General features: G+C 34.6%; 3 protein-coding genes, 1 long non-coding RNA gene and 1 other non-coding gene across 15 annotated transcripts in view; 3 read left to right on the top strand and 2 right to left on the bottom strand.

Moving 5' to 3' along the window:
* The first annotated feature begins 18,058 nt into the window (after positions 1-18,058).
* Positions 18,059-18,140, top strand: Trnas-cga. Its single transcript has one exon. It is a non-coding gene; the product is annotated as a tRNA-Ser (tRNA).
* Positions 18,141-20,602: 2,462 nt separating this feature from the next.
* On the bottom strand, positions 20,603-26,876 carry LOC122520636 (splicing factor 1-like). Of its 2 annotated transcripts, XM_043640807.1 has the most exons (12): positions 26,793-26,835; positions 26,681-26,715; positions 26,451-26,595; positions 25,964-26,116; positions 25,228-25,303; positions 23,258-23,410; positions 23,043-23,149; positions 22,795-22,961; positions 22,557-22,715; positions 22,198-22,475; positions 21,735-22,111; positions 20,603-21,570 (listed from the first exon to the last, which is right to left on the bottom strand). In XM_043640807.1, the coding sequence occupies exons 1-12, from the start codon at positions 26,818-26,820 to the stop codon at positions 21,389-21,391; spliced, it is 1,860 nt and encodes a 619-aa protein (XP_043496742.1). In that variant the 5' UTR covers positions 26,821-26,835; the 3' UTR covers positions 20,603-21,388. The 2 variants fall into 2 exon arrangements, with proteins under 2 accessions (XP_043496742.1, XP_043496741.1); XM_043640806.1 differs by having other exon boundaries at positions 26,681-26,876.
* A 186-nt stretch (positions 26,877-27,062) lies between these two features.
* On the top strand, positions 27,063-34,946 carry LOC122520635. 5 transcript variants are annotated; one of them, XM_043640804.1, is made up of 13 exons: positions 27,063-27,122; positions 28,652-28,767; positions 28,857-29,038; positions 29,304-29,566; positions 29,732-29,927; positions 30,036-30,328; positions 30,583-30,983; positions 31,080-31,225; positions 31,312-31,637; positions 31,888-32,022; positions 32,105-32,286; positions 32,429-32,583; positions 33,448-34,946. In XM_043640804.1, exons 2-13 carry the CDS (start codon positions 28,689-28,691, stop codon positions 34,378-34,380), a joined length of 3,291 nt encoding a protein of 1,096 aa, XP_043496739.1. In that variant the 5' UTR covers positions 27,063-27,122; positions 28,652-28,688; the 3' UTR covers positions 34,381-34,946. The 5 variants fall into 5 exon arrangements, with proteins under 5 accessions (XP_043496739.1, XP_043496740.1, XP_043496736.1 ...); XM_043640805.1 differs by lacking the exon at positions 27,063-27,122 and adding an exon at positions 27,161-27,303 and having other exon boundaries at positions 32,105-32,238; XM_043640801.1 differs by lacking the exon at positions 27,063-27,122 and adding an exon at positions 27,161-27,303.
* Positions 34,947-41,652: 6,706 nt separating this feature from the next.
* On the bottom strand, positions 41,653-42,886 carry LOC122521012. Its single transcript, XR_006304637.1, has 2 exons — positions 42,689-42,886; positions 41,653-42,179 (listed from the first exon to the last, which is right to left on the bottom strand). It is a non-coding gene; the product is annotated as an uncharacterized LOC122521012 (long non-coding RNA).
* A 25,522-nt stretch (positions 42,887-68,408) lies between these two features.
* The window catches only part of LOC122521251 (mucin-5AC), a 280,846-nt gene continuing 277,165 nt past the window's right edge, over positions 68,409-72,089 (top strand). For 5 of the 6 annotated variants that reach the window (XM_043641813.1, XM_043641812.1, XM_043641808.1 and 2 more), the window contains exons 1-2: positions 68,409-68,754; positions 69,980-71,165. The gene's annotated coding sequence lies outside the window, so the exon portion shown is untranslated. Of the gene's footprint in view, positions 68,755-69,358; positions 69,737-69,979; positions 71,166-72,089 lie in introns of those variants that run through there. The other variant, XM_043641809.1, reaches the window with a different exon arrangement.

Genomic DNA, 72,089 nt, shown 5'->3' with positions numbered 1-72,089 from the left:
GATCGTTGTTCAAACATGTTATAAACACGTAAAAACGATCGATTGCAGATTGTATCACCGATTTACATACGATCTCGATATAAATTTGCTTAGTTGGCATTTAATTAACCGAAGACGCGCATCGTAATAACCGGATATCAAATGTCCTTGTACTACTTTGTTCATAAAATGCAGAGTTTGAGTTTCTCAAAAAATAATAAGCCGCGGATTGTTGTTGTCAGACTTCAATGCCGCACGGTTGAGTTTTATCGCAATAATACACGACTGCTGTAATTATTTTAGAATAAAACATTGCGAAAGAGTCCCTCCCTCCCTTTCCCCCTTCTTCTCGTATATTACGTTTCTATCTTATCGAAAATACGATCGATCGTTTTAAATCAAATTATTATGCTTAGTGTGTTTTTACATGTGTATTTCGAATTTATATCCTTATCCTGCTCGCGATGTTCGTAATATAAACGAGAAGTAACAAATATTATTTTTACAAACGAAAGATATTTCAAACATTCGAAATAGGATGCAACCATAGGTATAGCTGTTTACTATGACGCAACTATTAGATCTAATTGCTTGAAATCATTGCTTATTTCATTACGAATCTTTCTCTGTATGGTGTAAGTATATAAGAACCGTTAGAAATAAGGCGTAAAGATATTTTACGATATGCTAAGCGACACGTCGAAGATCAAGGAAGGTGTAGAGTTGTAAATAAGTAATCGGGATTTGCGCTTCTAGCACCGGATTGACTCGGCAAGAATTTCAACTTCAAAACGTTAACGCGTTGATACACACCTCTTTTCTGCATTCTAACATTCTACGAGCACGTCACCGTACATCTGCATAATATTCGTCTGTAAGGAAAACTATTACATGGCTATATAAATATATATCTATATATATATATATTGCATATACTTACATACGTATTTATGTTGCACGATTACGAGGAGCGCCGATCGAAACGTCGATAGGACAAAGCATTGTTTATTCTCGAGATATTCCTGCTCCTCCTCCTCTTCCTCCTCCTCCTCTTTCCTCCCCTTACACACGCATACATACACACACTTTTTATAATCTTTTTTTTTTCACCATGATTTTTCACTCGCGCGACCTTGTCTCACGTTCCAGTGAGATTCCCTCATTATTTCGCTGAATCTCTTCTTCCAGTTCTATATTTTATATTCTGTGTTATAAAGATGTTAATAAACATGTGAGTTTCATCGTTGAACTAAAACAGTAACGTATATACGCTCGTATACATGTATATTAATCAATTAACATTCATTATCTCTTATATATATAGTTATATATGTGCATATAGACGAAATGAAATCTTTCCGACTCTACTCGCGCAAACGTCATTATAATATAATCGCGTGATCATGGAAGAACTTCACAATATAGAAAAGTATCACGTCCGAGGAATAGAAAGTCTCGCATATAGGTAAGGCACGATCAAAGATTGCTACCGCTGCGTTCCACATGGACATACTAAAAAGTTCTGAATAATTCGTTTGCATTTGTAAAGTCAAGTAGTATGAAACATAGTAATAGAGTTGATAGTATGGTTCTATATATCACACGAATCCTATCTTCCATTTCCAAATTTACATCAAATTTACATATATTATTCCCTCTTAACACATGCGCAACGTTTGAAAAGTCATACAAACCAAATTTAATAAGAGTAATTTCATAGACAATAACCGTGCCAGTTTTAAGGTGAATTTCGAGGAGGACGGTGCATCGGACATATATTTCGAGTTTTTAGACAACAATACACGCTTCTATCGATTAATTAACAGTTATTTTAATGCACTAATGCATTTTACTTATATTACAGAAGAATGTTACCCTCGAAGTCATCATTGCGCAGGAGCAGTTAAATTATTACATAATAATGATAAAAATGCTATAATCAGAGCGTTTTATAATCTTAATTTCTCTTTATTACAAATAAAATTCTCGTTACACACATGCGCAACCTTAGGAAGAGAATATAAACAACATTTAATAAAAGTAATTTTATAGAGGACAATGACTCAGTTCAACGGCGAATTTCGAAGAGGACAGTACACAGATCATATATTCCGAGCTTTTAGACAACAATACACGCTTCTATCGATTAATTAACAATCATTTTAATGCACTAATGCATTTTACTTATATTACAGAAAAATTTTACCCTCGAAGTCATCACTGCGCAGGAGCATTTAAATAATTACATAAAAATTAAAAGAATACTAAGATGAGAACGATATAATCTTAAATTTATCGATTAGATGTATTATTCACTTTATACACATGCGCAACGTTCGCAAAGTCATATAAACAACATCTAATAAAAGTACTTTCATAGAGGACAACGTCTCATTTCAACGGTGGATTTCGAAGGAGACGGTACATAAATCATATATTCCGATCTTTTAGACAACAATAGACATTCCTATCGATTAATTAATAATTATTTTAATACTTTAATGCACTCTCTTTATATTTCAGATTGTTTAAACATATATGTACTGGTTTAAAGATTACATATGTATTAACGTACTTTAAATAGAAAATAATTTTAATATATTTTTATTTTATGTTTTCAGAGATGACTTTTTAAAACTTGATTTCGTTACTAAGCTAATATATGAACATAAAATTTTCCGATAACTTACATTGTTTTTTAATCAATTCTCTGCTAGACTTTGACATGTAAACGTCGATGCGTGTTAGTAACGAATAGGTGAAATTCTTAAAGTGGGAACTAAGAGTAATGTTCTTTAAAAACTGTTCTTTGTTCTGCAGTTAAATTTTACGATTTCAATCCGTGGAATATGAAGAAAAGAAAGAAACGAATATATATTAACATAAAGTGAAAAATGTTTCGTGTGTTTGCATTAATACAAAATTCAATTTTGACAGCACGCTTATTACATATGCGATTAAAATCGAATGAATAAAACTTGTCGACTCCTCGGACAGGAATGGAAAGATTTGATATGGGTGAGTTTTAAACATATGCCAATATTTATGATACCATTAATGTCATCAGAGTCTTATTCTGACACATTCCGAGGCTACCGTGCTAATTATCGAACAGGATCCAGATCCTGTTTTTCACTTTCACGTCCGTCCATGATTCTTTTTTCTTCTTTTCGTGTTTTTATTCCATTTTTTTTCTTCATTTTTATCGTTTAATTTTTATTTTTGTTTTTTCTTATTATTCGACATCAATCCATTCTCCGACGATCATCGTTCCTTATTTTTTGTTTCTCTTTCTCTTCCTCTTGTTCTCTCTCTCTCTCTCTCTCTCTCTCCTAGAAACGAAGAAATTGGCTTGGTAGTCAGTCGATCAGAGCGTGGCATCGGAAAGTGTACGACCGTAAGCGCAAGCGCACGTGCGCGTGCACGTGTGCAGGTGTGCGCTTGCGCACTCGATCGCTTTCCTTTTGAATCGGTCAAGATCTTAGCCGAGAAACGGGATCGACGTTCATACCAAGCCTCGATTATGCCGTTCTGACTGACTTTCTTTTATCATTCCAAGCTCGTTTCTTCTTCCTTCTACAATTTCCTGCCACATGATTTTTAATCTCCTTAGTTGTCTCATTAACGCATTATATACTCTTTTATATAGTCATTGTACTTTTTACGTGCAGCAGAGAAACTTCGATTTTATAAAACGCAAGTAAAGAGTCATTTTCGTAATTTTACACATTATTCATTTTTTCAAAACGATTATCCTATTTCCTTTCCAATTTATTCGATCTACCAGAAAGTTCTGTCCGTTTTTAGAATAAAATAGAAAAAAAAGTATAATAAATTTTTCATACCTTGAATATATAAACTTTATTGAGAATAAGTATTATATTAAATTTACAAATATTTTTATTTAAATATCGAAAGTATTTTATAAAATTGATATTTTATTCTAAATACTCGTGAAACAATGTTTAAAGATAATAGCTTGATATAAATAATTGCTTTTTTTATTTTGCTGTTAAGTTCGTTCATCTATTTACAATCATCCTTTCTTTCTCCTATATATTTGAAAATAAGAGAAAAATGTAAATCAATGCATTCGGAGAAGAGGCCTATGCAAAAATTTGAAACGATGATCGAGAAAATATACCTACCGATAGTTAAGGAATTACAGGGCAGTCATTTGTTTCGGACCGGTCTGAACGTACGGTTATGCGGAAGGTAAATGACCGCAGTAAGAGGTTCTCTTCAATTCGATTCGTGAGGGTCGACCCTTTCTTAAAGTATGCCGTACTACCTGTGAAAATTGTTACCAACTTTTACGAAAGTCGTTAACAGATCTTAAACGTTCCATTAAATAATTACATTTTTTTTCATTTGTTTTAACGTTAATCAAATTATTGGGATAAAACTTGTTTAAATGAAGAAATAACTTAACTAGCGGTAAGTTATCCGGATATCCTCTTCCTGGAGACGTTCGTTCCTTACCAATTAATACGTGGCTTTGAGATAAGTCCTAACATTAATTAAACGTTATACCTTAATATTTACGATGCATCGAAATTGTTCTTCAAGTGGAAGTCATTAAGAAATAAAATAACAAGTTATTTGTGTAGTTAAATGATCCTCGTGAATTCACATATCGATTTTATTTTACCTTGGTATTAATATTGTGTGCATTATTCACTTGAATTATTACTTATTATTACAATTATTTTCGACAAATTCAAGGACCTTGTCTATGAGTGTTTTCTCTAAGCCGAAATTCGTATGCACGTGTGGAACATCCATACGAAAGCAAAGAAGAGAAATTTATTGTTGTCTACTTTGACATGGAAAACAAATGAGTTTTTTCAGAATTTATGTTAATCATTGTGTTAATTTCGATATTTGGAATTTATTTAGGTCAATAGTAAATCAAAATATGTAAATCAGTCTCTTTCTTTTATTTCGCCATATTTCAAATTATAATATTTCCTTCTAACATTTGTATTTGTAAACCTGTTCTTTATGTTTTCATAAATATGCGGAAATCAGCATTTTCACCAGTACCGAAATTTGGTATTTTTATGAAAAATAAGTTTCGTACAGTGAGGCCCCTTGATATCTGCAGTTGAAAATAATTTGAATCTGCAGTGAGAATAAGTAAACCGATGCACCGATTTTCTGATTTATTTCAAATGCCAAAGAAAATCGTTTCGAATCATCACACGGAGAAGTAATTACACTTTCTTGCAAATTATAAAGGAACCTTTAACAAATGATTCTATATCAAAAAATATTGAGAATTGGACAATATTGATATTGCTCGAAATGTGTCTTAAAATAGAAAGCAAATATTAACACGGCTAATGACTGTATACTTCGATGAATTTTCATTTCCACTTTAAATTATATTTGAACAAATTATAAAATTACACATTGTTAATTATATTTAAAAAGATAGCAAAAGATTAGATAGCGTGATAAAATAATTATCTCAAGAAATGCATCGAAGAATTCTAAAATCAAAATTCCAATTAAATTGTTCCCACCCCCACTCCCCGCAATATCTTTTACATTTTTAATCAGCAAAATTGAAACTTTGCCATTCGCAAATACGTATAGAAACGATACGATAAAGTTTATTATGATAATTAATGAAAATCTATAAATGAAATAAGAATTATGGAACGGGTAGCATCATAAAATCTTGGATAATAATAATTGGTTGTTTCACGACATGTAGCAATACACATACATATACACACATAAACGCACACGTACGTAGATACGTATACGCACAAAGATATGGTAAAAAAGAGATTGTCCGTAAATTGGCTTCGTTTTGACGTCAGTAAGTAGTTACCTGCGGTGAAATAACAAATGCGGGAAAGTGCGAGGGAGCTTACGCATGCTGGTGTATGAAGTGTAGTATGGCAGAGAAGGGGACAGGACATGCTTGACACGAAACACACGCGTGTGTGAAACTGGGCCATGGACCCGGATGTCTTACCTTCGAGGACGTCCACATGTCCGATCCCTAACATCCACAGTTTCCTTCGACGATTCGAATTACAAGAAAAGAGACCGCCATTGCGATCCATTCGCACTGGCGAATGCTACGAAACCTCGATCGGTGCACTGTTACATTCATTGAAATCAACTATTCCATTATATTCTTGAACTCTATCGATGATTCATTTCCATTTCAATATGAATAATGTTCATCGTGAAAGTAACAAATTGAAATGATTATCGTTTAACGATCATTCGCTTTCGACCCAATTTCAATTGATCCTATATTATATTTATTAGATAATAAATAGTTGTCAATTATTTCATAATAGTTTTATGGAAGATAATATTTAAAAATTGTATGATAGTTATATACCATAAGAATACAAGATTATAGCAATAGATATCTATGGAAGGCTTCCTGATAATAATCCGGATCTACTGATAATGTCATTCACTGGCACGATCCCGTATCTAATAGCGCCCACGCCACTTGTTAGCTGTCGTAAATACCGCAGCTATTATGCTTGGTTCATACCCAAGTCTCTTTCGCATGAGCAAAACTTTTAAACGTTTCTAGGTACTTGGAAACGCCTTACGATTTTAATCTTCGCTATTAATCGTGATCGAACACAATGATCGATAATTATTTAAACATTTCGATAGATGGTTTTTTTTTACCTTTCTCGCTTATTAGATGGCTTATTTTTTTCTTTTTTTTTTCTCAGAGTTGTTTCAACTACTTATTAATTCGTCACTTTGGAAATGTACAATTGAACAAATACATTGAAAATTCAACAAATCATTTCAATTTTATTAGAAATTTTTTATTTAAACGGGGGCCATATTCGACCCACGTGGCTTAAACGAAACTCACGAAAAATCATATTAGTAATACGGAACGCGTATTAAATCAGTATACCTTATAAAAATAGATCTTAAACTACACTTACCACCCTAGTATAGCTGCAAGTTTATCTTTAGATGAATTCACGTTCGAGTATTATGCATTGTACACTATGAACGCGGCATTATGTGAAAGGACAACAAAAAGCAACGACGCCACGCCGATCCATGCCGACCAATCGAGTTTCACGCAAACGAAATCACAGATCAAAACTTTGCAAATCAAAGGAACCAAGAAACTTTGCGATTAATTTTCGACAATTATCTTGTAACCACTCAACAGTTCACGTTCGCGACATCTCATTTTCCTTGTTTAATTTTCATATTTCTGACCCTGTCGTGTATTAATAATTTTTCATATTTTTACAAAATCTCTTATATTTTCACGCTAATATGATTTCATTTAATATTCGACATTTTCTACAAATTCGTTAGCAATGTAAATTTTAACCCTTTGCACTCGAGCGGCGCCGATTTCAAGTGTCAACTCAACCAAAACTAATTACAGAGTGTAATATTTATCAAAGTTTGTTTTTTTCGACATATAAATGTAATAAACTGATGGATATTTATTATTTAGTGACCGCAATCCTGATACATTTGTTCGTTCGAAGAACTCTCCCAATAAAAATTCGAGCTTCAATTATTTAAAAAATCGAGAGGACTCGGGATTCGAACCCAGGATCTTTCGCATACCGAAAGAACGCTCTACCACTTGAGCCACGAAGACCTGTTGATTTTTTTGTTTATAAATGTTTTTAAAGTACCTGTAAAATGTTAATACCGAACTTATATATACCATTGTTTATATACATTTGAATAATAATGAAAATAATGTTTATAATTATAATTATTATAAAATCAAAAAATGACAATATAAACAGCAACATTGAATGATGAATTTTAATGGAAAATCTCTAAAGGAATCATGTTACAGGTAACAGTGTTTAATGTTAAAACATGGTAGAGATATTTTTGAAGAGATTTATTCGATAATGAAAAATGTCATTTATCGTAGGCGTTGTAAATACCTCCGTGTCAAAAGATGTCTTAAGTAACTATGCGGCTTTCTTAATTCGCCATGAAGCGATCGATCGTTTAACTTTTACGAAACTAACTCGGAAACGGGCAATGTCGTAGGTAGTAGATCGTGATGTTAAACGTAGTATGCAATTAATTATGCGGCATGATCTTCCACGGTAAAGAAAATATCAACGTGCTTTCAAAATGATTAACTTTCTCGGGAAAAAGATTTGAAGAGTCAACGATCGAACGGTATTTGTTTATATTTTTTTTTTCTAATGAACTTCATCCCTGGAAGCACTAAATTGTTCGATTAAATGGAACAAAAATAATAATTAAAAAATTTCTATCGTTTATATATTCCAAACGATAATTGCGAGCATTCTAAACGTCTAACGCGATTTCGATAAAGTTCGAACGTTTTATATCTTTGCCATCTATCAATATGCAAATACATTTAGTTGGTGTTAAGAAATGAAAGAACACCTTGTAAATCCGCGATACAAGTTGTAATCTTACAAGTAATCTATGTATAAATCTTTACCCTTTTAAAAGGTTTATCAAGAGATTGTACGTTGTCCATTTTATAATTAGATATATTTTATATCTATTTTATTGCTTAGTATTAAAAGACAATTCAACAAAAAATTCTATTCGTCGAATAAAATTTCATTAAATCGTATATTTTAATATTCTCAATTATAATTATATCCTATTTAAAAACAAGAAAAAAGAAACCCCCATCTCCGCGAGCAAAAGAATCATAATAAATAAAAAAATCTTTATCAATTTGATTGGAAGGCAAGTATGCGAAAAGTTGGAATTAGTTTTTACCGATGAAGTACACTCTCCCATTCGCAGTTACGTCCTGAGTGAGTTAGTAAAAGCCGAATTGGTTCGCATTTAACGGTTCCGAGTAAAAAAATCAAGCCGAACGAATTGCGGCTCGCAGCGACCGGTTAAAATCGTATTCGCATAATCGAGATTATATCGAGAATAAGATAAAATACTTTCACGGTAGTTGCGTGTGTGGCTGTTCAAGAGATCACCGTGTAAGTATATAAGTACATATATATATATATATATATTTACGAACGATCGTAGAGAGTGCGTTTGTGATCGTGGAGAATGCCAAAGCAGGGCGTGGTAGAGCAGCCAGTGATCGGTTCTCCTCTACAAGGCCGTAGATATTCCGGCTGTGAACTGTTAGCGACAAGTCTGCCCCGTCGTAGTCCTGTTGGTTAAACCTACCTACCTACCTACCTATCTACCTACCTACTATCTCGAGTTCAATAATCTTTGTCTCTTTCTATTTCTCGATCAATCTTTTCCTACCATCTCACTCGCTCCCGTTATTTCAAAATGATTACGTTTTCATCTCGTTACACGTATTTCGAACTTTTCAAACCCAAATCTTACTTTAAACTTTTCTATCTTTCCATCAAGGACAAACCCTCCTACCAATCACCTATCTGATATATTTGCGAAAGCAACGAGATTATAAACGTTATCACGAATGATATCTGTATCTACTCTTATTATTTTTGTTTTGATTGGCAATGTAAAAAATATTAACGCGTTCTTTTTTTTTCTTTTTTTTTTCTTTTTGGTCTTTTTTATATACAGCGATACAACTTTTACCAAGCGAGTGTTAAAAGAAAGGCCACCTTTAAAATAATCTGATTATGCCAACTCTCTGACATACCAGGTACCAACCGGTTTTCGTACAGCTCGGCGGCTATAGCGAAAATTATTATAGATAAGCGGATACGAATCGCGTGGATTTAAAGAACAACCGAGAAGCGTGATTAAATTATCGTTGCAACATTTTTTTTCTTTTTTTTTCCCGTGAAAACCATTTTATACGTATCAATTTTGAATATGTTGGTATTTATATATATTGACGTAGTTATAATATATACTTACATATGTATATTACAACAAAGTATATACAATAGAAGGGAAATACAAGCTATTTTTATGACCTTTTAATTAAGTATCTTCAAGAATGTCAGTCACGGTTCGATACACTTCATTTAATTTCAATTGATTTTTACCGAACGGTAAAAGTTTAAAAATGTATAGCCATGTAAAAATATTTATACGTAATAATAGGAATTATAAAAAATACATTTTTACGCGTAAAACGAAAGTAAATATTTTTTCTTAATCGTTTTAGTTAAAAGCTAGCTTGATATTACTAGTATATCACTAGTATACTCATCTGTCACTAGCGCGCATGTCTTGTGCAAGCGTTCATATCACCGAACGATCCAAATGAAAATCCTTCGAAGGAAAAGAAAAAGAATATTATTGCTGATAAAAATAATAAAAAATTTTTCAAATAAAAATAAGAATACTGTCTGTATCCTGAAGGATCTTTGAAAAAATAAAAAAAAAGTAGAAAAATAATAGAAAAATAATAATTTGCCAATAAAAATAAGAAGATACGATATCCTTTTATAATATTGAAAAGTAGTAGGTACACGTAAAGAATCATTAACATAAGAAACAGAGTCGGATTAACAGTCAACGAGGGATACGATGACAGAAAGTATTAAGATTAGAATTAATCTTGAAATTAGAGTAGACGTGGTGTTTCCTAACTGATAGAGACGTAATGCTTACTTTGAACTCTAGTGTCTAGAATCACGTAGACCAATTCAACCGCCGCCACACCGCCTAGTTTGAAATCTTAGTACATATATATACGTTTACACGTGACTTATTTTTTTTTTCTTCTATTTTTTTATGTCTTGTTTATTTTCTTCTTCTTCTTCTCCTTCTTTTAACCATAACGACAACTAAAAGGATCACAGGATCAAATTCGTAGCCGCGATAGGACGCGTTTTAAGAACATCGGTAATACAAGGATAAGATATTACTCGTGTAAATCTATACGTATTTTACTGAATTAAATGCAAAATCTATGTCTCGTTAACAATAAGAAAATATCACGGAAAGTAACGAAACGTTTATTTCGAATGATTAAAACTGCAATAAATCGTCAATCGTATCGTAATCGTACATTGTATCTCGGTGCTATTAACTTCGATTAATACGAGTAAGTAGATATCGATGATCACGCATTTTGCATCGATAGATATTTAACAGAAGATTCTCTAACAGGTAACCTTTACTCTTAACCGATGTCGATGGATAATATTTCTACATCAAACTCATCATTCACATACGCTCGATTTATAATCATCGAATGATATTTAGCGCGGCATTAAAATCTAAAAAGGAAAGAACTTATCCGTTTATAGGTAGGATGAAAAAAAATATAAATCGTTGGAGAGTAAAAAAATCATAAAATCACTTACGATTAATAATCGTTACACGGTCAATTAAGAATTGTCAGGATATTTCGTAATTCGATACGATCCTACGTATAATTACTGTTACATACATTTATACAGGCTGTCCCAAAAGTCACTTCTATTGAAAACCCCTGAAACAATTCTGCTAGATAAATCAACAAAAAAGAATCTTACTCGCGAAGACATTAGTATATAATAAATTAATAATTATACAGTTCGAACCTTTTTTTTTTTGAGACACTCTGTATATCTATAATACATTAAAAGAAATACGAATAGGTAGTGGATAATACTTATATCCTTTAGATCAATCCAACAACGATCGTCAATTGCAATTTCATACGGCAGCATCTCGAAAGAACGGTGGTAAGATCGATGACAGAATCTTCTTGAAAGGAACCGTAAAGAAACCACGAAAAGAAATCAAATAAGAAAACGATAAAATACGAAAGAACTGTAAATCTTCGTTAGGATTCGTGCAACATGTGTGTTTCGTATATCGAATATCTACGGATCGCGTTTTCTTACGAAATAAAGATATATCTACTTACTTACTTACTTACTTACTTACTTACTTACATACACCTTCACAATGCGGTTCGAACAGTTTGAGTAATCAGCCACCATCCTTCGAGTTTTTCCTTTTTCCATCCTTTTTTCCCGTTTCGATCGATTGTCCTTTCCAATCTCTTTCTCTTCCCTCTTCCTCTTTCCTTCTTGTACGAGTCGCTCTCACTGCTTCTCTCCTCTCCTCTCCTCTCCCCTCTTGAAGTAGACATCGTCGACCTGAATTGGGTAAGAGAAATTACGCTCCAGGCGAGGGCGGATTATTTCTTCGTGTAGAATGAAAGAGAGAGAGAGAGAGAGGCCACATCGTGTGTTCTCTTCTTCCCTTATTCTTCTTCTAATTTTATTCTTCTCCATTCCGAGTCCAGAATTAAATTCATCAATCAAGCATTATTTCCTATTTTGATAATTCCTCTTTCGTTGGATATTTAATCTGAGATTAATCTCTCAAATGAAAAAAAATACATCTGTTTAAACGAGACCCCCATTTAAATTGTTCATAATTTTATTAATTAAATAAGATTTGAGCTTTCTCGAATCGATTTATTCATCATTTCATGATAAAAATAAATTTCACATATCGATCACCATTCTTAAATTTGTTCGTCACGTTTGTGAACGTAAGTTTCATCGAAAAGAAAAAAAATAAATAAAATAATGTTACATCGGTTTTAGCGGTGCTTTAAAAAATCAGATATTTCATATTAGAGACAATTACCATATATCTCGTTTATGAGAAGATATTATAGAATATAAGTACTTTCTCAAGCCCCCCCCCCAAAAAAAAAAAAAACAAGAAAAAAACACTGACCACTTAACTAAATTAGCGTTATATGTCAGCATTCTTCTCGTGCATGCTCTTTTCTCTTATTACGCATCAACGATAAATTATACACGTGTTCCTTCTTACTTATAATTCTCTTCTCGTGTGCCGCTCCATGAACTACTCTAATTACATTGCGATAATATCGTAAAAGAGATCGATTCTGACAGTTTTACTTATTCTTACCGCATGTAATATAGTAACACGAGATACTTTCGGATAATAAGGAAAATAAGTGAATGAGATAGATAGAAAGAAAAAAGGGGTAGCTATGTCATTGCGTAAGTACAATTTTCTATACCTAATATATATATATATATATATATAAGTTTTATACGTCTTCCGTGTGTATATATGTATGTGTATGTGTATGTATCTATTCAACTCCTTTGCGCGGTCGAGTAATTCGAAATTAAAACGTTTCTTCGGACTATATACGGTAGATACGTGTCACGTTTCATAGGTATAATATTCTGCGGAGTGTCAGTGTTAGTATCTCTAATGGATGGAAAATATCCTCCTCTGTCTTCTGGGAATAAACAAAATTATACTTTAAAAAATATCTTTGAAAAAGAATACAAAAAAAAAACAAAAAAATAACGCAGAGCTCCGGATGTTATCGCAAAAAGCAAAAAAGAAGCTTAAAAAATGCAGATTTGAATTTAAATGACGAAAAATTATATATGTTTCCATTTGCGAGAACAATCAGAGACTAACGACATTTGTGTAAATATGAGATGATACTTTAATAAATAAACCAAAAAGAAACAAAATAAAAAAAGCAATACCGTTAACAGAACAGGTGTTAAACGATATAGGAAATTGTTCTACCTTATCTTTTCTCGTAAGTCTCGTATTTAAAATGAATAATATTTAAACAACTTTGACAATTGTTTTCGCAAACGTTGGGTCTAAAATATCTTGAAAAATAAAAATATATCTAGAGTTGATCAAAGTATTTTTGGAAAAAAGATAAGAAGATTTTCATTTTCGAATAGGTTAGATCAAAATAGTAGTCCTTGGTTGTTTTCCATCGATACGCGGAACCGATAGCACGTTTATAATCAAAATTAATATTCATAAGTCATTGGATATTAAACCTTTCACATTTCCAAGATGAGAGGAGAATATTTACCGATGAAGAAAGGTTTAAAGCTGGAGAGTGAGTTAGAGTTTAACGAATCAAACATCGACACGTATTTTAAACACGGATATATTAATATTATATGCACAAACGTATAGAATGTATCAAAAATCATTTTACCCGGAAAAAAAAAAGAAAAACAAATGAAAAATATATAAAATAGTATATAATTATAATATTATATTATTTCTCTGATTTGTTCGTTTCAAGATAGGAATCTCGTCCAGTAAGAGGGGGTGTCGTTTAACAAAAAATATGACCGTACTCCAAATATCGGGCAAAATAAAATAAATTAATCAATCGGGTGTTTAAAATGACTTCTGGGTAATTTCGTATTCGTTGGATTTGATTTATCGTTAGAACGATACCTCGTACATTATATTCGTATATTCGAGATTGGTCACACACGAGAGAGTTCAACGAAGGTTGAGAAAAAATGAGTTTTAATCGGTTTTGACCGCGTTCTGACCCAACTGACAAGTCTTGGATTGTACTTGTCGAGCGTGGAAAAGTAAAAAGAAAGAAAGAAAGAAAGAAAGAGAGAGAGAGAGAGATAGATAGAGACCCGCCTTCTTCGAGAGATCGAAGGAGAAAAGTGCGGTGCGTGCCAGGTCGTGCCGTTGCCTGGAATGCAACAGCGTGAAAAGGCCTTGGCGGCGAATATAATTAATGGAGGAAAAAATCAGCGACAACTTTCAATCGTTTCTAACCGACCCTAACGAGAAATAAAGAGAAAGAGAAAGAAAGAAAGAAAGAAAGAAAAATAGAAAAAAAAAGAGCGAGATAGAGACTCGAATCTCGTCTAGTTTTTGATCTTAACTCCGGTCACGTGGCATCCGTGTGTAATCGAAAGGGAGAGATCGTGGCACAAGAGCCGGTACCGTTAGAAATGACATAATTGTAGGGGGAAGAAAATGATCCGATAAAAATTCGAATAGAGATTTCACCCTTTCGCGAGAGTTGTTTCCAGATAAACCATTACGATAGGTCGGATTAGTGATCTTGAGTTAGCGGCTCAATGCTAAAGTTAACTCGAACGACAACAAATTCCACCGTATCCGGGGGCTTTTTCACTTTCAAGATCTTTAAGATCTCTTACCTATTGCACGTTCGCGAATGATTCTTATTTCAGTCACGTGGCCGTGGAAAGTCGCGGTTTTCGAGATATCGGCGAGTAAAGCTTAAAGGAACACGAATTCCGCGTGAGCGGGGATCGTAAGGTTAACTTAACCATCATTGGATATACACTTTCTCCGTGTGCGCAAACATCTTTTTTGTGCTTATACGTTCACGCCGTGTCTACTTAATACGAATAGCCTAGATATAAATATAATAGTCTAACTATAAGAAACACAACGTATATGAGAGAGAGAGAGTTCGGGTATCTTCGAGAGTCCTTGCGAGTCCGGTAATTCGATTCAGGCCAGGACACAGTCTCGAAAATAGTTTTGTAATTGAATTTCAATTGAATCGACCCCTCCGGCATCTCGCACACATCCTGCCTTACGAAAGCATTCCCCGATGGGCAGGCTAGACGGCTGGCGATCTAATCGAGTACCGTTCGTTCCTGGTTCAAGTAAAAGTGAGCAACGGCAACAGCAACAGCAGCAGCAGCAGCAGCAGTACCCAATGTGTTTCTTATATTTCTATTTATCTCTCTCTGTCTCTTTTTTTATTCTTTCTCAGATTAACTGAATTCAATCAACGCTAAGATTATATCCCCATTTTAATTGAAGAATTTGAAAAAGAAAGTACTTAAAACATATTAGACCATGGAAAGTGAAGTTTGAAAAGGTCAGTTTGTAAATTCTGATCATAGGTCAGAATTTGACGAAATTATTTAGATGAGATGGATGGTTGAATGAAGTTGATCGAGAGGAATAATAATAAGAAAAATATATTATAAGAGATCTGTGTGCACAGTTAGGTTGGCCCGCTTGATCGTTCATCCGTCCTACCGGGGCGTTCTATTCCTTCTACCCCGCTAGAGAACGTTGCAAGAACTGAAAGAAACTGTGCGATCGACTCGCGTGAAAGTCCGTATCTCGGCGATTAACGGTAATTGTATCTCGATGTTATCTGATATTTTGGACGAGGAATATACTTACTTAGGCCGCTCTAGGTTCTCTCTTCGATCATTTTTTTGTTGTAATTCTTTCATTTGATTTTTTGCTCGGTTAATATTATATCGTTACGATTATTGCTCAATGCGGGGAACGAATAAAGTTATCTGTCAACCGTTCAACTCATCGATGGTTAAAATGACAAGCGTATAAATATAAAGTCATATTAATTATAATTAAAGTCATAGACGAAACTCTTGTTGTTTGAATTCATGAATAGAATTCATTTAGATACGAAACAAAGAAAGGAGAGACAGAATGATTATCACGAGTTAATATCTAAACTTTTCGTACTCGATTATATTCGAAGAAAGGCGAAAGTAGTTCATAGATCGGTAGATATTATAGTAACGTGTATATATCAATCGTAAGCTGTCATATTGCGTACCGTGTTCTTGCAAAATGACGACATTTGCTGCTTCTCATCGGTTATAATCAATCGATTCTGTATTTTACGAGCGATACGCGAACTCACGTAACTCCCACACGCGTGTACGTACACGTGTATATATACATATAAATACATAGAACCATAGTAAAGTTCGATTCCAAATGATTCTAGACAGATTGGATAGGATATAGTCGGCAACTTATACGCGTAAACTAAACTGAAATCTACGTACATATATACATGTGTATTTGTTCTGGAATTTACTCTCGAAACTGTTGTGGGTGAGAGTAAGAGAACTAGGACTTGTACGACTCGTAAGAATGCAAGTGTAACGGGTGACCGATTATTTAAAGATCTACCGGTTGATTTATCGCAAGAACGATAATTGCCGATTGAAGATCAAGAAAAATGGCCAATCGTATGAACAAAAAAATCAAACGAGCCCGCATCATTTCGTAACGTTCGATCCTACGGTAAATTGTTAATCTTCTCTCTTATGTACATTCTTACGGTTATATCCTTTAAAAGGAAATCTCGATCGCACACTATGCCACGATGCTCATCAAGTTTTTGTAAAACGTCACTTCCGCGTCATGTCCTGTCAATTAAATCCTCTTTCTTATGCGAACAGACAAACCATCGCTTTCTTTTTGCTATACTTCACCTACCTATCTTTACATATATATATATATATAAAAGTGTATAGTTATATACATATATGCGTAACGTGTACATGTATATTTCATTTGGTCTCTCTTCATTCTTCCTTTACTTTTATTTAACGGTTTACTTTCACGCTCTCGATCGTCCGTGACATCGAGAAGCTTTCTACGAAAAGATATTTATCCTTTTTTATTTTTAATTTCGTCTAAAGGAATTATTTCGGTGACCACAATTCTAAAAATAAATTAACCAAGTATCTAAAAGAAAGGCATAATATGTGTGCTACATTTTAATAACATTTGGAATAATTATACCCATATGTGTTGCAGTTAACAAATTAATGTAAAATCTCGTTATTGAATAATTATTTATTTTTCTAAATGGAAGAAAAGTGTATAATAAATCAATTGCTTATAAATGATTAATCATTTTAATTTTATGAAATTTAATATACACACTTCTTGTAGAATATTTAACAATATTTTTGGAAATATATAAAATATGATAGGATGAGGAGAGGGAAAATCTTGAAAATTGGCATTTGAGAACACCCGTTATACCATCACGTACGCACATGCCGTTGCACTTTATACGGCAAGGACGCAATCTGGAACAGCCGCAAACGGACTCGACTCTACTACTTGAGAGATTGCTGATTGCAAAGTTGACGGCTAACTAGGCAGCTGTTTTATCGGCTTGCACGTAAATGCATAAACATGTTTCCCTAGATACACGTGTATGTATATACATACATATATTTCAGAAGACGTTTCCTCTTTCTTTTTTTTCTTTACTTTTTTTATCAATTTCTTTTCTCAGAACAATCATTCATATAACATTTACCATTTAAATTTTTAATTACATCTATTTAACAATTCAAATATATTTTTTTTTTATCTTTTTATGTATCTAACAATACATATATATATTTATGTGTTACATATATATTTGTGTTTAAAAAAAAAACTAGCTAATAATAAATATCAGAACGCATAAATCATTTAATTTTGTCTATATTTTCATTGATATTATTTTAAATTTTAATCTTAAAAATATTTGTAAACTATATTGAATCTACGAGAGGGTTGATTTCACCCTTCTAACCGCAAACAATTTATATCGCAAGCAGTCGTGGCCGAGTGGTTAAGGCGTCTGACTCGAAATCAGATTCCCTCTGGGAGCGTAGGTTCGAATCCTACCGGCTGCGAAATTATTTTTTTCGTTATTTTTTAAGGATTATGAGAAGAATTTAATGATATTTTTCGCATTATTATTATCGTAACGTAAAAGCTTACAAATAAATCCAGTAGACCGAGTCTAATTGCACTCAACACTTCTATTTATTAGGACAGTACTTCGCAATATAAATATTCAGTATATATGAATATTTTGTACGTTAAATATAACGTTCATATTAATTTTTGCTAAATATTAAATTCATATATATTAATTTATTAATATTTGTAATTGGGACAGGGTTGAATCAATAATATTGACACTAGATGTATACTAATATCTTATTTTAAAAACCAATAAGTTTTATTTAGAATACTGACCCAAAAATGCTTAGAAATACGGACCCAATAAATAATAGTTAATGTGATTCAAAAAATCAATAACTTTGTATCTTATTTTCCTCCTTTTCGAAAGTGATCATATAGGAGGAATAGTTAAAATTTAAATAAGAAATAATCAGGATACTGATGGTTGACAGTCAAAGGTCAGTCATCTACACTCAATCCACTTACTATGCCGCGAAAACGGCTTGGTTGTTGACCGTTGCTGATTGGCTAACTGTAAAATGGCAATTCCGCTATTCTAGCCGACAGGAAAAGGACGATCGTGCTGTCTCGGAAGGCGCGGAGCGCCAAGGTGATTATATGGCCTTGTCTCACGTGATCGTTCATTAATGTTTATGCGGGGTGCGAATGAGAGAATTTGCATTTGTTGCATTTTAATAAATAACGACAAAAATGAAAGTCTTTTATCGAGTCATTTCCTATTTATAATATTTCGTACAAATGCAATTAAACTAATCGTTCATAGATGCAATTTAAATTGCAAATTAACTGAATACATAATTCATAGTTATTTGTTTTGTTAATCCTCATACAAAGCAATTAAATGAATCTTAATGAATTAGAATCTTTTTCAATTTTAGCGACCGAGTAATATTTTTAAATGCTTTTATTTATATAATTAATATAATTAATTTATCTATATATACAACTATATTAATTTGAAGTTAATCCATTTCGCAAACGGATCTCAAATAATGATAAATCCAAATTTAATTTAATTTGAATAAATCTCGTAATTTTTCAGTCACCCTTTATGATTGGAGTACGTTACATTTCTTGCACGTATTTTAATTTCTTTTTTGTAGAAATTTCTCCAGTCTAAACTTCAAAAAAATTGACCTTTCACCGCATGCACGTAGTAAGAGAGATAGTTGAAGAAGTAAAGAGAAGAGAGAGAAGAGAAAGAGAGAAATCCATTTGTTATATTCAGGGACGCGTCAGAAATATCAAGAAAATATATACGTGAACTTAGAAATACGAAGATGATTATAAGCAAAATTGAACAATTAAAGTTATGTTCTGAGTAACAGAATATTGTTGATTTCGAATCATTATTTACTATGTATTATTTGTCATTATTTGACAGCATTGCATTATGCAACCATAACGTATTCGTATGTGTATATCTATCTCTTTTTCTCTCTGTCTCAAAATTACTTACTTAAAATTATTAGAAATTGTGGTATGGAGTAACAACGTTGACTCACCAAAGTATCATCAGGATGAACTGCTATAAAATCTCTGACTGTTTGTTGAAGTTCACATGTATTTACATATAACTATTTTTAATGAATATCTTTATTGTTTACAGATTAAACATTAAGCAAACTAGCATTGTCCCCGTAAATATTTTTACACATTTGTCTTAATATGTAATGCTACTAACATTAAATGTTTTTATTATGATTATTAATAGAATTGAATGATTTTATTCACAATATTATCAATCCAATAGCAAATTCAATAACAAAACTATTTTTAATGGAATAAACTCGTAATAATAATAGCTTAATATTATCATATTTTGGAAACAATATAGTCTGTAATTAATCCAAAAACTGATATTTATAATTCATTCAACATTGGACATATAAATAATTAAGGTACATTAACTACATAAGCAAAAGTGTAAACATTCATTTTTCCTGTGACTACTCATATATTTTCTAATTTTTCTAATTTTAATGATTTCTTTATGTTCACGCATACAATTGATCTATAAGTATCTTCATTTTTTAATTTAATTTTTCTATCGTGTATATATAAATAGAACGAACACCAACATAATGAAAAATAAAAACATTATTTGTTAGAAAAAGCAGCAATCCAATTAATTTATAAATACATATGTCCATTTGTTCTTAAGTGGTATTTTAAATGATATTAAAAGTATAATTGACGATACTTTTAATTGTATAACTACAATAACTTGTATATTGTAAAGTAATATTATTCCTACTGTATTCGAAACATACCATTTCTGGTATTTACTATCTTTTTATGTTTGTGCATACATATTCATATAAATTTAGATAAATTTCTTTTTACACATGTATAAAGCTAAGAAAAATTCTTCATTTTTTTTTTCTTCAATATTGCAAAATCATTACTTTCCTTTTGTTTTGCTTTTTATTTCCCTCTGATACTTATTTACCGTATATATTCCTGAATTAAACATTATATGCACAAACAGTACATTCTGGGCAAGTTTGTACTAATAAGAATAGTACTTTACTACTATTCTTCATATTAAGCTTAATATTACTAATGTGCTGTGCAAAAAACCTGAATTAGTACTATGATGATATAATAATTTATACAAATAGTAAGCAAATGATATTTGTATAATTATATGTGCAATGTTAACAAGATTTTTATTGTTAACGTAACAGGGAAATTTTGCATTATAAAAAATGCGCAACGTATTACAATTAGCTTCTTCCCTTGTAAGAAAGACAAGTATTATCTCAGTTTATAATCGATGATAAACGAGTCTAAATACCTCACCTACTCTTTATACCAATACACGTAATTAATGTCGTCTCAATGTATAATTAACACACTGTTCGTATTTTAGGAAATACACTGTATAGTAACTATTAAGGACTTGGATCTTTGTTATGTGCAATACTATTTGGAATAAACAAAGTTTCACAAGACATAACGTTCTATTATAATTAGGAAACTCAATACATCAACTATTTCTAATATTCGATGATCAAGTCTCTTTCAATATAACAAAATCATATAATTTATCCTATTACAGAGTAATATTAAGAGGGTAGGGCCCCAACTATTATTAATCCTACCTATTTGTGATCCTTACAGGGTAGGATTATAAATATTTTATCGTGCGATTTAATTACTGTTCACACTAACTAGTGGGCGGTGGAGGTGGTGGTGGCTGAGCCAATAATGTTGGTAGGGTATTCAGATCGATTCCTGGTGGCGCAGGAGTTTGTTGCTGCTGTGGTGGTGGTGGAACGGGAGCTGCAGGAGGCCAACCACCCATTTGCTGAGGTTGCCATCCTGGAAATCCTGGAGGTGGTGCCGTTCCTGTAATTAATAATGGAATTAATTCAATTATTCCAATCTGTGGTATTCACAGAGATATTAATAAAATAAAAAGCAATCAACCTGTGGACTGCTAGCCGCATACGGCTCACTAAAATGTTACCTATTTTACTCAATAATATTATATATCCTAATTTAGTTATTACCAGGAGGTGGTGGACGCATTGGTCCTTGCTGTCCTTGCTGCCATGGTGGAATACCCATTCCAGGTGGTGGAATTTGCGTTGGTGGCATCTGTCCCGGTGGTGGTGGCTGATTGTTCCCAGCCATCCAGGGCATCAATGGAGGGATATTTGGTTGAGTAGTAGATCCAGGAGGAGGTGGAGGTGGTTGCATGACACCTGGTGGTGGCGGCATACTAACTGGTGGTTGCCACTGCATGTTCATTCCATTCATGTTATTTACGTCACCTTGACTCCATGGTGGCGGAGCCATACCCGGTGGTGGCATCATGGGCCCACCTTGCATCATTTGAGGTGGTGGATGTGCCGGTGCAGCCATCAGAGCGCGAGGTGCCTGTTGTCTACATCATAAAAACAGTATGAAGATATTCAAATCGTGAAATCCAAATATTATTATCATTACATATTTATTGTAGATGGTGTATACCTATCGAATAGTCCAGGGTAATTTGGATTTGGTGCAGGTTGTCGAGTTTGTCCAGACTTTGATCTATCCGGTGGTGGACCTTCACCCAATTCTGCCATAAGAGACATATATTCTTCATCTATCTTTGCTTTATCTCCTCCTGGTCCCATTCCTCCCATTCCTGCAGCTGCTGGACCACCTTGTCCAGGACGTTTAGATCTACAATCTCGTGCAATGTGCCCAGCACCCCCACAACTTGAACATACTATATTATTGGTAACATTTGGTTTATCTGGACACTGCAAAAAAAAATAAGCTCATTTTTAATACACATATAACAATAATCTGTAATTCTTTAATTATGAATTAACACTACGTACAAGCCATGATTTATGATCCGATGCACCACAATTCGTACATCGAGGACCATCGTTTTCACGCAATGTTCCATTAAGTAATGCCAACTCTCTTAATTGATTACGTCGTAAATCATTTTGACCTTCAGGAACTTCCACGCCTTGTCTTATAATTTCGTGGATCTGAAAATAAAATAAAATTAATGATTGTGAGTTACGAAATAGAGATAGTTAATTTGAAAGACAAAAAAATTGAACTTACTCTTTCAACAGCCTTCTTTACGGCTTCTAAATTATTTGCAGTTATATAAGCATGCAACGGTTCATCTTCTCCTGGTAAAGGTTGCCCATCTTTTCTACCTACTTTCCCTTCTTTGACAGAACCTTTACCACGAATAATTATTTTAGCACCAGTTTCTTTTTCCATTGCTGCAAATACAAAACAAAAAAAAATTATTTTTATATATAAAACAAAGAGCAACGAATATCAATTTGATTAGGAATGCTAACATTTCAAAGTATTTCCACGTGGTCCAATAAGTAAACCAACAAAGTTTATGTCTGGATGTTCTTCTTGCGGAATCATTACTTTATCATGAACACGTATGATTGGAGGCCTAAAAATATATATAAACGTTACATATATGTTTGACCAAATACAGTCAATAAATATTACAAATTATAAATATAAAATATTAGATAATAAATAATATATGTATATATACTTGTAATCTGGTGGTGGCTTAAATTCCGGATTTATTTTGAGAATCTTCTGTATGAGATTGTGTCGTTCTTCTTCCAATTTACGTCTTGTACGATATTCTCTTGTATTTAACCGTTTACCATCACTACTGTATATTGGCTCTGGTGATGGAGACCTGAAAAAAAATAAACAATTGTCAAGATACAAAGTTTTCATTAAGATGGTACTAGCATACAAGCAACCTGAACCTACTACGATTGTGTGATTAAGTGAATAAATTTTGATGGAGCAGTAGTTTTTTTGAAGTCTAAATAAATTTTGATTTTAGTGAATTTTTATCATTAATAAGTTTAAGACGATTTTTCTTTACTATGTACCTGATACTCTTTGACTATGTTGGAATTTTATTTTACATTTAATTTTATTGTAAGTATGAAAAGTTAGTTTCAAAAAAGAATTGAATTAAAATATAATTAGCAAAGAATCAAATCATAAAAGTAAACAAAATGAAATAAAAAGAATTAATAAAACTGTTTAACTATATATAGAAGATAACAAACATTTTAGAAATGCGATAAAGTAGTCTTGTGAAATTAAAATAAGATGAGATAATTCAAAGATTTTATCATAATTTTTTTTTGTTATAATCACATTGCCTAATAATTTAATGATACAAACAATATAAAGTTTGCCAACAATGCCAAGATATCAGAACAGAAGATAAAAAATATACTATCGTTAATAGTAGCATTGCTATATGTTTATTATTCTATAGTAGGTAACCACTGGAAGACTGCGCGTTTGTGCACGGCAGAAATCGGTATGATGTCAGCTGCTAAGAGATAGACCCTGTGATTATTAGGAAATAATTTCTGACAGATTAGTTATAATCACCTTATATACTTTACTATTACGTGTAATACTAATGAAACACAAAGACATAACATAATGGTTCCAGCTAAAATCAGAGAAGTTAAACCTATTGGAGTAAATCAATTTATTAGAAAAATTATTTAAGTTTATATTTCAAGTTGCACCTGAAAGTAATGTAACAATGAAAGTTACAAAGATATGCTTATGTTAGCAGATGTAATTTTTATTATCCAATATTTTCCTGAAATCTACTCGATAAAATCGTTAATTAATTATTATAATATCTGCTGTGGTTGATCAATAATAAAATTTCCCTATTATTATTATTATTATTATTATATTATTATTATATTATTATTATTACTATTATGATTATTATTATTATTACTATTATTATTATCGCCCTATTAAAATTATTAGTATTTGATAGATTTAAATTGCCGTGCAAATCACGGCAGCCTAAATAGAGAGAAAGAGAGAGGGAGAGAAAGAGAGAGAAAATTATGCTCAAAGTGACCCATGCATCCATTTGCATTGTATGTTATCGAATAAATATTTTGTTTAAAAATTGTGAATTGCCGACTCAGTAAATATGTTTTTCAATAACTTTATAAAAACCCCATTTACATCGGACTACCTCAGATTCGTTCTACATATGCAAGACAATGACTATTTAAAAAATATATGAACTAGGATACCCACTGCAGATTAAGCACTGCCACTAATGTTTTATTTTCTCTAGTTAATATATTTATATATTTATATATATATATATGTATCTATATTGAATTATTAATATTGATTATTTAAATTTTTAAAGTATGTCAGAATCGAAACTTGTAATTATTGCGATAGGAACAATTTATCTGGTAGCAGTGCTTAGTAAAAAATGAATTAATAAAAGAAATTGATTAGGGCAAACCAATGTTATCAAAATTCATCTTCTGTGCTGCGTGGTGGCTATTTACTAGTCCATTCTTTTCAAATGGACATCAGTATCCCATATTAATTCAATTGTAGCCATTTAGATATTTTAAGACGCCTGTATTATGGGCTGCTGTAGTAGATAGGATTGTAGGTATGTAATGGTCATTTTTGGTATGTAAGTTTTTTTCAAACCTTTCCTCTGGATTAAGTGGTATTCCAAGATCTCCAGTGCGTAGCTTCCTGCTGATTTCCTCAATTTGCAGCTGAACTGTAAACCAACGGGTTAGAGGGGGCAGAAACCCCAACAGTTAGACATTGCCAATTTGCTACAACCGTATACGTTTTATAATTTAATCATGATTTTAAAATATAAAACAACACATAAACCTTTTAAGAATAAACTTCCTATTAAGCTTGGAATATATCCAAAGATGAAAGATATTAATTTTCTTTTTTTCTTTTTTATTACAAGATTTGGATATCAAGGTTTGTGCCTTAAAAGAACACACAGTTTTCAAAAGATAGAATTATTGAAACTACACGTATCCATACTTTAAAAATGTTCAGAAACTTTGCAATTTCTATAAATTAAATTTGTACTATAAAAACAAAGTAAAAATTTGCAATAATCGTTCTATAATTTTAATTATTTGTAATAATTGGCAATCCTTATTATCGAAATCCATGATCTATTTACTTCTTAGAAAAAAAAAGTTAGCCTTACCTCTCGTATCTACAAGTACTTACTGGCATACATATTTATACTTACATAATAATATATAATTTATAATGATATTATACTTGAAAAAATAAATATTGGAAATTTATATACAAAAGTCTGACTTAAAAAACATTCTCTATCTATATAATAGTGTATTAAGACTAAACGATATGAATTATTATAATATGCGTATAAAATATTACTTACAGAGGTAAGCTTTCTCCTGTTCGGGGGTCAGATTAGTCGGTAGAACTGTAGGCATCCCGGGTATAAAGGTTTTGTCATGTTCACTACCACTCCATCTAGTTTTCCTCCTCTTCCTACGTTCCTCTTTCGTTTCTTTCTCCTGCTTAACATCGCCTAAGATAATGATGCAATTATTTTCAAACTTATAAACAGATTTTCTCTTATACTAGAAATACTACAAGATTGAAGTGCAATAAATATTATATGTATGCAATAGCAATAATATTTAAAGAATCTATAGAAAATTATATTGCAATGAAGTAATCTATACATAATAAATATTGAAAAAAAAATATTACAATATATATTATAAAATAATAATAGTAGACACACACACACACACGCACACGCACACACACACACACACACACACACACACACACACACACACACACACACACACACACATATTAGTTATAAAAAGAAGGGGGGACGTTGGTGTACGCACTGTCGGCTTCGCGCTTTCTGCTTTGTGTTGTAGAATTGTTATTAGCGTTGAGAGGTGTTCCATTAGCGATCGCTGCACTCACCGCAGCAGCTGCGGCTGCTGCTGCAGCAGCCGCGTTAGCAGTTGCAGCGTTTTGCTGCGCATTCTGCAAATAACTCGGATTCAACAACGACGTGAAATTTCGTGATTGATTCATCGCGTTCGTTGTAAAACTCCGACGTCTCGCTTACACGTTCTTCCGTCTTCGTCGTTGTCGTTGTTCTTCCTGTCGTCGTAAAGTTCTCTCCTCTAATCTCAAAATATAAATTTATACATAAGATTAAGAAAATGGCGATTACTGACCAACGAACATTCGTTTCTTCGACTTCATGGGCGTACCAGACACGAACGCTGCTATTCCAAGACTGCCTAGTAAACGCGAACATAGTTTAACATTCTGACTCATTGTGATTGGTTATTAAAAAGTACGCCATGATTGGTGAATCAAATAATCCAATCAGATCGATGTTTTATTTCTTATTCTCTACAATCAAGACAATTTCAATGTATCCACAAATATCACGTATTTTCTTTATCATCACGTCATAATCTTTATAGATAAATATCTTTGATGAAAACTATATTTCCATTTCCTTGAAAACGAACAAAATGGCGGATGAGAAATGACGCGTGGTGAGTAACGAAAGGAATTATCACCTTGGAGGAGTGTGCCCCCCTTTTGCGCGTGTCGCCCTCTACCGAGGAATGCAAGAAATACATGCATTTTTATTTCTCGTGCGCGGAGAGTGAAGTGTACCAATTCATTGAAATAAATCGCGATATATTCGGTTTCGTAGTCGCATTTTCATGTCGTGTGAGTAATTGAATGATAATTATTAAAGTCAAATCAATCGTAGTTATACCATACTTGGCACGTGGAACCTTCCAAAAGCCGTGCTACGAGGATGCTTCTTTTGTTTATTTATGCAGCTGTAGAGTAGTACCAGTTCCGAAAAGCTGTAAAAATACTACACAGATGAGAATGATAAGATTCGCGATCGGAGGGGAAATATTTTTACGAGCGGATATTAACCCTAAGAGAGAGACAGAGAAACAGAGATAGATAGAGAGAGAAAGAGAGAGAGAGAGAGAGAGAGAGTGAGAGAGAGAGAGAAAAAAAAAGAAAGAAAGAAAAAAAGAAAGAAAAGCAAGAAAGAAAGAGAGTTCGGACCAAGTGTCTAATATACGAGCTACAAACGCGTTTAATGTTTCGTTATAATGAAAAAATTCAATGTCTCGAGATAATCAGGACTCCAAAAAGTTGACACTTCCTCTGTCAGAATGTTCTGCTTTGCTACTGCTACGATACTTCTTCCGTTTCTCTTCTAGTTATGCGTTCATCCTAAGAATGTATCTTCCCCTTTCTCTTTTTACCCCTTCTCCATTCCTTGTTTCTTTCTCCCTCTCTTTTTCTCTTTCTCCCTCTCTTTTCCTCTTTCTCCCTCCCTTTTCCTCTTTCTCCCTCTCTCTCTCTCTCTCTCTCTTTGTCACTATCTCTGTCTCTGTCTCGCTCGCGCCTTTTCGTTCTCCAAGCAGTAATGTCAAATATGAATCGCACGAATAGGACTGCATTCCACGACGGCTCCGTGTTTTTTTACGTGTCCATGACATGCTAGCACGTAACCACGATTAATCTGCAAACGTAGTTTTAAATATCCTTTCGTCCGTATGCATTTAAGATTTTCTTACACGAAGAGATTAAGTGTTCGAACGTTACACTGTGTTCTTCTTGTGAATAGAAACTTAAAGAAAAAAGCGAAGATATATAAAAGGAGTATGTGTTTTAAGGAAGCAATGATGTTCTAGAGAAACGTCTTTTAAGAAATAGTGTTTTAGGACAGTAGAATGCAATTCAAGTTCGGTGATTACTTGACATGAATTCTTTTGCTTTCTTTTAGTTTTTTTTTTTTTATATAATACTTCATTAATTCTATTTAAAAGTCAATGTACTAATTTATGGTATTTAAATTTTCGGGGTAATTAGAAATTAAATTCATTTCAATATTTCCATTCGATTTATTAACAAAGTATCAGTTTTTATATCAATTAAATATGTATTATAAGAAAATATATATTAAAAATATAAACAATTTTATTTGTGTTATTTTAATTGATTTAAATTACATTGAGATTTGTGAAATAAATTGAATATTTATTTCCAGATGAAACCTAAGAAATCTAAATGAAATAACACCGATCATGAGCTCGATTCAACAAACTGGCAGGTTTCTTCCGTTTTCTAATAATAATATACAAAGAAAACAATTGTCGATGCAAGGTACAATTTCTAATCGTTCTCTTGTTACAAATTGTACAAAATATCAAATTTAATTTTCTTAATTCTTCATCGATGCTATATTATATTAGGTGGTTTACCTCAAAGCCTAAGCGGTAGTGATACAGATGTTTCAACTTCAAATGAAAATTTAAGTAACGAAGAACGATATGTCATCCGACATACTGCACGTCAAGAACCACAAGGTCAAGAAAATCAACAACAAAGCCCATCTAGATCTTCCAGCCATAAAGAAAATATACCCAATATTCAAGTAAATATAAATACATTTCGCATAAATATATTTTTATATAAACAAAATTATCAGAATGGTCAAATATGTTAGAAAATTTATATCATGACGTGAAATTTTAATTTAGGATTAATTTGAAATTTTTATAGAAAAAAAATAACTAACTTGTTATTGGGTATGGATATTACAGAGAAAAATAGTCCATTTACTTGATTGCATGCTGTTCAAGCCTACTACTATACAATCAATGTTACGTTACATAAGAAATTCTTTTGTTAAAACATAGGGTAATCTACTCAATAGAAATAGTTTGAAGGACAGTTTGAATGGTTCAAACAGAAACAGTTTAAAGGAGAGTTTAAATGGTTCTAATCGAAATAGTCTCAAAGACAGTATCAATGGATCTAACAGAAACAGTTTGAAAGATAATTTAAGCAACCGTACCAGTGTAGGTTCTAATAGAAGCAGCTTGGATATTTCCACAAGTTCGTACAACACGCTTATTATTCATAATGCAAACGATGACAATTCATGGACACCACCTGGAAGGTAAAATTATTATTAAATTATTCAAATGGTATCATAAAAAAAAAAAAAAGTAAAAATAAAAAATATGTAGAACAAATTATTGAATCCATAAAGGAAAACATTTATACATAAATTTCAATATTCATTATAATTATTTCTTTTGCATCCTATTATTATTATTGTTAGATTATCAGGCATAGTAAGAGAACATGGAGATATGGGCTACGTGTACTGCGATGGTGGTGGTAAAGGACATTCAAATAGCCCTACAATGCAATCAATGTCAAACATGCCTCACGAAGAACATCTTTATGAACAATCCGGAGGTGGAGGTTGTCAAGAAATTACAGACATACCTGATGATTACCTTAGTCAATCACAGGTGATCCTAGTATAGATATTTAACCAATAAAAGGAATGCACTAACATGTTTTAAATATTATTCAATTGAATTTTAAATAGAAGAATTAATAATTATTTTTCCAAGCAGGTTTTAAAGCACCTCGCTAAGGAAGTAAAAGTGCCTTATAGTAAACTAGTAAATAATGGAGGGAGTATAGAAGTAAGAATGAGAGAAAACGAAAGAGGGAAAGCGGATGACAATGAATTCGAAGATGGACCTCCACAAACTTATACTCCCACTCTCATGACTTTGAAAAATAAACTTAGATTCCTTGGACCTAATGAAAAATTAGCAATGTCAAGATCACAGCCTGACTTATCTAGAATTGGTAAACGAGACATTGAAATGACATCTTATGACCCACGTGCTACTTCCCCTAGGTATTATAATATAAGTAATATTAATATTTCTATTAAACTTTTGAACTTAATATTTTTGCAATACTATTACGTGTCTATTTGTAATGAATAGTCTGAGCTATTATAATTTATATTACCATTCCATAGATCTATATTAGTAAATTTGAAACATGTCATAACAGTAAATGATTATTGTCGTCACTTCGAGTGTGACCTACGAGATCAAAGGGTTAATCCTTTAATTCATGTAGTGTAATTGATCTATCGTTTGTTAGACCTCAAACCAAAGGTCGGGAAGAAGTAGGATCAGCAATGGGTGAAATCTGGCCACAATCTGAAATCATTCAGATAGTGATCCAAGAAAACAGTGCCTTAAAGTTAGAAGTAGAACGTCTTTACAACAATGTAGCTAAATCTGAAAAGTTGGAAAAAGAAATAACAAAGGTCCATCGCGCACACGAGGATCTAGCTGCTTCTTGCGAGCGAAGAGAAAAACTTGAGCGGGCAGCTAGATTGAGGTTACAAAATGACTGTAGACGATTGACAGAATTAAATCGTGCATTAAGGGATCAAATCGATTTGTTATCTTCTCGAACAGATAGTCCCCCGATCGTAGAATCAATGAAAAAAGAATTGACGCAACGTGAATTGTTTATTGGACAGCTAATCACACAAAGTATGTCGATTTTACTTAATATTTTTTCAAAAATTTTTCAAATTTATTTATTATTTATTTATTATGTTAACTTCTTTTATTTTGTACTTTATGTAGATAAAGAGTTAGCTGCAGCTAAGGAAAGGCAAGAAATAGAATTAACCGCACAAAGGGCAACGTTACAAGAACAACGCACACATATTGATATTTTGGACACTGCTCTTACCAATGCACAGGGGAACGTTGTACGCCTTGAAGAAGAGGTACACAATTTGAATTCTCGATAAATTATTATTTTAATTAATAAATATATATATTATTAACGTTTAGATATTTAATCGTTTTGTAGTGTCGAAAAAAGCAAGTATATGTAGAGAGAGTCGGACAACTTCAACGAGCTTTATCTTCTCTTCAAGCGTCAAGCGATAGACGGGAAGAAACCGAAAGACAATTGAGAGGTCAGCTCGAAAAAGAATTAAGAGAGGGAGGAGGTGGTGGTGGTAACAATAACGAACAATCTTCGACTGGTGAAACTATCACCGATTTGAAACGACGGTTACGTGAACGAGACGAAAAAATTATGTCCCTCGAGGGTGACGTTGCTAAATGGGAACAACGTTATCTCGAAGAAAGTGCGTTAAGGCAAGCTGCTATAGATGCAGCTAGTCTACCAAAGTTCGTTTATACTTTTTAATCAAACGTTATACTTATATGTGCCGGTAATTATAACAGGAGACTAAGTTCAAAAAAATTTAATATAATTTATTTTATGATTTATTTGATATTATAAATAATTTTCATTTATTTATTTTAATATAATACATTTTTTGCAATATTTTGACTCAATCCATTCTTATAATTAACGGTACATATGATAAATGTTAAAATAATTCGAAACAGTTAAACATAAATATTGATTGTTCAGGGATGCGAAAATTGCCGCTTTGGAAAAGAATAGTCAAGATGCAGAAAAATTAATTGCAGAAGCTCGTTCTGATAAAATGCGACATATGGACGAAGTTCATGCAGCGCAAAAAAAATTAACTGATCTCGAATCGAGGTAAATTTAAAAATATTAAAATTTTATGAATGTATGCACTTATCATGTTAAGTTATACCATGATAATATTCTATATAAATAGAATGAAAGATTTGGAGTCGAAGTTAGCCGAAAGGGATGCTATGATAAGAGTTTTGCAAAAACACACATACGACAAAGATAATAGCAGTAGTAGTGGAGTCGGCAGTTATCCTGCTGCACATTCATCTCATTCAAGTACGTCGGCAGATCATCATACTGCACTGACAAGTACACCAGAACTTGGTAAAATAATTAGAAACAAAAATACGATTTCAATGATCAATTCTCTCTTGAGTATTTTAAATTGTTTCTGTTCTATTCTGTTGTTCTGTTTCACATAGTATTTTAAATTATAATTATATATCTTTATTAATTTTGTTTATAGTAAGCAGCGTTTTAGGAGCTGGAAGTGGTTATGGTAGTACTGGATCTTATGGAGTCACGGACAGTTACAAATATCGAAAACAAGGAAGCTTTGAACAAACAAACAAAAGCCTTGACGATCAGTTGAAAGAATTAGATTCGCAGTTACTCAGCAAGGTAGGCAGAACAATTTGCGTGTAATCATATTCTCGAAAATCTTTTACCGAGATTGGTAAAAAATATTTTCTCATTAAGTTAATTCATACAAAAAAGAATTATAAGCAGGAAATATGAAAGTTAAAAGTGCCACTATTGTTCTATGGTGAAAATTTCTTCTACTTATACACTCGTGAGTTTTCGTATCCACGCAATATTGAAGTCAATTCAATTTTGCGTAAAATTACACATTAATTTATTTAGCTCTACTTTTAATAGCCGTTGCAGAGAGAAATTTATGAAAATTTTACAGATCAACGTCAAGGTATTTTTGTGTTCGTGTTGTGTTTGAGTTAGTATTTTTGAATAAAATGGAAATAGTTAATACGATTAACGATAAACATTTTTCAAATATCCTTTGTATTCATCATTTATCCTTTTTACGGATAATTCGATCAAGTGAAAAAAAAAGTCAAATGTAACGTATAGAAAACGTGTTTACTATTTCCTATCACAGTATTACGATTGTCAAGATTTGCATAACACTGTGTGATCTAACGAAAAAACATTTATCGAATGAAAATTGATGAACTATAAGAATCCTAACTGTTACGTATTACTTTCGATATACTAATCAAACGTAAAAACGAATTAAACAAATTATTAAAAAAAATAGATAAAGATTGTTGTGAATTGGCACGCGAAAATTAATCTCGAGTATTTTCCTTGACAGAATATCCCACTAATTCCAATACCAAATTCAAAACCGATCCAACACCCACCCTCCTCCTTGAGTGTGCATGCGCTGTTGTGGCGAGCACTAACTCCGTTCCAGGTCCTCCGGTTATTCCTTTCCAACGTAGGCGTTTTTCTCTCTTGTTTCAGCGGGCACTTTGCTGTTTTCCAGGATTCTCTAATCCAGGCACTGCGTCGCGAAAGGGAAAAATACCCAAGCCATTATTGGCGGGTGTAGAGAGTGCAGGTAGTTCGAGTACCGTATCGAGTAAGAGTCGTTTGTTGGATGATTCTGGAGGGGATGCATCAGCCGGTATAATGGAATTCGCGACTGCGAGTACAAGACTGAAGGGTACCGTTTCAAGATTGTCGGATGGGAAGCCAGAAGAGATGTTGTTGCTGGAGAAGCAAGGTAGAAGTTCACAGAGACAGAGAATGCAGGAGGGTGAACCACGTCGGGCTGGTAGTCTTCCACCGAGTTCCCTTCCACGACCACCGAGAAGTTTGAAGTCAACTAATTCGCGTTATTGTCGTTTGAGCGATACGGAAACGCGTAAGAAGTCAGATCCAGGTCCGGTTTTGGATTCGTCGGTGAGCAAGGGTCGGGATTCTGGTAATTGCACTTTGGAATATGGAAGGTTCGACGCGAAGGCGCAGCGTAGGAAGAAGTCGTCACTTGGTACGGATGTAAGTTACGTTCAGAACAGCAGTTCTTTGAAGAAACCTACGTCGACGTCGGGTCACGAGTACGAACGACTTCAAGGTGATACCGAGAAAAAGAAGTTAACGACCGGGAACGACGTTAAACACAGGGACGGACAAAATCGTTCCTTGATACCTCCACCCTCGCGTAGAATCGGAGAGTACGGTCGTTTGAGCGACGGCGACGCTTCTGCTAACAGCAAAGGTGCTCTCAGAAAGCAAACGGGCTCGCGTGGACAGAGTACGGGAAGTACCGTCAGTAGTAAGAGCGGAGGACGAGATTCTGGTGGCACTGCGAGCAGTGAGACCTCTATCTCGTCTTTGTCGCCTATCAAGGCGAGATCGATACCAAGACCCGCCAATTATCGTATTCAATTTTAATCTGATACGATATGGAGTAGAAGAAATAACAAAATGAAAAAAGAAAATGAGAGGGAGAGAAAGAGAAAGAGAGAGAGAGAGAAACCTATATTTAATTGGTTTTATTATTACTCTCCCTTTTTACGGGTTCGAGTCACTTTTCTATGAACAACACCATTTTGCAAGTAGTCTACTTCTTCAAAAGAGTGGTCGTCTTTTACCTGCTTCTCTAGAATCAGAAGCAAACGGTTTTTTTTCTTGAAGGGGCTATCCCCATCCATGTACCAACTGTGTTCATGGTTACTTAAATGATCTGACATAAAGTAGTATTTCAACGTAACTAACAAGGGCAGTATCGATCGATGAACTCTCAGATTTGTTTCAAACTTTGCACACTTGTAGTGGTCCATGAGAAATATACATTGCATCCTTTAACAAATATTTATCGTTGCGTTATTCTATTTATAAATTATTGATTATATTACAAGTGTGAAAAGTTTGAAGAAAATCTGAAGATAGCACCGCATGAGACAGACCTTGTAAGCCATTGACTAGATACTACACAAATCAATTTTCGTTATTAAAAATCTCTCTCTCTTTTCTTCTTTTTTTCCACATTATCTTGTTTTCTCATTTCGATTCGTTATTCGATGAAAACGAGCAACCGAATCAATCGTACTCGTATCTTCTTATAATCTTCGTGCCGTATTCGGTTAATAATATATATTCAGTTATTATTTTTCTATTACTTGGAATATACAATGCAACAGTATACATATATATACAGCCATATAACGACGATTAGTTTTGCTAATTAATGAATTTATAATATTTCTAATGTTTACCTAGAACTAACATTTACGCATACACGTTATGCATAAAACGCACGAAATTCATTTACGCTCGATAATTATCGTAACGTGGCGATAGCGTATGACCTAGTCATTACCAAAGTAAAACTTCCCTACTCTAATACACGCTCTGCGAATTTCTTCATTTAAGCTCTTGCGCGCCAATTTCCTTGACGAACGAGCCAAACCACCCCCGCCCCCCTTACCCCCCTCTCGTTATATCTTATTTTATTTAATCTTATCGCTTATTTTGATCTAAAAAAAAAGAAACGACAAAACAAAAAACTATAAAGTACATTATTATTATTATAACTTTATATCGTCGATATTTTCTCTCTAGCAGGACTTCATCGTGCAACTCAAATCCTGTTTTTATTGTCCTCGATTAGATTATTTTTTATTTTGTTTTCTTTCTTTCTTTCTCTTTCTCCTTTCTCTTTCTCTCTCTCTCACTCTCTCTCTTTCTCTCTTCATAAGACTGAACAGTCGGACAGAAACAAAGCACAAAAAACAATTTTGTCGCTAGTCGCTCTCTTAGATCTTATTGCGTTTCTTATTCTTAATCTTCTTCGATTGATCTTTGCACGTTAATTTAAAAAAAGATCTCCTCCTCCTCCTCCCCCCTCTCGTGAGAAGATTTTTGATAAATCTCGTTGTTTCTTTTGTTTCTTCTCTTATTATTTTTGTTTTTCACTTTCTAATGATTTTTAATTGCAAATGTTCCGTTTTTTTTCTATTTATTTTATTTTTTGTTAAAACTCGAACGAAAACGCCAAAGTATAGTTACATACTTTTATTATTATCTATGATTTTATTACGATTGAAATGTCTCTCCTAATTTTATTATTTGTTGCTTATATGTTTAAATATTATTGCGTATATTTGTTTATATACGTGTGCATGTAGATGATGTACCGCGAATGGAGGATAAACCACACACACGTATATTTTATTCTCTCTCTCTCTCTCTCTCTCTTTTTGTTTTTTTTTCTTTCTTTCAATTTCTTTTCTTCGTTTCTCTTCTATATATTTTTTTTCTATTTCTATCTATTATCTCCGATGTGTAACATATTTTACTACTACGTTGATTGTGATGTAGCATAGAAGGATGTTTAGATTTGTAGACGACTAAGAACACTTAGCGTATTATCTTTTATTATTTCCTTTTTTTTTTTTTTATTCTCTTTATATATATGTGTATATATATATAATGAGAAATAAATGATAAAAAACGTGCGAATAAATATGAAATTTTTTTCAAAGAAAAAAAACAAAGAAGACTCGCATGATTTCATTCAAATATACCGAAAAGGGTTTTATACCATATTTTGATGTCGATAATTATTTAAAACTTTAAAATACTGGTTGTGTTGTAACAGCCAATTGACGTTCGTCGTCGTCTTGTCATCGATCATTTTTCCTAAGTGATTTTGTAATTAATAATTAATTACACGATTTTATATTCGTTAAAGGAAACTACTCAAATTTAAATGCAAGAAATAAAAAAGAAAACAAAAATTATAAAGAAATTTGTGTGACGAACGGTGGCTAAATATAAATTTTGTCATTATTCCCATTTGATTTCGAAATTACTATAGTTCCTTTAAAACATGCGATCTCGCGAATATTTGTGTGCCTTAATTGTGGATGACAAGATACTCGGCGTTTATTTTGAGAAACGAAAAAAAGAAAAAAAGAAAAAATAATTTATATATAAAAACTACGATAAAAGATAGAACGCGCGTTTCGTACTTTGATGATATAATATTATTAATATTAATATTAATATATTAATGGTAAAAATAAAATATTATAATAAAATATATATTATTATAACGATATATATAATAATAATAATAATAATAATAATAATAATATATAGATATATATATATATATATATAACATATTTATATAAAAATGTTTGTATCGCTCATATAAGTTGAGAAATTGTAGGTTTCTAAACTCGTAATATTTTTTTTCGAAATGTTTAGCTTTATTAGCGAAGTATAAGGCTGTTATATCACAATTTTTAGTAAAGTCAATTGTATTTTTACGTACCGAAAGTAAAAGAAAGATATTCATACATAAAAAGTTAAAAGAACGTCGAAAAAATCGTCCGTTTTCTTTTTAATTATTATTATAATAATATACAAAATATGAAAATATTACAAACGTACTCCGGGTGTATTGATGCGCTTTTCTTTTTTCGTTTCGGTCTTATCCGAAACGTATTCGAAGGTTAACAAGAGTTAAAGAGCTTGGCAAAATGAATAAATGAGAGTACCTTTTACGTACAAGTATGCCAAATTGCAGCGTCACCAAAGATGCGTCATGTGAATGAAAAGAAGAAGGAATAATAAAAAAAAAAAAAACGAAAGAAAGAAAGAAAGAAAGAAAAAAAGAAAAGGCGTGACTATGCGTCGTATCCAAATATTGTTCCTATAATATTTTCGCGTTTTACACGTATAGTTCACACACCTCGTTTAACTTTTAAATCGAAACAACGCGCATTTTTATATTCGCGTTGATTATTATCGTTTGCTCTCTATTTTTGATACGGCCGAAACTACGATAAAATATTTATTTGTCGCGCATTACACGTTTAACGTTTATTATCCTTTACTCGTGGATTTTTCATTAAGATCCACGTGAAGGAGAAAAAAAGAAACGAAAAAAAAAAAAAAAAACCATATGTTCGTCGAGTCGGATAAAATTAGCTTTTTTACAATTTGAAAATTTCAATTTGGAAATTTTAATTCTCAAATTGTCTTAAAAATGTTTAATTTTATCTACGAGCTGATCATAAAAATAATCAAATGAAAATAATATATATATAAATATATATATATTTTATTATATATATATTTTATATATATATATATATATTTTCTTTGCAAGTTTATAATTGCTATATGTGGCTAGAAAATAGGCAGAGTAAGCGAATTTTAAGAGCGTTGATTTTTGTTTTTTTTTTGGTTTATTATAAAAACACTAACATCGTTTAATTGCGCTGATATAACTTTATATATTAGCCTTATACTTGTCGAGAAAGTATAAAATCAATTTGCCAGTCGATGTAGCGTTTTGACGAATGAAAGCTTTGTACGAGAGGTGGTCTGCCGATGTAAAGAAATTATGCGAAATATAGGTTCTGTTGTAATTACGATTTATTTTATTTTCAAAAGAAGCAATTCGTTTATCCTCATATATAATATATCATTGAAAGTAAACAGAATACTTATGCACATCTCAATTAAGGATATAATTATTATTTTCCATAGGTCGCTTATAAAATTTAACAATAAATCTGATGCTAATAATATACGTTTTAAACGTGCAATTTATTATCCCAGGTAGCAAAAAAAAAAGATAAAAATTAAATATTACTGTTATTTTTATTTCATTTGAATAATTACTAAAATTTATGCGAAATTGAATAGATTTTCATAAAACATTACTTTCAGGGAGTAAAGTATGTTGTAAAATAATAATTATCGTGAAATTTTAATTATAATATTATTAAAATTGTATGTAAAATTGTAATGTATTAATTATTTTTTGCGTTAATTGAAACAATTCGAATATCAGTGCTTTCGAAGAGTATTTTATATTTTTTTTATAGAATACCGTCGGTATAGTAGAGTGATAATTATTGTATCATGAGTTACTTGTTTTATCCGACAGATGGCAGGACGATGAACATTATACGAATATGTCGTGTAAGGTAAAATTACTTTATCGACATGTTGAATTGCAAAATAATTGCGAGCTATGAATGAGTCAATCCTAAATTCTTTTCTTTTTTTCTTTCCTTTGATTTTTATTGTTGTTGTTATAAACAACTTTTGGTCCTATAATCAAGTTTATTAATTTGATGGAAAATTTATAATAAATAGCATTTACTAGTAATTAATGAGTTAGATTCTTGAAATGTTGATAAATGTTGAAACTTAAAACGTTTAATCGAATCGTAAAACGAATCTGACTTTTCGAAATATAGGTATGAATATATATATATATATATATATATATATGTATGTACACATATACTTTCGATATTCTCGAAAATCGCATCGTAGCGTATAATCTATTTTAGAATATTCCCCGAAAGTTTGAAAAGCCTGTCACGCATTACGTCAGAACTTCCGAAGGTTAAGGCATTTCTCTTTAAATTGAGTTGGATAGTTTTCTAACCTAAAAACTTGGATCGGCGGGCGGGGGGGGGTAGTAGGAAAACCGCTTTCTAACGGATTTAACTTCTCGATCTAATATAAAGTTCACCGTAGACTAGTAATGAAAAAAAAAAAAATGAAAAAAAAAGAAGATAAATAGATTCGAAAAATGAACGAATATTATTTTCAAAAAATAAGATCGATCGATACGAGCTACGATCGATACGAGATCATCGATCATTATTTCGCGTTTCATTGAAATTATTTAAATATAAATAATTTCAATAATGCCAGAAGTATTGACCAGAAATCAATATATTTTATTTAATTTCTTTATTTCACGAGTGTAAAATCAAAAAATAAAATACAAGGGTTGTAATAATTAAAAATAATTGTTAGCTATAAAAACGAGCCTTTATGCTCGTATAAAGTATTCATAAATAATGAATAATGTTAAGAATATATTAATAAAATTATTATTTATTAACATACGAAGATAAAAAAAAAATATCCGAATAAAAAAGTTATAAGAATTGATATACTAAAATTGAGAGAGAATTAAATTTTATTCGTGTCAATACTTCTGTTCGGCACTTTAAGAATATCAATTTCTCAAATGACTACTCATAACGTAGAAGAGAGATAATAAAAAAAAGAAAAAAAGGAAATATAAAAAAAAATGTATAACGAAGCTTTGGCAGCAAGTCTACAGAGAAATTCGATTAAATGCTTCTCGGGTTGAGCCGGAATCTTAGTTAAAGAGCCAGGCAAACATCTCTCACGGTTAACCACGATCCTCGATCGAAGAAGGTCCGTGTAAAGGATGCAGGATTACCGATCTCGACGCGGCAAGCAGCGAACTTTCTTCAAATATTTACCGTGTCGATAAAAGGGGCCAGAGAGTAGCCTTGATATCGGTGTCCTTGCTGATATAACTTACGGCAAGATGTTACGAGAAGAGGGTGAACAGGAGAGGTGGGGGTGGTAGGGGCCGAAGATGACGAAGAAAGACTAAACGTGAGAATATTGGATCGTTTGAAAAATTCATTTTTTTCTTGATTTTCAATGGGTTTCGATATATAATGGATATATGTATTCCATTCGTTATATGCATTGTTTTGTTATAAATATATTTTTATAAATTAAGTAGTGTATGAATTTTACTTAAATATTGCAGAGTAATATTTTGTTTTTATTTTTGAAATAATTATTATATTATTTGACTAATAATTTGAATTTTTATTAATTATACTTAGGACTATCGAAAAAAGAGTAACAAATAGAACAACTTTAAAATATGTGATGCATCCAACAATCGTATTTACAATGATCGTATAATTAAATTTCATATTAAGCCGCGTGCGCACAACACCTTGCGTACAACGGATTAAGAAACTTTCTCTGTCGTCACATTTTATCACCGAGCCTTTCACTTATGGGGGAATTCCAATGTAATCCTATTACATATGCATTTGATATGCATATTTTTATTTCCCGAACAATGTATCGTCCTACGCGTACCTTTCTATAAAACATCGGAATTATAAATAATATAATATATATATATATATATTTAGGTTGATTTTCATTAAAAAATTCGTGTAATAAAATGGAAAAACAGGGAAGATGAAGAAAAAGAAGAAGGGGAGGGGGGACTTCTTTTCCTTGAAAGGAAACAAATGTGAGAAAAAGGAGAAAAAGGTAAGCGAAGTTTGTTGCATCGTAAATGGAATGACGCGTTACTATGGTAACCGAAATATCCTGCAAGGTAGGACAGATTTCGTATCCTTGTGCAAGGTGAAGGCATTTCTCTCTTATTTCCAGTGGTGGAGGATATTGAAAGGAGACAACGATGAACGTCGAAATCTTCGTCATCCAACATCTCTCTCTCTCTCTCTCTCTCTCTCTCTCTCTCTCTTCTGTCCCAATAACCCACTTATCGGTGGTGTCCGCATTCGCAACTACTTTTCCGTATATAGTCGGAACCGTGTCGCGCGTGGCTCATCAGTTTCTTCTTCCGCACATAGGAAACGGGTTGCCAACTATTTCATCTGTCGATTATACTTTGTTTTTTTATTTTTTTTTTGTTTTGTTCTCTTTTCGTTGCCGTTGTTGTTCCTTTTCCATCATTGAAATTCATACCTACGAAAGTTCGTTTCAATGTTTTGGATGGATAATGTAAAAAAGTAGAACGCGCAGTGTTCGGCAAACTTTGTCGATCTCTCTTCATTGAAGTTTTCTTTCTTCTTCTTCTTCTTCTTCTTCTTCTTTTGAAAATATATTTTCACTTATTTTTTTTTTTTTACGTTCCACGAATCACTGTCATATATAGTCGAGAAGATATTTATCTTTTAAAGGATGCCGTGCAACCTTTCTATCTTCTTTTGTATCCTTCCTTGGCTCCGTTTGTCTCTTGAATTTTCGCAATATTAAAGTACTAAACGACGAGGGAAAGAAAAACAGAGAAGGAGAAGGAGAAAGAGAAAGAGATAGATGAAGAGTGAGAGAGAGAGAGAGAGAGGGAATTGCGATTATAAATTCGCGAGAGTAACCCGGTTCGTTGAATCGTTGATGAGTTCCGCAGGTGGCGACTAAAATTAAGGATATTGCACGTCCGACTCGACTAAAGCCTTTCTAAATTCTCTTCGTGTCGCGGTCCCCTTGTCGTTTGCTTCTTCTCTTCTTTCCAGACTTATTTTCTTCCTCTTCTTTTTTCTTTTTTTTCGAATTCCGTTTATTCCACCTTTCACGATCTCAATCGTAACTTTGTTTCCCCCTTTCTTACAAATTTGTATCTACAAAATTGCGTTCATTTAAAAGATTCTAATATTTGTTATACATTTGATTTATAAAATATTGTAATATTATATAGAAATATAATATTTTTATATACAATTATTTTATATATCGATAACAGATTATTTTTTATTTTTAATTATTTGATTATATCAAAAGATATATATTAATAAATATTAATTGTTTAAGCAATACTTAGAATCTTAACTAGGACAAAAGGTTTGTTCTTCTTAAGTTTACAGTATAATCGCTTTCATTATTCACAGAGTTAGTTACTAATGAATTAATTTCCTTATCAAATTTCTACAGGAGAGTTTTCTAGCGAAGTGAACGAAACATAAAAGAAAAGAATTCTTCTTTTCTTAAAATTTACGACAAAAAGAAAGAAAGAAAGAATGAAAGAGAAAAAGAGAGAGAGAGATAGATAGATAGATAGAATGAGATAGATAGAAAGATAGAAAGATAGGAGTATCGGGAGAGTATCGAGTTGATACGATAATTTACTTACGTCGTAATTAGGAAAATCGGAAAATATCGTTGGCGTCGTTTAAATCGAACGAATCCGCTTGCACCGATGGAAGAAAAAAGAGGAGAAATACTCTGCTCTCCCCGTTCAGGGACATATATCACGTCGTCCCCAGTTTATACCGAACGAAGACATCGATTTTACAATTTGTAGCTGATCCCGATTCCAGCGTTTTATCCGTAACGGCTGAAACGTTGAACGGTATATAAATATATCGTTCCGATATCTTTTTCTCTCTCTTTCTCTATCACACGATATTCGTATCGCGAAAATGCGACCCTTTTTATTTAAACACAAACACATATATATATATACATGTATAAACACATGAATAAACGCATGCATTTCTGCATGCATGCATGCATGCATCGTAATAGAGGTGTTCATTGAGATCGTAGAAAATTCGCAAAGTTCGTTGCGAATTGTTTCTCTATGATAAAATAATAATAAAAATAACAAAAAAATAGAAAAAGAGAAGAAGAGAGAGAGAGAGAGAGAGAAAAAATCTAACTCATGGTATAACGCATACACGAAATGTTCGTTCGCGTTCGATACAAATAATAAACGAGTTTTAATTAAACCGTAACGACCCGTACACGCTCGTTTACCGATATGATTGACACGTCCGGGCCAAATTAATCGGACGTATTTGAAATATCGGAAAAGTACAAATCGCTCGATCGTCCGTCTTATTTTTCATATTTTTATCTTCTTTTTTTTTTCTTTATTTCATTCTTTTACTTTGCCACCCGTTACGGGTACCCTCGTTCGACTTTTATATTCGAATATAAAACATTATCGGTTAACAAAAAAAAAAGAGTTCAAATTGTAATTGCCGATGATTTTCATATAAAAAAATCGCATTTACCGACAGAATCATTTTCGGACGATTCTTTTTTTTTTTTTTCGTTTTTCGGAATATATTAAAACACAAGTTGAATTATTTTTCATAAAGATCTCCAATGAGATTCTTATGCGATTATCGATCCCGATCGATTCGAAAAAGGTATTATTATTACTTCAAAGGAAAGAAATGAAGTTATTACTTTAGAGATACGGCATTTAATCGAGAATTCTTCTCGGTTGGAGAAAGAATCGACCGAGATTGATAGAGGGGTGGGGGGAGGTGGTGGGGGGGAGGGAATAAAATCTCTGGCGAATAAGTTTTACATGCTTTTGGGAGATCGTTCCCATGAAAATGAATGAGAATAAAGAGAAAGAGAAAGATATGTTCTTCTATCTCAGGTGGGGGGCATGGGGAGGGAGGGGGATGCAAAGAGAAGCTCAAAACTCGTCGGTTCTGGACCGTGGAAAAACCTATATCATCCTTCAAGGAGGATTATACGAGAGACTACACCTAATGGGTTTCGCTACTCATCCTCTACGTATTCCTCTCTCTCTCTCTCTCTCTCTCTCTTTGCGATCTCTGAACCGGATAAAAGCGTTTGTAACGCCGGTTTTATCTCGATTTAAAACGTCAACGTGCACCCACTGTGATCCTAAAGATTCTCGAAATACGATCTCGCAAAGTTGTCTACACGAAGTGTTCGTTCGTTCCTTGGTATTTATAAATTTCTTCCCTAGCATCGAAATTTCGTTGGATTTTCATTACCGTTTTAATATCATAAATATATTTTTCTCGACGTAATCGGATATATTAATATCAAATTTTCTTGATTATAAATTTCATTATATAAGAAGATTTTATTATTAGAGAACTGTGATATAATATTGAAATGATGAAAAAAATTGATCTCACGATAGTATATAAGATATAATAAATATACAATGATTATTTATTTAAAAATAATACTTAACAATACTCTCTCTTACATCTTCTAACGTTTTTCATACAATTCAGACTAATCATTTACGTCAAAATTATAATTTTTCTTACATCAAAATGTTCTTTCGGCGATCAAATTTATATCAATTTAAAAGTTAAATAATTTCATAAATATGTTACACAACGTATAAAAATTAGAAAAACATTATATTACAAGAATATATATCGATTATTTGAAATAAAACAATAAAATTACGATTATTCCCGCGACTCAGTGAATATAACACGTGATCTAGATGTCCTATTATTATCAACGTGTGTATATTTACTTACACACACCTACGTTAAATTGTCGTTAGTTAAGAAGAAAAAAACAATCATTCGTAGGGTGGAGATTCGCCGTTGAGATAAACGTTTGCTCGATGGTGGTTAGAAACGAGAAATGATACGACGACTTGGCCTACTTTAAGGGCCGCCCATACGTACGGAATACCAGGGAATAGGTGGCTTCATTAAAACTTTGTTTCTGCGTATTAACCGTACGCGATGTGCACGGACATGCACTTACACGAACACGTTCGTTTACTCTCTCTCTCTCTCTCTCTCTCTCTCTCTTTTGTTCGCACACACATTTCTCTATGTGTATATGTAAAACGTACACGGACGAGCGAACAATATCGATTTGCCTGTTCGCACGTACGACGATGGTAATGTAAGGTCCATGTACGCGGAAACACAGATGGAACGTGTGCCACGACTGTGCCTAGCCCGTAAGTCGATGGTGCATAGAAGATTAGAACCGGAATAGGACGAAGTGTATGCCACAAATCGCGTCTTCAGAATCGATATTTGTCCGATATATATCCGTTATATTCCCACTTTACACTATGTGTTATCTATCCACACCTCGTTCGTGTTATCGAACTTTCTATCTCTGTTTCCTTATTCTCCTTTAATCTTCTTATAATCTAATTAATTCTTCCAACTAGTTTTTGAAGTTATACTTCTTTTGCCGCGTTTGGGAAAATGTGATGGGAGTGATTTTTTTCCGAACGACACCATGAAGTTTGTCGATATTTACGATGCGCGGCAAAAGCGATTTCAAATTTACGGCATGAAGTTGTCTTCTTCTCTTCTTTCTTCCTTCTCTTGTCTTTTTTCTCAAGCGGGTCACATTTTTCATATTTTTCACATCACAGGTCATATTTTTATATTCTTTTTTATTCTTTCTTATATATATTATTATTATTTTTCTTTTTGTTTTGAAGTTATATTTTTGAAGTTATTTTTGAGGTTATGTTCGTTTGGATACGCTAAAGAAGTATATCTTCTTACGTGCGTACATAAGTACACGCACTAGTTTTTTTTTGTTTTAATCGTTGAAACAAGGAAGAAAATAATATTAGAAAACGTTAGATTTTTCGTTTCATCGAATTGAGTAATGTAAGAATTGGTTGGATAAGAACAATAAGTATTATGCGTAAGAGAGAAAACGTACGGTGCATAACAACGGAGCAAACGTAACTCAGAATTCCGTAATACTTGGAATAACGTGTTATATCTCGCGTAGTTTAGAATTCAGTAGTTACTTCGAAAGCATTGCAAAGTCCACCAGCTTTAACGTAGTCTCAGATTAATCGATTATGCCAACCACTCACTACGTTCCCATCTACCTTTTTTTCTCGAAACCGAAGTTTCTGTTAATTCGCGGATCGATTCGTTTCCATTAAACTGATAACATCGATTGCTTCGAAAATTCGTTCAACTTTTTTTTCCGATAAATAATAGTGAGTCGATTTTTTCAATTAAACCAAAATCATTCGAGACATCGATCGTGAACTTTCCGGTGCATTATACAAATAACAAACAAATATAATACGTGTAAAGGATGTTATTTATATTAGATTGGTATGTTCGAAAACATTTTTTGTTTTCTTTTTTTTATTTGTATCAAATTTGCGTCGTGGTTGTAAAATAAATCAAATAAATAAAACGAATATTGCGAATAATAAATGAAATATGATTAAGTCAATTTATTTAATATTATTTCAATTAAATGAAATATCTCAATATATAAAATATAAATGATTAATTTACCAAACTTGATTTTATAATCAAATAATTATCAATATTTTACATTGAATATTTACAATAAAATATCGATATAAATAATAAATGTTTATGCAACTTTTGACTAACCGTTTAATCTACCCAACCAAAATTATTATATTTTATACTAAAACAAAAATTAATATAAATACTAATTAATATATTACACAAAATATGAATAAATTGATAATTAATGAATATGAGTCAACTGTCCCTTAAGAAAATATTTTCATTATAAACTAATATAAATATATTGGTAGATCGATTTATTTGAAATTAGGTGGAATAGGTATCCGATATTATGATCGATCCTCTCTATCCGACATTTTTCTCATCTTGCGTGTATTTGCGTTAAAAAGAAAGATCCATACTAACTAACATAAGGGGAGTCGCGTTAAACGACGTTCCATTATGTAAGTCGAGATAGCGATTGAGTCTCTCTCTCTCTCTCTCTCTCTTTCTCTCCATGGTCGAGAGGCCCGATGGTCCCGGGTTTCTGTTCTATTAATAGACTGACCTTCCTTGCACCGTATAGCTCAACGTGGAGAGCGAGATCGCGTCGTCTGTTCGGTCTCGTCTGACGAGAAAAGAGAAAGAGAAACAGAGTGAAATAAAGAGAGAGAGAGAGAGAACGAGATATACGCAAAAATATTACCTTACCTCTTCCTCGCTAAAGTTTCAGTTATTTCTCTTATGATTTCCTATTATTTCTTTTCTCCTTTTAATTTTCGTCAACACAAAAAAAAAAGTGTCTTTTTCTTTCGTCCGCCAATTATTATTACGTTTCGTATAAAACGAGGAGGGGGGCGGGGGGGCGGCACTCTTCTCTCTCCCACCCCTAGCCCTCCCCCCACACCCCGCGATGATTAAAACAAATTAATTTGATCGCTTTGTAGTTTGTTTGAAAACAAACGCATAGGTGAAACACGCGGTGATTAATCGTCGTCGAGTGATCCTCCGCAAGCTGATTTAATCGCTCTACTGGATAGCTACAAAGTTAATTGGCTCGATACCGAGAGCTCCAACGTACTTCACTTTCTATCTCTATATCTATCTCTATCTCTATCTCTCTTTTTTTCTGCCTTTCTCCCGTTCATCCGGAAAAATTTCGATAACGTTTTCCCCCCACCCCCTTTCCCCCTTCACTACTAACACCGTTCTTTATTTTTATTCCGTCCCCTACACCCCCGTAATATTTTTTTTATGTTTTAACAACTTTCTTTCTTCTTTTTTTCTTCCCCCCCCCCCGGTCTTCTTCCACGGTTATTTATTCTTTCTTTTTCGTTCAGATTTTCAATCACCAATATCTGTTCGTGGCTCATACCTATGGTTCGGACTTTTCGGAATATTTCGTTATGGGTGCGCTCGTTATTTTTGCTTAAAGAAAAGAAAAAAAAAGAAAAAAAGTAGAAGTAAGTATGTACTACAGCCTCGTAAACTTGTCCTATCGCTTGCACAACGTCCATCGGCTTTTACGAGCATCGCTATCGGCTATTGGTTAGAAGGGGGATAAGCAAAGAACGTCTTACGATGACATCGACTTTCGACAAAACTCTCTCTCTCTCTCTCTCTCATCTCTCTTCATCTTCTTCTTCTTATTTCTTTTTTTTATTCTTTTTCCCCATAGACGACGTATCTCGTTTTGTATTTGTTCGTTTCTTGTTATATTGGATTTATTATCGATTTATTTTATACGATTTTCTTTTTAACGCAGATTTGAAATAACGTTGAAATGTAAAAAAAAAAGTAACGATAAATCCCCGTTGTTCTTGTTTCTTTTTTATATTTCGATTATTTTTCTTGACGCTAATCGTGCCCATAATTATGAAAGTGGTCTAAATCATATATCTCTCGTTTGGAGATATTTGAAAGATTACATTTGAACAATGAATGAATTCCGTATAATGTTGAAATAACAACCATTATTTAATAATTCATTTTTGACAATATCGTGAAAATTACATCGAATTCATTGAGTTTAAAATAATGTGATATGAAATATAACTGATAAACTTATCTTTTTTTTTGTTAATTTTGACTTAGACCACTCTCATAATTATGAGCACAATTATTCTCTATATTCGATAATCTAAAAAATGGATCGATTTTCTCTCTCTCTCTCTCTCTCTCTTTCTCTCTATATCTATCTATCTAATTTTATTGATGTACCCGAAAATGTAGGAAAGGCAAATCACACGATAACATTTAGTACGGATCGCGAACTGTAACGACGTACATCCATACTTTCGACGAATTATTAACGTCTCATTACGCAGTATAATAGCGCGCACCCGTAACGAGAGACAATTCGTCCCAGTGCAAATTCGATGCGATTTCGGTGGGCTTTAGCATCGCAATATACCGGCCCGTTATTCGTTCTACTAATTGAAAGCCTTTCGAGCGCAAAACTACAAATTTGAAAAGTTATTTCTACGGTCGTTTCATATTATATTCGCGTATCTGTGTACGAAACGTACACAGATACACATTTTAATGTATGAGTAAGATCGAAGTCAAAGAGAAATCTTACCTTTTTCTCTAGTCGTCTGAATTGTTGAAAAAAATAAAAAGAAATACATATACAATATGTGTGTGTGTGAGTATTCCTTAAAATTGTACACCTTTACGCTTACTTAAATCTTTATTTGAAAAATATTAATTCAGTGTGTTTAGAATGGTAGACGGTATAGAGATATTACATTTTTAAATGAGTTTTTTAACTTGATAGGATTATTTATAAACAAGTGCATTAAAGAAATACGAAAATAGTTTGTAAGAAACATAAAAATCGTACGTGTTGGTATAACAAATGTATTTTAGTTGAAACGATCGTAAATATTAGTAGAGCTACATTAAAGTGTTCGATGTATCTTAAACGATTGTTAAATAATCGATAAAAAATGTATATTGTAGTTTTAAAGCACGGAGTATAAAGTTCTTTTTGAAAATCCATCGTTAAACTGGCTCATTGAAAGTCAGTTAAAATTCTGTTATTGATTTTTGTTTATACGACTTTTCGAAAGTTACATTTATATGTATATAATGAAAGTAATATGCGTGGTAAATAAAATTTATTCTTCTGAGTGTCATATAAAATACTCCAATAAAAGTACTTTCATAGAGGAGAATGAACCAATCTAACGGTAGATTTCAAAGTGGAAGGTACGTCGAACTCATACTCCGTGCTTTTGGATTACAATAAACGTTTCTTTCGATTAATTAACAATCATTTAAGGTATATCGAACATTCTAATATACCCTACTAACATTTTGGATTATTTAAACCAAAATATATTTTTTTTAAACGCTTCTGACCAGTGATTACTTTCAGTTGAAAATTTGTATTTCATTAAATTCAGATCGAAATTATTTAATATTCGAAGTATATTAATAGACAAAATTAATATTACTTTAATGGATATTAAATTGATTTTTATATTAAAAAACAATTAAATAGCAGGGAAAACAAAGTATAATCAATTGCTAGATATTCCTCCTGTTTTTACAGTTACACTATGTACGATTTTACAGTACGAACCTTTTCCGTACATTATTTTCCTATTTATTTAATTTACTTATTACAAATAAAGCTTTTAAATGAGATTCATTAAATATATGTAATTAACGTATACTAATATATTTATAATACTAAATTTTCTACAATCTAAACAACACTATGTCAATAGTTTCGAAATAAAAATGAAGTAACCGTAAAGGTGTATGAATTTTACGAAACCACTCGCTGTATATGTACACATTTAAAATAAAAAATAAAAGAAAAAAATAGGAAATGGTGGAAAAGAAGGGGAAAATATGAGAGAAAGGAAAATAGTAAACGAAGCGGAGAAAGTTAGTTTTCAGCTGCTTCCACATTGCCATCGTGTATCCCTCGAGAACGAAATACAATGCTCGAGAGGAGAGGTAACGTGAGAAGGGTGAAAAAGAAGAAGAAGAGGAAGGGGTAAGAGGAGAATGAGGAAGAGAAGAAGAAGAAGAAGAATCAGAAGAAGAAGAAGAAGGGTAGTCTCCGAGAGGGAAATTGTGTAATTTATTCAACGGCACGAAGGTCCATCGCGTACTCTTTCTCTCATACACACGAACGTCTATACACTTTCTCTGTATGTGTGTATACTTGTGTATGTTTCTATTTGGTATGAGTGTGTGTACGTGGCTAGAGAAGACGTAATAGAGGGGTGGCGTCGGCGTTTATAACAGAAATAAAATCTCGGTAGCTTTTGGAAAGTGCACGAAAGGGCTACTGCGATGTTAGTGCACCACGGGGAGCTACTACGAAACAATGACCCTTTTCTATCTCTCTTTGTTCCTTTCCATTTCTCTTTCGCGTCATTTCTTTTTACTTTTTACAATTCCTTCTGCTATGTTTTGCTCGATAGAATATCCGATATGTGGTCTCTTCTTGATCGATCGATCAAAGGAAGACATTTTTATCGTTCGATGTAATTTGCTTTGGTATTTTTCAATAGCTTTTAATTGGTATTCTTTAATAAAAAAAAAAGAACAATATGTTATATGAATGTTTAAATATTACATCGATTAATATAAAAATTAATTGACGTGTTTATATACTAATTTTGCGATAAATATAAATTGTATTAAATGTTATTACGATAAAGATTAGTTTGAATGATTATCAGTGATAGATACGAAAATATTGATTAAATAAATAATCAAATAAATAAGAATTATATCGAATGAAATGTAAAATAGGAGGAAGATAAAAGATTATGTTAATCGATGAATGATGTGCTTAGGTTACATTCCAACGTTTTTTCGCAGCTGTGAACAGGAATGAACGGAGAGTGAATTTTTGTCACAGAGGAAACGTTCGCTCGAATTCATCCCCCTTTCGCAGCTGTGAACAGGAATGAACGGAGAGTGAATTTTGTCACAGAGGAAACGTTCGCCTCGAATTCATCCCCCTCATTCGCCATGCCTTTTTCAGGATCGAACGACGACGATAAATCCTTGTACGGTTAGCGTGGAATTCGTGGTCGTGCGTTCTTTTACGAAAGAAAGAGAGGGGGAAAGTGAGGGGTAGGAGGAAGAGAATCAGAGTCGATAGAAGGTGCGTGCCAAGGGGGGTATAATTGTCGGCGCGATTCGTTTTAAACGAAATTAAAGTTCCGAATGAAAACGAAAGAGTAACCGGGAGGAAGAAAGAAAAAAGAACGACGATCGATCTATCCGTTTATACTCAATAGTGTTCGATTCGATTCGATCCTCCCAAGCTTTCTTTCATTTTTTTTTTTCTTTCTTTTTGTTGTTGTTGTTTTTTTTTTTTTTTTAATCCTTTCCCCGGCTCGTTTCGAAACTTCTAGCGCGCTGACTTTTAATCGTTTTTTTCTTTTTTTTTCTTTTTTTTTTTTGCCGACCTTCGATAAATTTTTATTCGATAAATTTCATTCCGCGGAGAGAAAAGCTTTCCGTCGAGCTAATTGTAAGAAGGGGGATAATGATGAATATGAATTCCCCGACAGACGGAGATCGTTTATCATTTATTATATATATCTTTTGCAAATTGTCACATTTTCATTAAACAACATATCGTTAACGAGTTTTTAAATATTCTATTACAATGTTAACGTTCAATGTTTATCTACGGTTTACGATTTGATGATAATTTCAATTACAGATACTATTTCATTTGTTATTCAAAACCAACATCAAATTACTGCATTTATTAACTGCTGGATTTATTAAAAAAAAAGAATAATAATAAATTAATTTAATATTTACTAAATAAAATAAATAAAAATAATTAATTTAACAGATTAGAAGTTTAGTATAAAACAAAAAATAATTAAATAAAATCTAGAAGAACAGAGAGTGAGAAAAGCAAAGAACCTATATACTTTATTAAATCGAACATATCGTTTTCGATAGTAAGTTCCAACCCCGTCTCGAATTCCCATCCAGCAACTTGATAGGAAGTTACGCGGGCTCGTGACGTTTCGCGCTTGCTAGCCAACCAACCACCACCAACCAACCACCAACGCAGCCAGCAACCAACCAGTCAGCCAGCCAGCCAGTCATCCAGCCAGCTAGCCACGGGAACAATTTAATACCGTTATTTGTGAAATTGGCACTTATGTACACATCCGCTCTAGACTACTCGGCTGGTGCGTTCGCTTACTCGTGCACGCAACGAACGCATTTCTTTTCGTCGTCAGAGAACGAGTCCTCCTCTTTCCTCCACCTCAACCACCACCACCACCACACACCACCATCACCACCACCACCTCCACGTCACATCCACATCAGCCACCACCTTCTCGACTCCTGGTCGTTTTGCTCTTTCTCCTCCTCCCCAGCCCACCTCCTTCTCCGTATTTCCAGGTAGACCGGGGCAAGATCGTAACGGTACTCGCTCGATCGCAACCAGGATGGGATGGAATGGCACGGAGTTACAAGGCGGCGGTTCACTGACCGACCGACCGACCGATCGACTCCACTCGCCAAGAGGTGGTGCACGACGACCAGCAGGAGAAGAAGAAGCAAGAGGGAGGAGGAGGAGGAGGAAGAGGAGGAGGAGAAGGAGAAAACGTTCCGGACAGGAACGTCAGAGAGAAGGAGGAGGAGAAGGGATTTAGAAGGAAAGAAAGAGACGCCCGTACGTTTCCTGCAAGAAATCCTACCTCCTCTCTCTCTCTCTCTCTCTCTCTTTCTCTTTCTCTTTCTCTTTCTCTCGTGGGTCTCGTAACTTGATTCTTTAAGCGGATATCGCTTCCACCTTCAGGACTATACGACGTGTCCATCTTGAAAGAAGTTGATTCTCCTAATCTTGCATCAACGTGTCCCCAACATAGTTTCTAAACGTGTCGAGACCAACAGTTTAACTTTATCGTCGTCGGAGTTAGTTCGAGTAAGATTTAGATATCATTGTAAGGTTATCTTTGTTGTAATTGACAATATATCATTAATGAGACTTCATTTACATATTGTTGAGAATAATCACAGGGAGGAAAGATCGGACAATGGTAATAGTAAATGCGATAAACCACACAGGAATTTCGTTTAATCAATGACGAGGATAACAGTCGAGGAGGTTATAACATCTATGTTAGATTTTCTCATAATGTGTTCTCGCATCGTCGCAAGTTAAAATCTCCCTCCCCCGCCCCTCCCCTCCTTCCACCCCCCCTCTTCTTCGACTACCACCGTGTTACTACCGTCGTTAATCCTACCAGCTAAATTCGAATTTAATCTCCGAGAAGATAATGAGAACACGATTTATCGTGTTTTATCGACTACCTTTCGAACTCGATAATAATCTATCAGGCTGCTTTTAGTTCTCTTTCTCGTATGAAAGAACGGTAAACGGCAGGTAAACAACGGGTGTAGGTGGAAGCTCGGGGAGGGTTAACGAAGGTCGGCGGAGGGTTGCTCGTTGGAAAGGGGGAGGGAAAGGGGTATGGAACGCCGCGGTGGGCGTCGGCAAAGAGCGAGGGGTGCCTGCGGAGGATTGCACGAGTCGGGAGGGGGATGGACGGTCACCATGGCAACTATGGCTGGGTTCCAGGAGCTGGCCGATGGTTTGGGTAATGTTCCGCACCTTGAAATGGATCCCTCTCGCATCGCTGGCAAACGGTGTTAGTCGGTACCGAGCGCACGCCTTCTCATACTCGCACGTGGAGCGTTTCAACTTTAATTCTCGAGCTCTCGGCTTCTCTTTTCGTATTCCGAACTCGCTCTTAAACTCCGAGAATTGAAATCTCTCTTTCTCTTTCTTTCTCTTTCTGTTCTCTCATTTCTTTCTAGCTCATGCGTTTCTAGTGTTTTAGACTTTTTCACGGGACTATTTTTCCTCTTAATTTTGTCTTTAAACTTTATAATTATATTTTTTCTTTACTTTTCTTTTCTTTTCTCTCTAACTTTTCGGCAAGAAATGCGCGTAGAGTAAAACGCGAATTGAGTAATCGGCGATTCATTCTTACGAAAGAATTAGTTCATTCTTGAAAAATTGAATGAGGCCTCTTTTTCCTCGGCCTCGCCACACACACGTCTAGCCGAGAGAAAAGATACGAGGGAGAGAAAAGAAAAAAAAAGGAAAGAGAGAGAGAGAGAGAAGAAAAGGAACCAACCGTCCCTCGACCTCGTAGGTATTTTTCATAAGGCACTTTAACCGAGTGGATTGAACCCGAGGATAATCGCTTTGTGGGCGTACGAAAGATCCTGTCAAGGACGATGAACTCTACATAATATAAAGACGTAGAGTTGAAAATTTATAGAGATACGAATCTTGCTAGCCACTTTAGTCCAAAAGATTATTAACATATATACTTTCATGGGGATGAAGAAATTATCTATGAGAAAACAGGGGATTGGGGGTGGGGGTGGGAGTTTGAGTAAAGAAAATCGTAAATCGTGCCGAATGTTTTTCTTTTACGATTTATCTCGTTAAACGTTAAAAGAATGAAATATATCCAAGCTATTCGTATCGATGAAAAATAACGAACGTTTCGATATCCTTACGAGGACTTGGATTCGCGTGAAAGTGAAATGGAAGAAGATAGAGAAATGGGGATTTGGTTTGAGCAGAGATCGAAAGATTGAGAGAGCCGAGGTGTTTGTCGGTGTTCACTGCCGAGTTGTTTGAATTCTACAAGAAGAAGAAGAATAAGAATAAGAAGAAAGGGAAGAAGAGAAAGGAGAAGAATTGAGGAGTAGGAAAAGTATCGGCTTGTTTTACAGACGTAAGAAGTCCGGACAAAATGCAAGCTGGCTTATACGGCGATGCACCAGAACGTACTTACCAAGTTAATGAGTACACCGTTAATGAGAGTTAATTACCGCATAAATAGTGGCCAGGGCAAACGGGAGAAATGATTACGATAAGCAGTGCAACCCTGGTGCTGCTAGTACGAAAGAAAGGTACTCCGAGCCAAATGTAGAAAAGAAAGAGATGGATAACTGAGAAATTCGAGAAAGGATATCACACACTAGAGTAACTTACGAATCTTTTCTCTTTATTTCTTCCTTCTTCTTCTGCTGCTTCTCAGTCAGCTTTACTCAGCTTCGGCTATCCGGTCTACCTACCTACCTACCTACCTACCTACCTACCTACCTACCTACCTATATACCATCTACCCCCTCTTTACCTCTTCAAGGTCCTTTAGAAAGGATTCTCTCTCTTGAAAGAAATATCGTCGCAATAAGAAATGTTTCTTATTTCAAGCATCTCGGTGATTCGTGGAGAAAAGCACGAGAATTGCTTTTTGTTTGAATAAGAATATACATATATATGTATATGTATATGTATGTGTATAATACTATTTATATCTATATGGCTGTATAAGCTATACAATTTACAAAGCGTTTGGCCGGATATCTATACACGAGAAAATGTTTCTCTCTCTCTCTCTCTCTCTTTTTCTCTTGTTATCTTCAAGTACCTCTTCTTGTTCCCTTCTTCTCTTTTCTTCTCTCTCTCTCTCTCTCTGATACTCAACCACCAGCAATTCCTTCGAGCACGAACCAAAGAGCTTCCAGCAGCTTTACATAAATAACACGGCTCATTTGCGTCTCATATGACAACACTAACGACACGAGCTTTCCTTCGGAAATCTCATCACGATTAGACACGAATTTATCTAAACGCAAATGTATAAGTCTATTATAGGTTTCCCACAAACTTTATGGCAGATTTATAATTAAACATCAATTTTTAATCATTTTCATTCATAAAAGTATCTAAATTAATGAACAAATTATAATCACAGTTATAAATTGAAATTGTTTCATTGAAATTTTTGTTCGAAATCGGCATGAATTTTCCGAACAATCCAACTTGCCAACTTACTTCGATTACAGACAAATGTATTATATTTTCTTTAAAGTTACGTTGTAAAATGTAATAAAAATGTAAGGGTGGGCGTCCTTAGGTTATTGTTAGCAACTAAAAAAGTATCATAAGTACGTCATCGTCTACGATTACTATTTCTTCGGATTCGCGGATATTCTCATCATCGTCCTGCATCACCGGTCTACGCTTTCACTCTTACGTCATGACATCCAGCAAATCTTAAAGCTTGCGTCATCGCAAGATAGGATAGGAAGTACTAGCTTTTCACAGCAGAGATTAAACGTACCGATTGACTGCTAAAGTTAGACTCGCGTTAATTGGAGAAATCGACCTTTCTTTCTAATTGTTTAACTCGTTAATAATCGCTAAAATAATAATCTTCCTTACCCAAATAAAATTTCTTTCCTATCAAATTGTTGATATTTATAATGATGTATTCGATATTATTAACACTTTTCATTTTATTCGTTTTAATTTAATAACGTACGATCATTTGAATTATAGATATTATTGTTGGATGCGAGCGCCTCCAAGCCAAACACTTAAATAGGCATTCGTGAGGAGATTGGACGGTAGGCCCTTGATAGCTCAATGGTTAAAGAGCAGTCGCCCGGAAATTCGGAAGATCCGGGTTCGAGTCCCGGTCCAGTTCAAGTCACTCCAACGGCCGAATTTTTTTCACGAATCCTACATTATTATAATGAGTCGTTAAACAAATTGGGTTTACGTTTTAAACAAAATCTAGGTAATTTATGTTAAAAATCGATCGTTCGATCGATTACAATTTGAGTGAGTATCAATTAATTCAAGAATTGTCATTAGGTTTAATATTTAAAGAAGATAATTCGATAGTTAAAATCGCGTTTTCCGTTTATCGAAGGAATCGACGAGGAGCTATAGAAAAGAATGGCAAGAGCGAAACGGAAACGCGCCATGGGAATAGCTTTAAGTCTGACACGCGACTGACGTAAGCCAGGCTCTGCACGACCGTCGAGGAAAAGGAAGGAAAACGTGCCGAGCGTCGATAATTCAAGCTCAGCTCGGTTATTCGTTGACGCGTTGTTGATCATCGGACCTACCCAACGAGAGGAAATCCCCTTTCATAGACACATAACAAAATTCAATGTGTTATCGCATTAAAAATTATTCTCGTTTAAACTAAGAACAAGTTACCCGAAATTATTCGAATCCCACAATTTGATGAAATTAATTAAATTGCAAAATCATTTTTACAATACGTTTCGATAGAATCATCAACATTTCGAAATTAATAACCAGACGTACCTATTTCAAAGTCCAAAAGGAAATGTGATTGGATCTAAATAAAAATGTATAAACTATGCGAAAACGAATTTCTAGAATTAATCGGAAATTGTTAGAAATGTTTTGCTGGTAAATGTTGAAGATCCGAATGATGGATAATTAGAAGATATCTATCGAGAGTGCGAATTGGAAGAAGCTGTAAATATTTCCTCCTTGCACGGAAGTCACGGTCTTGTACACGAAGTTCAAGGCCACGCGGTCTCCTACTACTACTATTACTACTACTACTACTACTACTATACTTCAGCCACGACTCGGCTCGACCTCTCCTCGGGATCGGAATCGCGATAGAGTGTCGAGTTTAGACGTGACTCGATCTGCCTTGACCAAGCCTTGCTTACCGCACAGCTGACGTCTTTAATATCTCTCTTTCTTTATTTTGCCACGCCTGCCACGTCTGTGATCCTTGAGAAACGGAAGCTTGCCGTGCGCAATCGTGCGTCTTTGAAAACGATGCTGACAGACGATGGAAAAAATATTTATGTCGAGTTCTGACGTGTATATAGATTAGAACCGTGTATGCATATAAAAGGATAAGAAGGAATATTAACAGAAAAGAAAAACAAAAGCGAGAGAGAGAGAGAGAGGGAGAGAGATAGGCGACTATTATTTCCTTATCCACGTCAAGCTCGGAGGGGGATGGTGATATCCGTAGAAATAAAATATTTCGAAAGAACGTTCTGTCCCGCGAGAGAAAATCATATATACGTATACGTCCATCCGTTAAATCGATTTTTCCCCTTTTGTGTGTTCGCGAGTCCATTGTAATGTTGACGCGACGATAAAGAATGGTAATGGCAGATTCGTTTGAGGAAGAGTTCCGACTGGATGTTTCTTGAAAATCGAATTAATCGTTATCGTCGTCTATTATTGCTGGTGGTGGTGGTGGTGGTCTTGAAAATCGTAGAATACAAATGTTCCCCATTGGCGTAATCATCGATTTGTGTTCCTACGATATTCTTACGCTATAAAGATAGTATAATGCATGCATAATACATTCGGTACACCCGTCGAGTCATTGTCCTTTTCCGATTCAATGGATGAATCACTCTTTCCCTCTCTCTCTCTCTCTCTCTCCCTCTCTTTCTATTTCCCTCTCATTCTCTTCTTCTCGTTTCTGTATAATCGTGTCGATCGTGCAAATACCTTCTATACGAGAGAGCGTTCCACGCGTTTCCATTTAATCGATCGCATAATAACGATAACTCCAAGTGCTTCGAATAGGAGTGAGAGCGTGCACAGTGTACTTATGTATACATACCTATTATATTATATATCTATATACATACGTGAATTCTCAAAGAAAATAACTAGACGGCACTCGTTTTCTTTCAATAACGCGTCGCGTAAATCGAGGCCATGCAAAGGTTAATGCGAATAAAAATAACTCGATGATTATTTCCTCAATGATGTCTGCTTACGAAAGTTGTAAGCAAACATCGTTTTTTCCGTTTATGTACCTATATAAAATATATATATACATGTATGTGTAACACAAAGATCGTGCGATAAGATTTGAGAAGAATATAAAAAGGTAGATAATGAAAATGCATTTATCGTTAAAAGTAAACGATTCCAGTTCGTTAGAGTTGAAGCAAAATTTTATTTGATTAAGAGCAATTAGGATCGTTCAGTTCAATTAAAAGCAGCTGATTAACGAAACCTGTTTAACATAAAATACCTGAGAGTATTGAGAATACTGAAAAGAATTTTTTTTTTTTTTTCTAAAGACGGACTATTTCTATTTTAATAGCCATGACAAACCGGACGAAAAAGATTTGCTAAAATATTTTGAATTTTAATCGAAAATTCTGACGAAATCCTTATTAGGTGAGTCTATAATATTCTAAACGTCCTTCTTCCGTCGAATGTTTAGGTCAATGACATCGCGTTTTCTATAATCGAATTTGTCGTTCGAAAACATACGAATAGAAATACGACTACTGACAATGAGTCAAAGATCGTTTCTATCGAAACTACGACGAGGAGTACGATAGAGCTGCTGTTTTATGACGAGACTAGTCGAACTAAGAGGATCAATCCTTGACCTACTTTTCAAAGACGTAGGTAGATAGATACGTCAGGATAAATTCGTTTGACGTATATGAAGGAACAAAAAGAAATAGAATGAATACACACGTGGATTATAGAGAATTTGTATATAAGTATGTAAGTACGTACTTACTTGAGTAGTAAGTACGACGGATTGGTTTATTTTTACGATTGGAAAGAACGACCAGTTTCTGCGTGTATGTGTGCGTGTATGTGTGCGTGTATGTATATGCACGACTCCTAATTACGCTATTAAACTCGCAGGGCGCGCAAGCTACGACGTATTCAAGCGTTTCCATTCATTCGCGAATAGTTTTCAAGCGTTCGCTACAATACTACAAGAGTTGCCGTGCCGTGGTTATATGTATGTGTGTGTATAGTATACTTGGGTATTGTAACTGTGTCTAGTACACTACGTAACGTCCACTTTTACAAGCTACACTGTACACAGATCATCCGTCTAACCGTATTCAAAGTTCCCGTTTAACTACGGCGCAATGGTTCGTACAAACGCCATTTCACTGATTATCGCGTTACCTATTATAAACGATCCAAATGTACTACACCAAACAGGAATTCTCGCATGGTAGAGCTCATTAGAAATGCATTCTCGTATACATATTATTTCGAAAAACGAAATATTACAATTCGTTCGATGTTCAAACGGCATGCGAGCTTTTAAATAATACATTAATATCAACATGTTAAATCCCCAATAATTTCACAATGAAAAGATCTACGTAGTTATTATGTTAGTCATTATGCACGTTTATATTATATTAGATGTATGCATAAGTTTTCATTCTTTTCCCATTGATTTTTTTTCTTTCTTTTATTACAAATAATTATACTTCCAAATATTATACTTTGTATTGTGCAAAAAGAACAAGAAAAACGATAATGTAAAATATATAATTAATATATAAATGTAAAATATACACAAATTGCGTTTATTATTAATTCGTGAGATTATTGTCCATCAATCGATAACAAAAGTATATAATTTAAACGCATTGGATATTAAACAAAAAAATAAACAATTAGACAAAAGAACGTGAGATTGAAGCAATTATAAATACGATTATACAATAACGATTGAAAAACAAAAGAAAATATATAAAAATTTGTCCATACACCACCTAATGTTAAATAAATGTGGAAAAAGATCTTAATTAATTGTAAGTAGTGTATATCAATCATAACGATTTAATGACAAAAGATAAACTTTTCAAATCTTCGAGAGGTTACGAAAAATGTCAGAGGAAAGCGATCTCGTTGAAATTTTTTCCTCTCAGGAACAGTTGTAACAGAATAGCGCGAGTCAGCCTATACACTTTACAATTAGACGTATACAGGTGTGTGTTCGCAATCCTCTTATCGGTGAAGAGAGAGAGAGAGAGGGGGAGAGACGAGCGGCTTCGAGAACGAGTAGGTACTTTATTCGGAAAAAGGTAAGGGAAGGAACGCGGGATCGAAGGCACGTGAAACGCGCGTATCGACTTTGTTTAAAGTTTCTCGGGGAGTGTGTTCGTCAAGCTCTCTCTCTCGTATCGATTTATCGCAGCATGTTCCTGGTTCTCGATAGATATCCAGTAAACGAGCGAATTGAAAGACGGTTTAATGAGGAGGAACTCGATTGTGTGGGGAAACGCTCGATGTCATTGTCACCGAAAGAAAAGTTACAAAAGAAAAGAAAAGAAAAGAGGAAAGGAAAGAAATGGGTTTAAGGTAGAGAAAAGGGGTGGCATGGGGTGGCGCTGCTCGAGACACCGAAAAGGAAGATAGAACATGCAAGGGTAAAGTAATCGATAGCGCAGGTGCAGAGGAGGAGGAGGATCGTGCTCGAAGCAACATATGAGAGTGGTGGCACACGGTGCCCGTCTCGATCACACAAGTACATACATACATACATACATACATAAATACGTGTGCCTTGATCATGATTCCCCTCCCCCCTTTCTCGTAGTCCTCGATGTCGGTGGTGTAGCCACGTTACTGACCTACCCTCGATTTCTGCGTTATACGAGGGGTTATTGACACCGTAACTACATGCAGACGCGTCTCATGAACCCGAAGGGTGCTGCTGCTGCTGTTCTATACTGACTGACAGATAAACACCTTTTCTTATTATTATTTCGATTTTTATCGAATATTTTTATTTTGTTTTTTCTTATCGACGACCCTCCAAATAATCTTTACGGGTTTTCTTTTTTTTGGGGAGGGGGGAAGGGAGAGAAACCTTGCTTATCCTTGGCTCGTATAGAATTTAGATTACGTATTTATTTGATTTTGTTTGTTTTTATTTTTTCTTGTTGAAAACGAAATAACGCGGTTAAGGTGAAAGTAAGAAAAAGGGAAAGAAACACAGTTGAGTGGTTAGGCCGTTATAGGAAGTCATTACACCCTCTCCTCGTATATTTAGCACATTCACCGGTGTGCAGCCGTGGCCGTCGGCAATGGACTCGATCTGGCAGTGAGCCATTATTCCCACATATGATGACGTTGCAAGGCTGCATTATCTAATATCTACCGTGTTCGAGTATCTCGATATGTTATTTGTTTGTGTCGCTTACGGACGTTTATAAACTCGAACACGTGAATTCTATGAACGCGTATTCATATACGGCATACTACTCTATATATGTAACATTTATATCTGTATACAGATACGTCGTGTTTTACATGCCTATCCGAATGCTACAAAATTATTCTCCAAGTTCGAATAACAAATTTCCTTAAAACTCCCACCTCTCCCTCGTACGATATTGAAATACTTTTTCTCGGGATACGAGAAGTTTTTTTTTTTCAAAGGGAAAATGATTATCTCGATAGACATCACTTTTCACGACAGTTTTATCGGTTCTCTTTGAAGAAATTAGAAAGATATTTCGGAAACATCTGACTCGTCGACATTTCTCGTTCTCGAGTGAGAGAGAGAGAGAGAGAGAGACGTTTCTCTCTTTCCGTCACGTTTTCCCTCTTTCTCTCTTTCTGATTCACGTGCAGGCAACGTTGCGTGGAGGTGAATTTGCCACGTTGCCAAGTTGATCGAGTTGCAACAGCTTTCCTGTGTTGAAAACACCTCCTCCTCATCTAACCCTTTTCCTTTCCCCCTCCCCACTTTCCCGTTTTCTCTTCTTTTTCTTCTTCTTTTTTTTTCGTCACTTTCGCGACGAATCGAAATGAAACGTACGAAAGATTCTCTTTTCAAATTGATCTTTCGCGTATTCATTCGCGATATTGTTGAATAACAGATTTTTAAAGATCTAATTTTTCTCGATATTAAATAAATAGAAAAAAATCATCGCGATTTAAAAAAAGAATAATTTTCATGTATAAATGAAATTTTATTCTTGCATGCGGAATTAGTCTGGAAAATTGCGTACATCTCTAATCCAAGAATTGCTTTTCACATTGCGGTTGAGCTTCGAGAAGGGTTTGCGTTCGTCGTGTGCTCCGAATACCACAGCGTCGGCCTCGAATTCACGAATCCTTGGACAACTGTAGTTAAGGTCTTTGGCTCTTTGGTATATCTGAATGATAATACTTAGATATTCGAAATCAGGAATCTCTAGAATACCAAAATGATTCTATTCAAGTTGATCCGATATCGGATTTTTTTGTTTGTTATCGACTATCAATTAATGATAAATAAAATAATGAAATTTAAGTTTAATTTGTGTTTAATGAATTGGTTGCGAAGAGATAACGGAACTCGTAAATAAATTTATTTGAAACGCTTATAAAAATGCTTCAGGCCTCTTTCTTTGATTGAGCACTTTCTTGCGTTACGAAAGATCGAAACGTAGTTCGATGGGGAGAATGATTTAGGTCATGACCCAGATTCTCCCCATCGCGTTTCTTTCTCTTTTCCACTCCTCCCATCTCCGTTCACTCTCTTTTCCTCTCACTCTTCCCGTCTCCGAGCAATGTTCTATCGGTTCCTTGCTGCATACACCGTTCGCTCGAGTTGCTACATCGTCGGAAGCACTGTAATTGGACAGCCATCTAAGATAAAACTTAACGATGGTTCGATGATTCCTTCGAAGATCTCGAAGATAAAGATTCTTCAAAAGGGAGATAATAGTTGAATTTCTCGTTAAAATCTATGAGAGATAATAGATACTTTGTTTTGATTATTTAAAAAAAAGTATTAAAATACGCGATTATGATAAAAAAAAAAAAAAAGGTAACTTTTTACATAAAATATATATCATTTAACGCTGACTCATATATTTGTTTTCATTTGATTCATTTATTTTGGCAAGTTACAAAGTCCAACGAGATCATTTGACGTATAGGTAGGTATTGAAGGATTATCAGGTATAAATACATTAGAACGAAGGTGTATAAGCAACAAGTATCGACTCGTTTGTTACGGTAAAGGATTTATTTGTGCGACAAAAAAAAAAAGAGAAAGAAAAAAGGTTCGGAGTTTTCGGATGGTCGCATCAATTAGCAGCGTCGTAAATCTCTGACCATAAATTTCTACTCTCCAAGACAGGACGCGTGTATCTGCAAAACCCGTGTAATACTCGTATAATATGTTAGAGTCCCTTTCTTTTTTTTTCTTTTCTTTTCTTTTTTCTTCCTCATTCTTTCGGGAATACAAAACCCTACGAGGTTCGAAGGCAAACAGCATGCGACAAATTTGGTTTTGAGGTTTTAACCCTCGTTAAGGTCACTTTTCAAAAGTTTCTACGCGTTATCCTAAAGAATGGGCACGCCGGGGAGAGAGAAGAATAAAAAAAAGAATTCACATTGCAAGGCAGCAAGAGTTGTTTGTTTCGAATAGCGTTGGTTTTCATGGTAAAAGCGGATTTATGAGTGGTTTCTTCCGTGAAAATGACTCATCCGTAAATGTAGTGTGCTCGCACGAAGAAGAAAGAAGAAGAAGAAGAAGAAGAAAAGGAAGGAGAATAAATAGTAGAAGAAGAAGGAAAAAGAAGAAGATGAAGAAGAAGAAGAAACATTTCGGTCTCTCTGCTCTCGTATGCATTTCCGGTAGAAAAGCGAGCAGGAGCTTTGCAGTTCGTCTTGGACGAGTGCCACTTTGTGTTCCGTGCGTTCTTTCGTATCTCGTACTCGCTACTACTTCGATCCGTTATTACCATTTTAAAGCTCGTTAAGAGAGAGAGAAGACATTGTGTGGATCTTTTACCCTTCTTCTTCTTCTTCTTCTTATTTTTCCTCTTCTTTATCTTCTTCTTCTTATTTTTCCTCTTCTTTATCTTCTTCATCATTTTACTCAACGTTCGTCGAATCACGTTGAAAGTATATAAGATCGTTCGATTATCATCTTATATACTATATCATCCGTCTATCCGTCTATATTGTCTTTTCTAGCATCCTTCTTACTCTTTCTTAACTCGTGTGGTACTACTACGTCGACAACTTGTTGGACATTTTGGCGCAAATCGTGACTAAGCACGTACGAAAGTTACTCGAAGCGTTCTCATCGGCGTGTGACACGTTTCAAGGTCTTACCAGACTAAGCTTTATCGCTAGTAGCAAAACTTGACGGTCTCTTAAATCGGTTCTTCTTATGTTATAAACACAGTTAGATTTCTTTCGCAAACGTTCCTCGAGCAATATGGTAGGTATATACCAATAATCCTCTAACACTTGAAGCCTTTTAAAACTACGAAAGACTACTACGGTCAGTTTCGAAAAGAAAAGTAGTAAGTGAAGCATTTCGACCGTACGAAATGATCTCGTTCTTATTAGGAAAAGAAAGAGACCGAGGAGGAAAAGCTTTGATAGTAACTCCGTCGGTATACGTTGGACACTCTGGATAGTTTCCAAAGGCAAACGGGAGTCACGGAAAAGTAATGATCTCCTTCTCTCTCTCTCTTTCTTTCTTTCTTTTCTTTTTCTTCTTTTCCCTTTTTCTCCTCGACGTTTTTTTTCGGTTGGAATCTTTCCAAGGACGATCTACCGATTCGGTCGTCCCTATTTTATTCGCGAGCCTGCAAATTCCTGGAAGATCAATTACCAACGATGCTCGTGTCGTTCCAGTTGACGCATCTCCTCGACGTTGCACTTTTCCACGACGGAAGTAGCTTAGTCCGATATCGGGCACGTTACACGAGCACGTTAAACGTTTAACGTTTCTCTCTCGCTGCATTCGGAGTCTTTCCCCGTTTTAAAAGAAAAGCGAGGAGAGAGAGAGAAAGAGTGTAAGAAAAAAAATAAAAAAAACTAGGCTGAAGGAAGGAGAAGGAAGTTAAACAGTAAAGCGTTTTCAAGTAATTGGAAAAAGGTATTCGCGGTCGTATCGTGTCCACCTAGTTTTCTCTCTCTCTCTCTCTCTCTTACTCTTTCCCTCTTAGGTATACACACAAGTAGGTACGGGCCACTCTCTTCTAGTCGTTGATGCTTTTAGGGTTCTTGCTGGTTAACGGAGTAATACGCTTCATTACTTAATGGCGTGTAATTCACTTCGCTTACTCGTATAATCTGCTTCAACGCGTGCCCTACCACCAGCGCACAATTTTAATCGAACGCGTACGGTCCACCGTTTCTAGTTCAACAAGTTAACCGTGTGTTGTGTTTCCTTTCGTCAAAGGAAAACATATTGAGATATTCATTTTTCGTATATCGTACACCTTTAATTTCGATCGTCAAGTTCAAGTCAAATCTTTTTTAGATCTTCTTTCTAGTTTTTTTAATCCTTTTCGAGTAAAAACTTCGCGTGACCCAGTATACTCCATCATCATCATCGATTATTATCGTCCATGCTAATTGGATCGAAGCTTTTTAATCTTTAATAATATTTAACCGACGATTCGAAAAAGTGGAGGAGGTAGGGGGGCGTGGGGGCGGAGCAGGAGGGAGGGAATCGGTAGGACGGTGTTAAATACTGCTCGTTCTTCCTTAAACGCTTTCCTTTCACGTAAAGCAAACGAAAGGTTTCAAAGTATCCGTTTATAGAAGAGGCCTTCCTACGTGTTTGCCGAAGAAAACGTCGATGGTTTCGAAGGGGAAAGCTTCCCCCTCTCCCTCTCCCTCTCTCTCTCTCTCTCTCTCTTCTTCGTCTTGCTACCAGAATGGAATACAAAAAGGTACCTTCGACAAGTCGATAATTGGCATCGAGTTATTCTCGGTTTAACTACGTCGTGAAACGCGTTCGTCCGAAAAGAGACACCCAATACACCGATCTCTTTCTTTTTTCTCTCCTTTTTTTCTTTTTCCTTCCCTCCCTTTCCTTCTCCTCTCTTCGCCGCTTTACTTTGGGATCTTATTCGTTCGAAGGAAAGGTGAACTAGAGTAAAAAGCGAAAAAAAAAAAGTAAATAATTCGTAAAAGCGAATCAACGAGAAAAGAGTAATAAAGAGAGCGAGAGAGAAAGAGAGAGAAAGAGAGAGAGAGGACACGTATAATTACAGTGCGGTTTAAAACGGGACGATACCGGGCGGAGATACGTTATTACACGGCGTGTTATACGGCAAACAGGGAAGAGAGATAGAGAAAGAAAGAAAGAGGTGAACTAACGAGGCGAAAAAACACGAGCTCGTGCCACCGGTTCACGATCGTATTTTCGGTGTGGAAGACCGCAAACGCCATTACTTTTCCGTAGAATTTCAGTCGACGAACAACAAGTAGTAGATACGTATATATAATATATATATATATATATGTATGTATAGTATATATGTATAATGCACACGTATATAAGTTAGGTGAGCATACACGCTCTCGACTCGACGACTTTCAGGGTCACGCGTACTTAAAAGAGTGTATCGTACTCGCGGTCGTTTTCGCTGGTTCGTTTCCTTTTATTTTTTTTTCTTTCGTTCGTTCTTTCGTTCTTTCGTTCGTGGTTCATTCGTTCGTCCGTTTTCGTTTGTTATCTCGCTAAAAGGCGCAAGATACATACGGCAAAAGAAGAAAGATCCGCGTTATTCTTCGGTGGTACTGGCAGATAAATTCCTCTCTCGGAGTTACGTTCGGGCGCGCCGGAAAGTTTCCTGGGAAAAGCGTGCTACGGCGACGTGAAGCGCGAAAGAGGTGGTGGGTAAGGCGTACAGCGGGGCGGAAGAGGAGGAGGAGGAGGATAGGTTAAAACGAACGAGTGCGAGAAAGAGAAAAAACATCGTAACGGCTCGACAAAAAGAGTAGAAGCGAGAGGGCCGACTGCCGGCCGAGAAGGAGGCGGAGGATGAAGAGACGGAGGAGGAGGAGGAGGAGGAGGAGGTCGAGTGGGAAGAGGGATGGAGAGGGGAGCGGAATGGGTATCACGGCGACAGACGTGGTGGGGGAAGGTACGTCGGGGCGGGACGTCGGGAGGGGCGGGGTGGGGTGGGGAGACGTCGGCTCGCCGAGGCGCGCGGCGCTTAGTTCGAGTCGGACCTCCGTCGTAGTCGGATCGTATCGTTCCGCCCTAACACACCGTTTCTCTCTCTCTCTCTCTTTCTCGCGCGTGCTCTCTTCTCTCTCCCTTTAACCTCTCTCTCTCTCGCGCGCACACGTTCTCCCTTCTTCCCGTCCTATCACTTTCTCATTTTTTTTCTCTCTCTCTCTCTCTTTCTCTCTTTTTTTTCTCTCTTTCTCACTTTTTCCCTCTGCGCGCGTGTGTGTGTATTTACGCACGTAAAGTAGTACCTCACTTTCTTTCTCTTTCTTTCTCTTTCTTTCTCTCTCTCTCTCTCTCTCTCTCTCTCTCTCGATAACGACGTCCAGGAGTTCCGCCCAGTGTTTAATAAGAGAAGCGGAGAGAGAACTTTTAATCGAGGAAAGAAGAAGGCAGAAGAAGAAAATCAAGAAGCGTTTAGTCACGATCCAAGGCGCTTTCGCGCTTTCGTCGATCATCTTTTGCTGTCGTCGTCGCGTCGTCGTGTATTATTCCTCGCCGTCGGTGCCGTTCTCATAGAAAGAAAGGAGTTCTCGATGTGTGACGATGTGGATTAACACATAATATAACAACCTAGGAGGAGAAGGCTACAAAAGTTTACGGTAAATAACGGAGAATGTATTATACATACACACATATGTATCACATGCATATATACATACGGTTTCGCGCGCCTTAAATCTCCTGGTTTTCCCCTCTCTTTTTTCTTTTTTCCACTCTCGAGTGTGTGCCGTCACAGGTGTCTTTCGATCGGTCGAATTGAAGAGACGGGTGAACGACGACGACGAACGGTATAAGAGTTAAATGGAACATCAGAGTTAAAAGATAAAGAATAAAAATAATAGTAGTGATAACCGACCAAAGAAGAAGAATAAGAAGATGATGATGATGATGATGATGATGACAACTCCTCAAGCGACGCGCACTTCCTTTACGTAACGAAAGCGCGTTAAGAGAGAGAGCGCGCGCGCGCGCTTGCGCTCTATATAATCCCTTCGTGTCGTCTGTGTCGTCTGTGTCGTCGTCATTGCGTTGTGTCGACGTCTCTACTAAACGCGACTTATTTTGTTGAAAGGAAGGAAGGAAGGAAGGAAGGTGGGAGGGAGGGAGGTGGTAGGCAAGTCTGTCAGTGTGTTCATCGGTGGGCCTTGCTGCGCTTCGATCATCGGCATTGCTCGTTTTCGTGCGTCCTCGTGCCCCCTCGTATGCCCCCGTCGATCGGCTACCACCACCTACCCCATCATCCCCCTTCCACTCATCGTCCTTCTCCTTCTCCTCCTCCCATTCCTCCTCCTCCTTATCTCTCTCGCTCTTTGTTGTCAGTGCCTCCGTGAATTCCACCGCGTGCTGTCGTTGTGTCGGTCCGACGTTCTTCTCTTCTCGACTTTCGCTCAAGGATTATTCCCGTCTTCTACTACTTCTTCGTTTTGTATTTTTCCTTTTTCTTCTTCTTCTTCTTCTTCTTCTTCTTCTCGTCGTTGTCGTCGTTGTTGTCCGTTCTACGTCTCGCCGACGGTACAGCGTTTTACGCGAGTTAGAGCGTCTGCTCGTTTCCGCGGACGGCCTTCGATCGATCGATTCACCGTATGTATATTTGTGTGTCTACATATACTCTCCCTCCCTCCATCCCTCCCTTTGTCCTTCCATCCCTCTTCTCTACTCTCCTCTCCTCTCCCTATTTCTCTCTTTCGTTTAAATCGTCTATCTAAATCACATAACATCGGATCGTAGATCGAAAGCGCGCTTGTTGTCCGTTATCCTAAACTCGTTGTGTTGTGTCCCGTTCTATAGTCAACTTATTTACATTTGATCGTTTATGTTTTTCAGAAAAGCCGTCACACACACACACGTATACACGAATACACACGCGACACACATTCTCTCTTATTTGACGAATCCAAATGCAAGAAGAAGAAGAAGGAAATGAGATTATAACGCGGACGAGAAATCAACTTTGAAGAGGAGCTTGCTGCGTGTTTTCTCTTTCTCTGAAGGTGTCTGTTTTAATTGAGAGATCAAATCTAAGTGAAGTTATATCGAAGATTATTATTATTATTATCGAAGAAGAAGAAAGAAGACAGAGAGGATAATAGCAGTGGTGAGATATAAAAAAAGAAAATAAAAAAAATCTATCGGTGCTCTGATATTGTGTTTTGTGATCATAGTTTAGTGTGTCAACGAGGAAAAAGGCGTACAAAGGCGGCCCGTGCAATGGCCGTTTCAAATACTTCGACTCGTCGTTGTTCTCGTCGTTGAGAATTTATTTGTGTTACACTTTTTCCATTTCCCTTTCTATTTCTTTCTTTCTTTTTTTTTTAATCCTTCTTCTTCTTCTTTCTATCTATATTTTTTGTCTCTCTTCCTCCTTCCTGTCCGTTTTCCCGTTTCCGTCTATATCGTCCGTGTACAGAGAGTTTAGTGCCGCGAGTGGGTGCGCCAATCGAAAAGTGTTGCTTCGAGAGAGAGCCAACGCGCGCCACGCCACGCCACGCCACGCAAGTGTGCCCTTGGAATAAGTGTCGATCGATGGGGAAAAAAGAAATAATAGTTAAAGAAAAATAATAATAATAATAAATAAGCTCTCTCGTTAAAAGAGAGTTTATTTTTAATATCTCCGTCTCGCGCGTTTCTCTTCTTCTTATTTCGCGCATTAAGAGTTGGGTTTTCTTGGTTTTTTTCTCTCTGTCTCTCTCTCTCTCTTGTTTGCTACGACAATTACGACTCGTGCATTTTGAAAAGAAAAAGAAAATAAATAAATAAGAAATATAAAAAGTGAGAGTTTCGGTTTATTTGATATAATATTATCGTCACAAAGTGTGTTTCATCACATCTTTCTTCTTACTCCTCATTGTGGATTATTATTTATTGGATTTACTTCTACACTATCATCGTCGTCATTGTCGTCGTTATCATCATCATCCTCCTCCTCCTCGACGAATTGGATTGATTACGAAAGGATTCATCGATTTTGAGGATTTTTACATCATAATTCGTGGAGATCAACTTGTTTTATGTGAGTAATTAAAATATATATTTTCATTTATTTAGATTCGTATTGTATTTTCGCAAATGCGTTTATTTAGGTGCGCATGAAAGAAAAAAAAGAAAAAAATAGAGAGAGAGGGAGAGAGTGAGTGAGTGAGTGAGTGAGTGAGTTTATCGCTCGATCGGCTGCCATCTTGTTATTTGTCGTCGAGGTTACGCGTTCGATTCGACGATCCCTTCGCAGTGTTTACTTTCTCGTATTACATCTCTTTCTTTCTTTCTTGCTTTCTTTATTTATTTATTTATTTATTATATATCTTTCTTGCTAATTTTTCCTCGCTTTTTTCCTCTCTTTCACTTTTTTTTTCTCTCTCTCTTTCCCTGTTTTTCTATTTTTCTATTTTTCTTCTTTTTTTTTTTCGCGTACGTGCGTGCGTGCTTGCAGGTTATATGGGATTCGTTTTTTATTATTCATCTATTTATTTACTTTAATTTTTTGTTGCCCCTCGCCTGTAAATTTCTACGGACAAGTCTAGAAAACATATACAGCTCAGACTTCTTCTTTTTCGATTTTTATATTGTATTGCGCGAGTTAGTTTATTTCTTTTTCATTGCACTTTTAAATAATAGTCGCGATTTCGCGGATGGGTCGGATGAAAAAGTTTTGCCTCTATCTTACGAGATTTTTTGTTTTGTTTTGTTATTTTCATTTAGAAAGTCTCGTATATTATACATTTGCAGGTGTATTTATACGATTTAGAATAATAAAATTCTATTTCTATGATAAATGTTATTATCAATCGGATTTGTCGGCTAATAATAATTAACGTAAGAAATTTTAATACGTAAATTATGACAGTTTGAAAACAAAAGTGTTGCGCATCGTCATTTTGCATAAAATATCGAATAATTTTGATAAAAATTCAGAACTCCGAATCATTGAGAAATGAAA

This window comes from Polistes fuscatus, unplaced genomic scaffold, assembly GCF_010416935.1.
Source record: "Polistes fuscatus isolate 324 unplaced genomic scaffold, CU_Pfus_HIC Scaffold4, whole genome shotgun sequence".
NCBI lineage: Eukaryota > Metazoa > Arthropoda > Insecta > Hymenoptera > Vespidae > Polistes > Polistes fuscatus.
The sequence above is the reverse complement of the archived record's forward strand: the minus strand, read 5'-3'. Positions and strand labels throughout refer to the sequence as shown.

Coding starts and splice junctions, on each gene's coding strand:
- LOC122520636 (XM_043640806.1), bottom strand. CDS start 26,875: ATGTTCGCGTTTACTAGGCAGTCTTGGAATAGCAGCGTTCGTGTCTGG. Junction 22,962..23,042: donor ACGTGGAAATACTTTGAAAT/GTTAGCATTCCT, acceptor TTGTATTTGCAG/CAATGGAAAAAGAAACTGGT. Junction 22,112..22,197: donor TACCCTGGACTATTCGATAG/GTATACACCATC, acceptor TTTATGATGTAG/ACAACAGGCACCTCGCGCTC.
- LOC122520635 (XM_043640804.1), top strand. CDS start 28,689: ATGAGCTCGATTCAACAAACTGGCAGGTTTCTTCCGTTTTCTAATAAT. Junction 29,039..29,303: donor AAAATATACCCAATATTCAA/GTAAATATAAAT, acceptor GTTAAAACATAG/GGTAATCTACTCAATAGAAA. Junction 32,584..33,447: donor ATTCGCAGTTACTCAGCAAG/GTAGGCAGAACA, acceptor CTCTTGTTTCAG/CGGGCACTTTGCTGTTTTCC.